This window comes from Juglans regia, chromosome 11 (genome assembly GCF_001411555.2).
Source record: "Juglans regia cultivar Chandler chromosome 11, Walnut 2.0, whole genome shotgun sequence".
Lineage (NCBI taxonomy): Eukaryota > Viridiplantae > Streptophyta > Magnoliopsida > Fagales > Juglandaceae > Juglans > Juglans regia.
Genome location: NC_049911.1, coordinates 25,517,497 through 25,589,585, shown reverse-complemented (window position 1 = coordinate 25,589,585; position 72,089 = coordinate 25,517,497). Strand labels below are relative to the sequence as shown.

Here is a 72,089-nt window from a genome sequence, read left to right as displayed (position 1 = left end):
GTTGTTCTTGGGCAGGTGAGTCTAGTAGAATGTTTGACTTCAACTGCTACCGAATGTAACTCTCCTGTTCTCAGGCATAACCTCTGTGTGTGTGTACGCTATGGACATGGCACACTATTTTGATTTTGCTCATACTCGTGTATGCTGGGTTGCATTGACCAGTTTTCAAACGGGATTGCTTTCATGCATGTGATCTTCTTTTGTTAGTAGTGTGGGAAGGTCTCGTGGGCTATTGTCAGTTGTGTATGTGTTTATTCAGCTGTTAAACTATTAGCTGTGATGGCTGGCCATTGCTTTCCCTTTTTTAAACTCATGTCAGTTGTGAACTGTTACAGTTACAAGTATAATGTGTACTCACACATAATGGACAATGGTTTGCACTTTTCTGTACATGTATAGGATTTCTCATTAACTAATTAGTTAAATAATTTCTTTGGTGATTTTTTTTTAACTAAGCATGTTTCTCTCTTTGCCAGTTTGTGGATGATAAGGAGTGCAGTGCCTTGTGTTGTCTCTTGTCTGAGTTAAGGCCTGTGGAAATTATAAAACCTGCAAAACAGCTCAGCACTGAAACAGAAAGAGTACTGATGAGACACACAAGAAATCCTTTAGTGAATGAGTTAGATCCACTCTTGGAATTCTGGGATGCTGAGAAGACTTTGCACGAAGTTAAAAATATCTACAGCCGCATTGTGCAACAATCAGTTTCTGGATCTCTAAATGAAGTGAATTTTCATGGTATCCATTCTCACATGGAGGAAAATGGGCTGGGTTGCCTACCAGATGTTCTTTCAGACCTAGTGAGGTCAGGGGAGAATGGCAGCTGTGCACTCTCAGCTCTTGGGGGCACTCTTTTCTATCTTAAGCAGGCTTTCCTGGATGAAACATTACTTCGTTTTGCAAAGTTTGAGTTACTTCCTTGCTCTGGTTTTGGTAATATTGTCTCAAACCAATACATGGTTCTTGATGCTGCTGCACTGGAGAACCTTGAGATTTTTGAAAATGGCAGAAATGGAGACTCTTCAGGGTACCCTTACTATGTGGTTGTATACATCTAAACACATGCACACACGTACATTTTGTTTATTGTCCCTTAGACCTCGTTTTGATATGTTTTTCCTGTCTCTTTTAAGGACACTCTACTCCCAATTGAACCACTGTGTGACGGCATTTGGGAAGAGGTTGCTCAAATCATGGCTTGCAAGGCCTCTATTTTGTCCAGAGTTAATTCGGGAACGCCAGGATGCTGTTGCAGGTTTACGGGTGAGTTTCACATCGATATGCTTATAACTTGATATGGCATGCCTCAAGCCTTTGCAGAATTATATTGTTGGTTAGGTCTTACAAAGTTCATTGTTAGAATGATATCAAATGTTGTTTCAAAATTTATTATTCAAACTTTATGGACTTCCTAAATAGAATAGAACCTGGATTGTTTGGTAGCGTTGATTATAAGTTCAGTGTCATACAATGATTTTGATATATACTTTTGCTTTATAGGGAATTAATCTAGCTTGTGCAATTGAATTTCGAAAAGCATTGTCCAGGCTCCCAGACATGGAGCGGTTGCTTGCACGTGTTTTTGCCATCAGGTAGATCCAATCAGCCTAGGTGCAGAATTTATTATATTGTACTATAATTTAGGGATAGTTAATATTAGCATGATTTATATCCATTGGCATTGACTCAACACAGTGAAGCTCAAGGAAGGAACGCCAACAAAGTGGTTCTATATGAGGATGCAGCAAAGAAACAGCTCCAAGAGTTCATTTCAGCTCTACGCGGTTGTGAGTTAATGGCCCAAGCATGTTCTTCACTGGGTGTTATTTTGGAAAATGTTGAATCTAGAGTCCTCCATCATCTGTTAACACCCGGTATGTTTAGCTTTGATATATATATATATATACATATATATATATGATGCTTTTGAAAATAATCTAGTCTGGCATCTCATCTTTTAATATATGCAGGTAATGGTCTCCCTGACATTCATTCAGTAATTAATCATTTCAAGGACGCCTTTGATTGGGTGGAAGCTAATAATTCAGGACGTGTAATACCCCATGGAGGAGTTGATACGGAGTACGACTCTGCCTGTAAAAGAGTCAAGGAGGTTGAGTCTAGTTTAACAAAACACCTCAAGGAACAGCGAAAGTTGCTTGGAGATGCATCAGTATGAATTTCTGTGAACAATTTGGGGTGTTTGAATTTTCAGTAGTCTAATTCTTTGTTTATGGTCCACAAAAATAACCAACTTCTGTCTTCCAATGATCTGTTAGATTACATATGTCACAGTTGGAAAAGAGGCATACCTCTTAGAAGTACCAGAGAGTTTGCGGGGGAGCATCCCTCCTGATTATGAGTTACGATCATCTAGAAAGGTAAGAACGAAAGGCTTGGCAAATGAAGTAGCTTTAGTAGTAGCTACATTTGATCCTATATTTGAACAATTTTGAGATACCTGGGCTAATTAACAAGATGTAGTGCCTATCGTTTATTTATTGTAGTTACAATTTTTTGTGAAGCATCTTAGAGCAGTATCATGTTGAATAAGATGGTGTGGTTGTAGGATCACTAGTATCATTTTAGAGCAGTTACGATTTTAATTTTTCCGTTATTAATTTCCTAAATTTCACTTCTTGAGTAGTTCTTTATTTTATTTATATCCTTCAATACTTTTCTTAATTCTTTGCTGGTATTTTCAGGGCTTCTTCAGATATTGGACTCCAAATATCAAAAAGTTGTTGGGAGAGCTCTTGCAAGCAGAATCAGAAAAGGAATCCATGCTGAAAAGCATTTTGCAGAGGTTAATTGGACGATTCTGTGAGCATCATAATAAGTGGAGACAATTGGCTTCTGCTACTGCTGGTATACACCCCCTCTCTCATGTGCACACACATGCCTGCATGATTATGGATATGAAGAGAAGGGAAATATCGTGTTTTTTTTTTTGGGTGAAATGGTGGATCTCTAGATTGTGGTATTAATATCATCTTCTATAGTAGCCCAAACTAAAATACCTTATTGGAAATGATGTTTTGTTACTCGGAGCTCAAAGTTTTGCGCATCATTCATTTGGTGCATGAAAAAATCTTGTAGCTTATACGACAAAAATATATTTATTTGGAATGACTGGAATTGGCACATGTTGCAGAGCTGGATGTTTTGATCAGTCTTGCGATTGCAAGCGACTTTTATGAAGGGCCAACATGCCGGCCGACCATAATAGGTTCATCGAATCCTGATGAAGTGCCATGCTTTTCAACAAAAAATTTGGGACATCCTGTACTTAGAAGTGATTCTTTAGGCAAGGGAACATTTGTCCCCAACGACATTACAATTGGTGGTCCTGGTCGACCCAGCTTCATCCTTCTCACCGGTCCAAATATGGGTGGAAAATCAACTCTTCTTCGCCAAGTGTGCTTGGCTGTAATTTTGGCACAGGTAAGTTTTTTTGGTTTTTGTTATGCAGTTTGTAAGTTTTATTATCTTTTAGTAGTTTTCAACCTTTGTTCTTCGCAGGTAGGGGCTGATGTTCCTGCAGAAAACTTCGAGCTGTCACCTGTGGACCAAATCTTTGTTCGGATGGGTGCCAAAGATCACATAATGGCAGGCCAAAGTACCTTTCTGACTGAACTTTCAGAAACCGCGTTAATGCTGGTAAGAGTTCTCGGCAGATCAAATTGTTTTCATTGCAGAATAATTTTATTGGGTGATATATGGATTACATGCAGAACGGAAACTCCACATTCTTCAATATGTTATAATTCATTGATTTATCCTTGTAATTCTATCTTTTGAGCTCCATTTATTAAATCTCCGCAACCAAAATGCGAACCTATTGTGGTTGAGCTGTCTATAGGACACATGAAAGGCTTGATTGTAGTCTGGACACAAATTTTCTCTGTAACTTTTACACGGAGTCATGCTAAATGTTGCTGTTGAACAAATTTATAACCCCACCCTTCTTGCAAGTTCTCTCATCATCTCATCTGTTGAACAACATCATGCATTGACATATTTTTGGCGGTTAATGCAGTCTTCAGCCACTTGCAATTCGTTAGTGGCATTGGATGAACTTGGACGTGGGACATCAACTGCGGATGGACAAGCCATTGCGTATGTGTTGTTCATGGACAAATCTAACCATTGCGTTGCAATGAATCCAAAATTAATGATCAATTCTCTGCAAATTAGTGTTTTCTAATATTTTCAATTTTGCATCTGCTTGACCTTATTTCTATTTTTGGATTTCCTGCCCTCGGCAGCGAATCAGTTCTTCAACATTTTGTACACAAAGTGCAGTGTCGAGGATTGTTTTCTACCCACTATCACCGATTAGCTGTAAACTATCAGAAAGATCCCAAGGTATTTCATGTGATTTTATCTTTTTTCCTTATCTTTTTTTTCTTGGAGAATTTATGTTTGAATATCCACAATTTAGAAACCTTTAATAAGGCACTGATTGTTATTCTACCAATAGCCACAAAGCTTTGAACGTTTCATGCTATCTGTTCATGTTTGTATAGGTTTCCCTCTGTCATATGGCGTGTAGAGTGGGAAATGGGGTTGGAGATGTGGAAGAAGTTACATTTCTTTACAGGTTGACACCTGGTGCGTGCCCTAAAAGCTATGGAGTTAATGTTGCAAGGTTAGCTGGTAAGATTCTTTTCGTTGATTTGTTTAAGTCGATTTGAAGTGTTGGCAATGATTTAATGTAGGGGATGATGACCTTTGCCTTGGAGTTTGCTCTTACACTTATTTCCCCAAGCAAGTTATAATTGAACTTTTAAGTTGTGACATTTTTGGGCAGATGTGATAAGGTTTAGCATGTTATAAATAGTGTCATGAATGCTGCAGAGGGATGGATCTATGTGCATCAGAGTCTGAATCTAAAATGGGCAAATCAAATGCATGTGCCTAGATAGTGTTGGTTTAGGTTTATGATTAGTTTTCCTTATTATCGACTAATTACTATATATGGCCATAGTCGACACTGCATTTAGCTAAAGTTTAATTACCATTATTTATTTCAGGACTTCCCGATTCTGTACTTCAAAAGGCTGCTGCGAAGTCTAGAGAATTTGAGGATACATATGGTAAAGACAAGAAGAAATTTGAAAATAACTTATCCAATCGAAGTTGGGTTGATGAAATGGTAGAACTTGTCCAGAAGTTTGTAGACGTTGCAGAAAATATGGGGTGCCACGAGTCTCCTGAGAACGTTGATCTTAGCAGCTTGACTGAACTTCGACATAGGGTTCAGATACTTGTGCAGAAAAGTTGAAGTGCTCGAAATATATGGTTTTGCGAGACTTCGGTGGCGTTCAGCAGATAATGATGTGAAATGAAAATCTTTATCTCGGCCAGTGATGATTCCTCACGCCTACTCCTAAGTCATTGACTCATTGCCAATTTTGTTGGACCAAGGTTCTCAAATTTCAAAACCTGAAGTAAGTTTGAGGTCGTGCTTAATAGGACCTACGTTATAGAAAATGACATTTAAAATCCAACCCGATTGCTTTCAGAATCTCACCTGTAAATTGGAGTCACCGATCTTTTTTTTTGTATATAAATTATATTTGAGAAACAACTTCAGTCTTAATTGTTTATGCCTGGATTGGAAGGAGTGGCGTTCATATTGTAAAATTCCTTTATATCTCAGCCTCATTGTAGCGGATTCAACTTTCAACAAACAAACCAAAAAGTGGCTGGCCTTGCCCCATTTCCGCAACGAATTTGATTGTTCATCCAACGGACTTGTTTTTGACGTGAATGCATATTAGTAAAGCTAGTCTGTTAATCTGCTGGTCCATGTAGCTGTTGCAATCTTTCAGTCTTTTAGGGTTTTATTTGGGTAGGTGGGATGGGCTGAATAAAAGACAGTTATATACCATACCTAACTTGATGGTACAAAGGAAAGAATGACTTATTTTTCAAGAAAGAATCTATCTTTTTCTTTGTCGCTTGTACCTCCAAAAAGTGGGAGATATATGACAAAGGTGAGCACTGCTATAATGCTCTGATGCAAATTCAACTGAGTAGAGATTATACACATTAGGAGTAGCTTTAGACAGCATGGTGCTGCTCTTCGTCTTCTTCATTGTCTCCATCCAGGTTTGAGGTGTCATACTCAGAATCCTGCGAAGCGGAAAAATGTACTCTAGCTTAATCTCAATTTGGTAAATAGTGAAAAAGAAAAAGAAAACAATAATAATAACAACAACAAACTACAAGGACAATTTAACTTTGAACTCGCCTTGTCATATGGATTCATTTCATGTTCCCATTCGTACAAATAATTGAGATCACATTCTTTATGAATTGAACTAATTTTTTATGGTAAGAATAGGAACTAACCTCATAATGCCTTCTGATGCTATTTTGAATTGCTGTGACTGTGCGCATCAATACCAACATTGGCAGGATAATTCCACTAACCTTTAGAATAAGTACCTGCAAATTGCAAGAACATGATCAATTTAAACGAATCAGTACCAGGAGTTCAGTTCGGATGTTCCAGCCCCAGAAGCCGCTGCTAAAAGAAAATAATCTACTTACTGTAAGAAGTGTGAAGGGGTAATCTTCTGTTCCACCATTAAGCAAATCAAAGAAATGTCTAACAAGCAAGATGACCGTAAACTGCAAATTCAATCAACAAATTGTCATATACATAACTCTGTAAATGAACATCATGAACACAATAAATGCAGATGAAATTTTCAATGCACTGGTGGGATTGTAGTCCCAATATAGGGCCCCAACCGCCCAAATTCTTGATCATTGGACAGTCTGAATGCACTTGTTATTAATGTATTTTGGTCAATGCACCTCTACAACTACCAATATAGGCTTGCCGCATGGCAAGGAAATGGTCAACTAAGTACCCATTTTGTTACTATTTCCACATTTTCCTGAGTCCAGCTCAGCATGAGTTTTCATAGCAAAATTGATCACAGCTATACAATAAACATTGGACCACAAGGACATTTGTCACCATTTGGGAATCTCAGAGATTTTGAATAAAAAAACAAACTTACTGTTAGGGCCAAGGATCGGCAGCAAGAAGCACTTCTATCTGCAGCAGACGTGCACTGCGAGTATTCGCTCATTGTCCCTAATCCTAGATTGGTCACCTCTTGCTCTCTTCTTGGAATTTGCATGCTTTCTCTGTTAACAATGTTTGTATTCATATGGATTAACTGATTAATGGTGTTACATACTACGGGAAAACAACAGAAGAAATGACAAATTCAATTAGTCAAAGGGTGCACATTTCGAAAATTGCAACCATTCCCAAGTTAACAGAACGTAATTATTCTCAGCAAAGTCATCAGGACTTAGAAAGAGTGCAAATTTCATGGAAAGTGCAGCCAACTCATGTCATCTGCATGCAGAGAAAGCCCCACTCTGACCATTTTTTCCTTTTTTGTTATCATATTTGTCCAGAAAAAGGGAGAATAAAAAAAAACACTAGCCCCACGTTAACAGAATGATTAGTTGCAAAGCATGTTTAGTGCCTTACTTCAATTATAAACTACGTAAATAAAGGTGAGTGACTTTCATTAGTCTTTTAGGAGGGTAATCAAGGGAGTCAAGATTCTAACACGCTTTCAGCCTAGCCCAACTGCAAGATTGTGCCACGCTGTCATGCACCCATTTCTTTCTAGATTGTTTTTAATAACAAGTTGGAAACCAGTACCTAATGGTCACTGCTGCATCAATCAACTGAGACTTCTTTGAAGGTGCAGTGTATCCTGGTTCATATTGCTGCACAAATTCACAGTTCATTCTCATTAATAACATTCATCTCCATTACTTTTTTTTCACTTCCAGTAAAACCATGTATATTGACAAAGCTTTTTTATATATAAAAAAGAAAAAAGAAAAAAGAAAAAGAATAAAAGAAATTGAACTGGTTCTTCACTTTCAGGAAGGAAGATATATCTATTATCACGTTAAAAAGAAAAAGAAAAAAACAATATATAAAAGAAGAGTCGTACTACATAAAAACTTCACACTCTACACACCACTTAAAAATATATAATTTTATTCTATTCATAAAATATGAAGATAAAAGAGTAAAATCACGTATTTTTAAAAAGTGTATAAGAATATGAAGCTTATATCTAGAATTTTTCATAAAAAATGGGCTAAAAAGCAAAAGCTACAAGCCCATAATTGTTTTTAATTAGGTATCATGTCAAAAGCAATTTAACGTTTCATGACCCAATAATATAAAGAAGATAAAAAAAAAAAAAAAGACTTGAAAATGAAGGAAAGTAAGCAAAAGACAAATTTGAGACACCCCAGAATCTAAACAAAACAAAAGGGCGATGAAAACTAGTTTTAGCAAGAACTAAAAAGACCCAGCTACTTTGAATTACAAGAACAAAAATACATAAACATACAGCCGAGCGATTCATTTTTATGCGAAAAAACAAAATCCAAAGGAGAAAAAACAAGCGCACACACCAACACAATAGACAAACCTTCCACCCCACCAGACACCAGAGGGAAGGAAAAAAAAATGGAACCCAAAATCAATTCCTTTTGAATAAGATAAATTCGAACCTGGAGACATATTTCGCAGGTGGTGTTCCCCTTCTCGTTGCACCACCTCTGTATGCAATCTCTGTGTGCAAACTGAAAATGAAAAAAAAAAAAATAGAAAATTGAAAATTAAGCAGAAACAGAACATAATCACATCAACAAAACAAGCAGTAATCTAAAATTACCTTAACGGTTCCTGAACAAGCACAAGGAGCTTCCAAGCTCATACAGCTCTCTGATTCTTCTTCATGGCAAATTCTACAGTACGAATAGATTGAAATACTCGATTTCAAATCATCCACAAACAATACAACTTCTCCCATTTTTCCTTCTCCTTTTTTCTTTTCACCACCTTTCTCTCTGTGTATGTAACTTAAACTGATCTCCTTCTTATTTCAAAAAATCCTCTCTTTCTCTCTCTGTTTCTCTGTGTCTCCACTCTCTCCCTTCGCGTCTCCCTCCCTCTTTAAATAAATAAAAGAGAAAGGGAACGTCGAGTTACAAAACTGCCCTTGCATTTTTTCAAATCAAAATGGGTATTGTCTTGTGTATGAATATTCACTTGGATTTATTAATTTATATTTATTAAATATTAAAATAATTAATTGTCAGGCTTGGACTTGTCGAGAAAAGACGCGTTTTCAAAGAAAAAATTGATGAAAGTAAAGTCATTGGCGTAACAAATAAGGCCAGGTTGGTCAAATAAAGCCTCAACTTATATGAAGGGTCAAACAATCTTCGATGATGATTCCGAGTCTACGTACGTGTAATGTAATTTTGCATGCTCCCATACTATATAACTAACATATTTTATTCTTTAATATCATATTAAATAATAATTTATTTAAAATTTGTATCTTATTTTGCTTCCAAGTTCCTATTATTTTTATTTGAAATGAAACCATATGGTAAAAGGATATATTTTCATTGATTAATGAAAGAAATTGAAGTTTGTGGTGGTCCATTTAAGACTTCCCCTGCCTAATATGCCTATGTCATATAGGACTGCCCTTGTCTATGTTGGAAATTTTTTTTTTTTTTAAGTGAACTTTAATTACCGATTGGAAGGAACCAAAGCTACAACTAACCTAACCATGCTATCTAAATCATGTCATATCACAACCTATAAAAAATAAGTACTCTATATTGTTTTTCATCATCATGACTCTTTTAAATCTTACATAATAACCCCACGTTATATTTTTTGAAATAACAACCATTGTTTTAAAATTAATCAATTCAAGTTTAGAAACCCATAAGATAAAATAAGAAAAAATATTATCTATATTTTCAATTTTACTTACATAACCATACACGTTGATGTGTCAGCTCTTAAAAATTGTGAGAATTTCAAAATTTAAAATTTGAAATTCAAATTAAAAAAGAAAATGTTGATAAAAGAAAAATACTAACTATACTTAATAAAACCTTACAAAAAAAACTTACTCCTCCATGTATCAACTATTGATAGGCTGAAAATTATAAAATTTGAATCTCAAACTGAAACTAATAAAATAAGCCTTTGTAAGTTTTTTATAAGTAAAATTATAAGTATATATATCACTACTCTTAATAAAATTGAGACTGCTACTTAGTACGTACAATATTATCATATGTAAAATTTGTATGTATGTAGTATTATTTTTAAATAAATCATATATAAATAAAATAATTAAATATTACAAAAAATGAAAAAATGTTAATGTGACAAAGTCATAACCATTTAATATTAAAATAAATAACTAGTATTTTAAGGAATATTCTGTAAAACTAATTTCCATAAAATAGAAGAAGATTAGTTTTTTTTTCATACTACGTTCAATTTATTTTTAATTAGAAAAATATTTGTGTGAACGTAAAATAAAAAGCTGTCCTTATGCATAATATATTAAAGATAGAGGGGCAATGTTGTCTTAGAATATTAACAGAATATCATTACTTTATTTATTTTTTCTCGGCAACACAGAATATTATCACATTCACGAAAACAAATCGAGATTACACAAATTTTTTTTATAATTTTGTACCCTTCCTGTCCCTCCGCGTCCAATTCGAAATTCTGCTTTTGGAGTTTGAATCTGGACCCTTCGATCGACAGTCCAACGGTTCCGATCATCTGAACAGCCCAAAATTCAAATATCTGAGGCCCACTTTTGGGATAAAAGAAAGCCAGGCGGTGACCGAAAAAGTAGTATATACGGCTGTGATTGGTTTTCTTTTATTGTATTTTATAATTAAAATTATTTCAAAAAATATTTTTGGAAGATGGGCTGCTGACCTGACATCTGTGCTTATCCTTCTTGGTCTTATCTAATCGCGTGGAAACCTGCCGTTAACGCTCACAAATGGCACCAATAAAGGGATTGGATTCGAACCCTTTGTTTGAACGTTTTAAAGCAAGTTGTTGTTGCCTGTGGGGACATTGACGTTTACGTCACCAAATTAAGCTGATTAAGAGATAACATGATATGATATGGGATGATGGGATGAAATAAGAAGGGAGATAAAAGTTAAAAAAAATATTAATATAATAATATTTTTTAATATTATTATTATTTTTAAAATTTTAAAAAAAATTATGATTTGAAAAAATTGAATTGTTTATTATATCTTATTTGAGAATTTAAAAAATTATAATAATAAGATAAAATAAAATAAAATACTTTCTGAATACAAACGGAATCTTAAACCTCCGTTAACACAACCCTTGCACTTCCAAGTGCTGCTCAAGAACATTGAAGCCTTTAAGCTATAATTAACATGGTTGCCCCCAAAAGCAACATTGATCTCTATCAAGCTAACCCTTTCCAATTAATCGCTTGAGATTGATTACCAAACCAAAAAAAAGAGAGAGAAGAAAGTGTAAGAAATTATAGTGGTCATGATAGAAAATCACAGTTAGGTTAAGTTTTCCAAGCAAATATGAGTCATCTTTAGGAACAAATCACTTTTTGGAACCTACCCTTAGGGTGGTTTTGAGGTGAATGATTTAGTTGGCACAAATTTGAGAAGGAATTTTGGATTTTTATTGGGTTGATACCTTGCAAATTTCAAGTAGTTAGGCAGTTGAGAATCACTCATAGGCCTATTAATCTTGCTAAAGTTGTTGTAGGCCTTGGCTTTAAGGAACATCAACATTTTTTCAAACATGATAGGCTTAAACTCTGCTTATTTGTGCTGTAATCTCTCTCAAACAAACTCTTTATTGAGTTGAAATCTTGAGCCATCATAATAGGGGTCTTTAATTCCTTGAAAATGAAGGTTCACTCCCAAATGGCTTAGGAGATTAGAAGTAAATGGGTTCAAGTCTTCATGAACATGATGCTGGGCATGATGCTATCAACTTTGTGTGACTATATCCTTGGTGGGACTAGGATTAGACTATGGAACAAGTCTCTTTTGAGGGAGTGAATGTGATTTTCCCACATCAATCCCATTTTGTACACTCTTATTTTGAAGAGTACCAATCTCTAATCTCTTCCACTTTACACATTTTGCTAAAAAAATTAAGTGGATCTTGAGCCAAGCCTATTCTTCCTACTTCCCAAAGGGTATAAATAAACATGAAAAAGACGCATCTCTATTGTGCATATGGAATGCATTATTCCTTGCTTTAGAAAAATGAAATTTTGAGAAAACATAACATGTGCCTTTTCACTTTTGGAATTTAAGATTTTTTTTTTTTTTTTTTTTAATTTTACAAACTTGAGATATTAGTTTGAGTAGTGTTACATCCACTGAGAGTGTAGCCCAATAATAGGTCGCGAGAAGGGCAAATCCTCTTTTTTTTTTCATAACTTTTTTACATCTTTAAACATTGTTTTAAAAAAAATCACAATATCATTAAAAACACATCTTTAATCACTAAAAAAAAAAAAAAAAGTGTCCGGACCCATGTCGGGACCCAACTGATCTCGATGGCTCTTATCATTTTCCTATTAGTTTTGGTACATCTACTAAATTTTTAATAAGTTGTTGACTTGTTTTCACAGCCTAAAAAAAAGATAAAGCCTGTGTAGGGATTTAGGATTTATCCACCCCTCGGCTCAGTTTAGGCACCGAACACCCTTTTCAATGGAGGCTGGGTTGGATCTTCATTTAACGTGTTTAAGAGGAGGCTACTCATCAATCATCCCTCTTAAATTAAAAGATAAAAAAGAAAATTAAAATAGGTGTAGTGTATAGTATGTGAGATGTTACATAGAATTATTTTAAATTTAATATTGCAACATTAAATAAGGAGCATTGCTACTATGTCACTCAAGCTATACTGCTTATTTTGTCTCATTGATGGCGGTGTCACGTGAGTTATTAAAAAAATATATTTAAATTAAAATGAGGTTCGAAAACACAAAAGAAAAAAATTGAAACTCTAAATTCCATCTATCCCTTTTATGTTTGTATTTTTAATTTTCTTTAATAAGTCCAGCGACACCACGTGATAATGCTACATCAATGGGGGTAGAATGAGTGGTATAACTGAGACAGCATAGTAGCATTTCTCTTCAATATAAGTTATTCTATTATCAATTCGGTATATAAAACATACTATTCACATCGCTTAAACGGTAAAATTTAATTTGTAATATGTAAATTTTAAAATTTATTTTTCAAATATTACATAAATACTTTACTAAATATGTTCTACACGTCGACTCGAAAAGAATAGCTCATTAAAGATATAAATGTTCTGTAAATGTACACCCAAACCCCCTAAAAAAAAATGAGGGCACTATTGTACAAGTTAACCACCTACCTGATCAGGAACAGCAGGTAGTTGAAGGCGGGGTTTGCTTCAAAGTTCATGTATGGTATACTAACCTTGTGTAGGCATACGAATTTGATTTTATACCAACAAAGAAGAAGAAAAAATAAATAAAGAAGAAAAATAGAGCCTTATGCTGAAAGGTAAAGCCCATTTGGATTAGGGCTATTCGGAAAGCCCATCATTATGCAGTTTCTCTCAGAGGCTCCGAGAGTATGGGCCTAGCCCGATGAGTGTACTACTGATCGATAATTTCTTTCCAAGGAAAAATAAAACTTGTATTTTTCCGATTATCTTACTCTTACCAAGGGTTCATCCAAGTTGTCTTTTTTTCGTTTAAAAGTGATTTGCATTTTTAAGATCTGAATTAAGGTCCTGTAAAATGAGATGTGATAGTTTTAGATGATAATTAAATAAAATATTATTTTTTAATATTATTAATATTTCGAGATTTGAAAAAATTAAATTATTTATTATATTTTACGTAAAAATTTAAAAAAATTATAATAATGAGATGAGATGAGATGAAACTGTTTCAATATTCAAACGGATCTAAATCAGAAGAATTTAGTTGAGTTTCTTTGTAATTAAAACATTTGCTTTCCCCTTTTAACTGATAGAATGTCAAGTTCCTCCACTACCAAGGAAGACCCTCATCTTTACAAGCAGACAACATCTCAAAATCCCAACACTTCCCTTCCCTTCCCTTTCCTTTCCTTCCCTTCAACTCTTCTTTCTTTCCTCAGAAGCAAGTTCCTTTAAGCTGTGGCGTGGTTTCAAAACCACTCATTAATGGATTATAGATCAGGTACGTAAATGGGGGCTCCATGCATGGACAATGACCACTCCTTCCAGGCAAGTTGCACTAGATTACTACCTGTACGCACGTCGCACTATTTCAGCTGTTTGCTTCTTTGGGCGTCATGACTCAAACATTACATATACTTTAACCATTCTTATTGGATTAATCAAAGTTAAAAGATATTTCTTATGAATGTAAGAGAAATTTAACTTTTGACTATTCCATTCCCATAAATCTCCACATTGAAATATCTATTTTTTCATTATATAATAATAAAATAATATAATATAAGATGAATTTGATTTTGATTATTCATATCAAATCTCCATATTAGATTATACATTTATTCATTATATAGTAATAAATAACTAATAATTTCAAAAATATTTAATTTTTTAATATTTAATTTATTTAATTTTATCATATTTTACAATTCTACCTATTATATATTAATTAATAATCATATTCTCATTAAATTAATATATCACGAACTCAAATTAATATACCAATTGTGATAAAATACGTGATAGAAAGAAAGAGATAATAATTAATAAAATATATATTTGATATATGTACAATAACCTTCAAAGTTAGAAAATTTTTTGAAAGTTACTATAATTAAATTCTAAATATTTGACTTTTTAATAGCTAAATACTCAATAGATTTAACTTTTAACTAATCCAATAAAAATGTTCTAATATCCAATTTGTGGGAGATTTTGTTTTAGACTTTACGTAGAGGTTTGTCTCGAAACACAATTGTTTTCAAATAATCTTAAATTATTTCATTACAATTCATAAAATTATTTATTATTATTTATAAATTATTTATTATTATTTTATTATTATTCTCAGATATTTTAGATATTCTTAACAATACTGACAGCCCCGTGATCCAAACCGGCAGTATCTAAATTCTGGATCTGTTAAAGGAACTTGCACTTTTTCCAGGAATGAAAGGTAGATTCAGAAGAACTGAGAAGTATGCAAATAATTCAATCCATCCTAAATATCTTATGGGGGGGCAGAGAGAGTGACATGCATGCACCAGCTAGCTGGTGAATTATTGGATGAGCTTTTGAATGCAACACCATTGGTAGGTTTTGGCTGGCTTAGATAATTGGCCTACCAGTTGCTAAGCTTTGCTCAGCTAGATGTTGACCACAAAGAACCGTCAGAAAGGGACTGCGTACGACTTTTGGGTTAATATTTAATATTTCTTTTAAATAATAATAAATTATTTATAAATAATAATAAATTAGTTTCACTTACCTAATACAACCTTAATAACATTTGACCAAAAGACAAGTACTATTTCAGTTTCCAAACCGTGCGACTAATATTTTTAGAGCAATGATAGAAGGATAATGATATATTTATAATTTTTTTATAACTATATTACAACTCATTTTCAATCAATTAATACAATCATGCCATTCCATTAAAAGTAAAATTTTTAATTTTTTTATTTCATTATTTTTATATCTTTGACCATTTAAAAAAATTCATAACATCATTAAAATATACTTCTTTAATTATTATAAAAAAAAAAAACCAGTTTTTTTTTTTTTTTTTTTCAATCCAATGTAAAATCAATCTGGAGATCCAACAGAAACTCAAAACGGGAAGCTCCGAAACCCACGGGCGACTTCCGCCTATAAATGTTGATCCCTTTTCCCTTGGTTATCAACATTTCAAGGCTCAGATTGATCTTGCTGAAGAACCATATATCAGAGAGTTCAGACTAAAACAAACAATTTTGTTTAGATCTCAGGAAAGGAATTGGGAGCAAAGATGAAGAAAGAAGAGCAGAAAATTGTGGTGGCAGTGGACGAGAGCGAGGAGAGCATGTACGCGTTATCATGGTGTCTCGAAAACCTCGTTCCTCATAATAACAAGAGCACCCTCGTACTTCTCTATGTCAAACCACCACCTACTGTCTACTCCCTAGATGCTGCAGGTTTAATTTCAATTGCTTCTCATATCCTAATTTTCTTTTACTGAATGATTTTTAGTTCCTTTCTTAAGGTTTGGAGGATTTGCTTGATTTCACAGGATATATGTTTGCACATGACGCGGTTGCAGCCTTGGAAAAGTACGGCAGTGATTTGGTGAATTCAGTGATGGCAAGAGCTGAAGCTGTCATCAGGAACTTCGGCACCGACAACGTAAGCCTCTTTTTCTTTTTAATAATGTTTTGGCTTTAGAATTCAGCACCATAATGTTAAATCGTGTAATTTCTATTCTAATAATTCCATTGAATATTGGGTGTTGGTGCAGACGAACGTGGAGAGAATAACTGGAAGTGGGGATGCCAAGGATGTGATATGCAGTACTGTGAAGAAACTTGGAGCTGACACCTTAGTAATGGGAAGCCATGGATATGGTTTCTTTAAGAGGTATCTACAGAATACACATCCAAGTATTATTGTCTTGGATTGATTGAGTAGTTTTAATTTTACCCAGAAATGATTGATCTTTTGTTCGATATTTGCAGGGCTCTGCTTGGGAGTGTGAGCGACTACTGCGCCAAGCATGCCAAGTGTCCCGTGGTGATCGTGAAGCATCCAGATGATAAATGAGTTTCTTCTTCCATCTCATTTCCTTGAAATTATGACACAGCATTCACCACTGAGACTTGGGTTGATGATTTTAGAGAAACGGTGGAGCAGGAGTAAGGATTATGTACTGTACACATATGTCTAATGTAAGAAGCAGAAATAATGTAAGGATCGTTGCTTTCTACAACCATAGTTGTATGCTCTTTTTTTTATTATTTTATTTTCTAAGCTGATGATAATTGGAGAGAGAGAACAGAGGACCAACATTGGAGAGCGACATATAAACCAATGCTACTTTTCAGAGTTAAATAGGTCGATTATTTAAACAAAATATCAACTTAAAATATCTGATTGAAAATAACAAAATTCGAGTTGAAAAATAGCATTTCTCATGTCATTATGACAGAATTGGGCAGCTGATAGCCTGCCAGTAGTTGCACATAGTCGTCTTCTGGCCTTTCTTTTGGAACTAAACTTCTGACTTTCAGCTCTAGTGTTCTGAAAAAGTAATGACAACAGAGAAATGCTACTAATCACAGCACATTTGAATGAGAAGAAGGTAGATGAACTACCCGACTTTAAATTCCAAAAGTTCCACCTCTGAAACCAGTGATACTGCCAGAGATCAGTTGGTTCCTGTAACACACCTAACAAATTAAAACAGTGAAACACTCTCTTGGAGGAGAGTTCTTTGAAGAAAATGAGAGAGAGAAAAATTTCTTTAACATTCTAGATTATTATTCCTAGAGCTCAGTACATATAGTATGAATTGTTAGCAAGGTTGTCCCACGTATGGGCCCAGATTAATAACATCACAACGAAACAATTGAAATGAAGATTGCTCTCAGGCTCAAGCCCATTATCGACTATACTACAAGTTCAACCAAACAGTAAAAAACAAACAATAAAATAGAATTCACGAAACAATCTATGAAGGATCCATGGATCCTACCATCGGTGAAATCTAGGCTGGATTTTGTAAACTGAAGTGTAACAGTTCCCAAACTTCACAATGGGTATTTCATACTGGCAATTAACATGGTTAGGATTGTGCATCTGGATACAGATCAACCCGGGCGGGTATTCAGTTTTAACTTTTTTTCCTGCAATCAGTAGAGTCGTCCATGACCATGGATGCGTACAGTAGACTGTTCCATGTATTTGGCACTCCGGCCAAGCACCAGTGACTGCAATCAGCATAGGAATGTGGTTTTCTTCGTTGCTTTGGTGTTAACAGCTTTCGCCTTATTGTATAAACAGATGTATGTGCATCTATTCGATACTGAGTTAGTTTTGTGATATTCAAGTAGTTACTGGTGTCCTCATGTGTCCAATTACACTCTCAACAACGTCTCCAATTGGATTGAGAAATTGAAAGGACTCATCTTTAATGGGTTGTTTTCGATTGTAACACCACTCTTTAGTATAGTGTAGTGCTGTTAAGCCTTGAAAAAATACCTTTGTACTGCTCTTATCTACGTTGTGATCAATCCAACGAGCCCAGGTCTTCATTGGCTTCAGAAATGTTGAACGAATCTTCATGTCCTCCCAAAGCTTTCCTCTATATTGAAACAATTCCCACCTACAAGCCTCTCCTGTTATACATTCCCTTCCCAAGAACAATGATGCAGGTTATGAAACTTTCATTAATAACTAAAAAGATTAGAAGTTTTGATACAAAAATTCTGTTTTTTTAAAAAACACCCGGTTACGGATTATTGGATCTGTGACCGGGTTCGGGCGGGTCCAATCCAGGCAAATAACTCATGGATTCACCCAAATTTTTGGATTTCGGACTGGATGAGAAAAAAATCTAGTTTGGATGCACACCCCTAAACATGATCTTCCTGCACGCCTCTAAGGGGGCAATTTGATGCATCATGAATACATAAAGTAGTTCTTTATACAACTTTCTTTGTCGACTAATCTTTGGTTATTTCTTATTAAGATATAAAATAAATAATAAAATCTACATATTCTCATATTCTTTTATATTATAATATATTTTCTATCATGGTATCAGAGTCTTTGGCTAACGCTAGGCTTGATCATGCGGAATATTTATTCTTCCGCTAAGTTTACTTCTCACAAAATTTTTATCGCCATTAAATTATGTATCGTATCAAATTAACACATTTGGAGTATCTCTATTAGCTGTGAGACTTTTTTTTTATTTGATTTTGATATGTTGTGAGTATTGTTTGAAGCCCCATATCCAATTTTGGCCTTTTGATTTTGGTACAATAGTTGACTAAGGCCATATATAGCCTATTGTTGGCCACATCTCCAAATTTGATGGTCTAGTTGCCAACCACTTCATCACCAACACCATCATCCTATCGACTGAATATGAAGGCTACTTTCAAATTTCAAACTCAAGATTCTAAAGTTTTCCACCTTGAGACGTTCAAGGGGGAATGTTGAAGATAATATTAAATCAATAATTTAATTCGATATTATGTTGATTTGATTTTCATAATTATCAAATCACTTTGATTTGATATTATTTTGATTTGATTTTCATAATGTTTACCTTATCTTATCTTAATGTAATTTTTCTATAAATAGGAATGTATATCTTGTATTCAATAACAATTGAGAAAGTAAAGATGTACCCATCAAAGCCTCTTTTCCACTCTCTTTTCTCCATCTTCTTTTATATTATATTATATTTTCTATCATTTCCTATTAAACAATATAACTTCAAAAACCTGCATATATCTTTAGGAGGGTATATATTGTTCGAATTTTGTGATCCCAAACTCTGGTAATGATTCTCAACCAAAAACCATTCAATTTTTTTCAAGTGTTGCTGAAACTATTGTGGCAGGGCAAAAACTGCCACCAAATCAGCAATGAAGGTAATATCTTGGAACTGCAAAGGGATTGTCCGATCTCATGCAGTAAAAAATTTGAGGGCAAATATTAGGCACCACCAACCTGATGCAGTCTTCTTATGAGAGACTCTTTTGGATGGTGTTAATACTTTACATATTGTAAATAGACTTGGTTTTGCTAAGTAAGTAAATATTCCACCAGTAGGTAAATGAGGGTGGCCTTTTGCTTGTGTGGAAAGATGATATGGATGTTGAGCTAATCTACTTAGATGTTAATATAATAACTTGCATAGTATATTCGAGTCCTTCACACCACCCTTGGTTGATTAGTTTTGTTTATTGTCCTGCTCAATACAACAGGAAAAGAAAATTATGGGACAACATGCATAACATTGTCAATAACTTTGCTGGACCTGTAGCTGGGGTAGGTAACTTCAATGACATTCTTGGTCAAAATGAAAAGTTTGGGGGAAAACCTTAAGCAACTACCTCTTCTCCTAGTGAACTAAAAAATTTATGAATGAGAATGAGATGGTAGATATAGGTTTTTTGGTCCTATCTTCACTTGGTTTAATAATAGGCATGGTCTGAATCACATCAGAGAGAGATTAGATAGAGGAATAGCAAATCATACCTGGTCACTCATTTTTCCTAATGCCACTCTCAAGAACCTTCCTTTATATGCCTCTGATCATGCCCCCATCCTCTTATACATTATGGGTAGTAAGAAAAATACACCAGTTTCAAGTTTGAAGAGTTTTGGATAAGGGATCCTACAAGCCAATTGGTGATTTAAAAAGCTTGGAACATTAAGGCTGAGTTTGGATGTTGAACTGAGTTGAGTTGAGTTGAGATGATAAAATATTTTTAGAATATTATTTTTTAATATTATTATTATTATTTTAGAATTTGAAAAATTTGAATTGTTTATTATATTTTGTATTGGAATTTGAAAAGGTTGTAATGTTGAGTTGATATGGGTTTAGCAACCAAACGAAGCTAACTTTCAAGATAACCCCAATTTCGTTCTCACAAAAAAACTAAGAGAGGTAAAAAAGGCTCTAAAATCAGCAATAATGGTCCAATTCTCACACATTTACTCTTTGTTGATGATCTCATTTTGTTCGGTAAAGCCACTATCCAAAATGCCCAAACCTTCCAAAATTGCATTGAGAAATACTCAATCTGGTTTAGACAAAGGGTGCATACAAAAAAGTCTTCTATTCAATTCAGCCAAAACACAACTCTACAGGACAAAAGAGGTATAAAAGACTTGTTGGGTTTCAAAACTACAAATCCCAGGATTAAATACCTTGGTATTCCTTTAACCATTCATAGACTCAAAAAATTATTTTTTTAAGAGGTCCAGGAAAAAATTAGCCAAAAACTTGCTGAGTGGAAGGCAAAACTGCTGTCACAAGCAGGTAGAACTACCTTGATCAGAGTTGTTGCTAGTACCATTCCATCTTATTTAATGTCTACCATGTGGATTCCTCAAAACATCTCAAAAAGCATTGATAGGTCTTTCAAAAATTTCTTGTGGAGTTTCAAATCGAATAAAACTCATAATCTCATACTAAAATCTTGGAAGACTATTTGTCAACCCAAGTCTATGGGAAGCTGGGCCTTAAATTAACAACCAACTTCAACAAAGCTCTCCTTTGCAAGTTAAGCTGGCAAATGATTAATGATATCACTTCAAATTGGAAAACTCTTCTTATGAATAGGTATCTCAGAAACAATGCTTTCCTTGACACCTCCCCAAAAGTGACAGATTCTTGGTTGTGGAAAGGGATTTTAAAACAAAGGGATCTTATTAGGAGAAGTGTTTGTCATTAGATTAATAATGGTACCAACACTAAAGTGTGGATTGACCCGTGGATCCCCAATCTCAACTCATTCACTCCCACCCCTCAAAATGAGACTATCTTCAAAGATCCCACTCTTAAAGTCTCTAAACTCACACTAGAGGAACCTAGAAGGAGGAATGAATTGCTTCTCCATACCCTTTTCAATTAGAACACTGTTAATGAGATCATCAAGATCCCTTTAGCTCAGTTTGATTTCCACTAGGGAGGATAGAATAATCTGGACCAACTACACCTCAGAAAATTTCTCTGTGAAATCTGCTCATGCTGCCCTTAACATACCTACATAGAGCAACCAATCACATATCAGTTAAAAAACCTGGAAGAATGTGTGGAAAATCAAGACTCATGATAGACTTAAGAAGTTTGTCTGGAAAATCTTGAACAATATCCTCTCAGCAAGAGCTTTGCTAAAAAGATTCATTCCCTTGACAGATGATCAATCTTGCTGCCCCATATTTGAATCTGAGGAAGAAACACTTGACTACTTATTTCTAAGATGCCCCTTTTCTAGAATATTATGGAGACAAGCACCTTGGCCCCTTGATATTTCCTTCTTTGCAAGCAGAGGCATTGTTAACTGGATTGATTGCTTTGTTAATTCCAAATCTGGATAAACACAGATTCCAATTGTTTGCCATCATTTCAATGGACAATATTTGGTTTCTTAGAAACAAAGTTGTTCATGAATCTTGTATTCCTAAAATTGAGACTTTTGTGAGAGGAACCGTCAATAATTTCAGGGATCATTGTAATGCATGGGGCAATAAACATCTTTGTAATCCTGTGAATCAAAAGGCTATACATGCATGACATTATTTTTTAACATTTGATGTAGCAGTTCGGGAATCTGGTAGTACTACAGCTGTAGTGTTCAAAACATCAGATGATTCGGTGGTTTTTGTTAAAACTAGCTTTATCAATTCCAAGAATGCCAACCAAGGAGAAGCAACAGCTCTGTTCATAGGAATTGAAGAAGCTAGAGCACACCGGATAAAGAAATTAGCTATCGGTGGTGATTCAGAAGTTGTTATTAAATTGATTGAAAATCCTGAAAAAGCTATTGATTGGATCATCGAACTTATAGTTAGAGACACAAGAATACTCTTGCGATCTTTTGAGAGTTAGTGTATTAAAAAACTTCATCGAGATCATAATCGATGTGCGCATAATATAGCGCAATGGGCGGTTTCAAAATGTTTATTTGAAAGCATACCCATTATTAGTTTACCCCCCTATCTTTTGGATTTTCATAGTGGGAAAAACCCGTTTGTTATATGTTTGTAACTAAGGTAGCTTTGTCTACCAAGGATTCTCTTTGTTTAGTTTAATACAATATAACTATCTTGCCTTAAAAAAAAAAAAAAAAAGAGCGTATATATTGTTCTTAGTTTGTTTTTCTTCCAGAGGGAAAGATACATTCTCTTCTCCCTTTTTAGTTTCATTACCCAACGGAAGAGCATCCTTCTAGCCTCGTCTCTATGTCACTCTTCCCACTTCTCTTCGCTTTTCTACTAAAATACACGCGAGAAAATCTAGCTTGATTGAACCAATAGACCCCATGATCTAATGCTAAGAAAACCCAGAGTAGTAAACTTTCAAGTATAGAACAATGTCCCTCTTTGCCAAGAAGAGGAAAAAAAAATCTTATTCACAAAGCAGAAGCAAACAGGTAGGACGGTCGACAAACATTCCAAAAGCCATGAAAATATGTCATCATCAACTATATATATATATATATATATATATATAATATACCCATACCATAAAAACCAATCCAACCAACTGTCTATGGGTCTTGAGGATCCATAACCACAAATCATGACCAACACTTTATGATCGTCCATCTATCAAATGAATAAGGGAGTCACACGAACACAGAAAGAAAGCTTTAGGATGAAGATGGTGGCGTGTGGGGTGCATGCGCATCCTATAGGAAATTTTAGGGGTGACAATTCGTATTCGTGTTCTGTCAAGTCATAGAATTTCGACTATATAGGTCAATCCAAACACGACCTGTTAAGCTAAACATGTCAAACTTTCAAACCATAACAAGACTCATTTAAATAACAAATTTTATTGGGTCACCCATTTTGATCTGTTTAATAATTAACTATAAGTAGGTCAACATGACATAACTCATTTCAACCCTGTTAGTATAAAAATAATATGTTGGCATATTTTTGTGATAAAACTTAGTCAAAATGGAGTTGCAAATATGTTGAGAGCTTAGGTTGCAATTGGAACAAGTAGTGCAAAGATTGCAAATTCGCAGGACCTAGTGAGATTGACCTATCTCGAGTAAATCATTCATAACTTTTGATTCCCTTATCTAATTTAGATGAACTTTGTGTTTTTGGAAATCTAACTCAATTATCTACAAATTCATATTTCACAAAGATTTTCAAATTTCAATGTTTAGGAAGTCAAAAGAGCTCGACAATATCAATTAGACAGAAAGTTCGCATGACACTTCGGTCAAGTAAGAATCCAAGGTTCACTTTTTCATTAGGGTTTGAACTCTCACTTAATCCCTAAGTATATATAGAATATTATGCACAAACGTCTAGATCGTGGAGAGTGGCCATAGTTGTCATGTTCATTGTATTATTGAGAGAAAACCCTAAGGAGATTTATTGAGCATTGAACATTGATTCTCTCTTAATAAATGTACCTCCATCATATTGTATTTGTGTTCAAGCATTGTTGAGTCCATTGGTGTGGACATGCTCTTTGGTTGAAAGGATTTTTGGAGCTACCTGAGTGTAGAGAACAAGTTGGTGTTAGTGGTGAAACTATAGAAATTAAGATCGGTGGTCTCGAGCTGGGTACAGAGATCGAGTGAGATACTCATGGTGTTGCAGGTCAGATTTAGTTACTTCAAAAGTTTTGCAAGCGTTTTTAAATTTGTTGAAACGAACTAAATTTTTTTAATGGATGTCAGGAGGTGACTTACACCTAGAGTAGTTTTAGATTTTGAAAACATTCTTCAAATAAGTTTCCATTTCGTTACCAAAATTGATGTATTATTATTTACTAGAAAATTTTTTCTCATCAGCCACTATTCACTACCTCACACTCTATGAAAAAAATTCACACCCTCTAAAAAACAAATATAGGTGTGGGGTGTAAAAGTAAATCATGAATGATGCATAGAATTACTCTATTTACTATGATCTGATTGATTTATTGATTGGTTGATTATAAATTTAAATAGTCCAGTAAATTTAGAAAACACCTATTCATCCCCTAGGTGTGTATGGGATCCGATCGTCTGATTTTCAAACCCGTTTCATGTAAATGGATTGAACTAATCCACATAACCCATTTGACACTATTAACATAATTCCACATAAAAGTTAAATATATATTTACTAGTAATCACAATATCTAAAATAATAGTAATAATAGGACTACCTCCTAACAAAAAAATCAAGATTTTTTAGATTTTAACCTATAATAAACCAATATTACAAACTCAACAATAACAGATATGAGCATAAGTCTAGAATTATAATCTCAACAATAAAAATATAAGCATATTAATAAATACTAATATTACAATCTAATAATAATAAAATTATAATTTTGAAATAAAATTTAAATGGATTATTACAGGTTGATTTTGGATTAAGCGGACTAACTCGTTTATTAGTTGTGTTTTAATAGGTCAATCCGTTTTGATTTAAATCTATTTATATTAAACTTAAACTCGCTAATTTTATATTATATTCGTATTGAATTCACGAATCATGTCACATGTTACCTCCCATAATAGAATGCGCGTGTGCCTCATAAGAGATGGGTATGTAAAAATGAAAAATATATGCATCTGCCCCACACCGGCACACACTCAACCTATTGAGTGTAAAAAAAAAAAAAAAAGTGATGTGAAGTGTGTGCCGGTGTGGGGCAGATGCATAGCATTTCCCATGTAAAAAACCCAATTTCTAGTAGTTTTGAATTAATAGAAAGATGGTATAATCGTGTAAGTTTAAGAAGCGTTAAACACAACATATCTTAAAAATGTTACAATTTTTAGTGAAAAATCACCGAATAATCACTGAATATATGTTATAAACTCAACAAACAAGATCAATTTATATATTCGTCACAATCTATTTTATCTATTAAGACAGCTGCAACAAAATAGAAAAAAGAAAAAATCAAGAAATGTAAGTACAAAAATGAGTCGGCAGTATAAAATAATAAAAAGTCAGCAATTGCCGGCAAAGTACAAAGGGCGAGGTCCGTCAGTTGCTGTTAATTGTTATGGTCTCTCTCAAAACGACGTCATCTTCCACTCGACCAGCCAGATCCAGGGTCTGGTAATTGTTCACTCCACTCGATAACATATTCGCTGCTTTGCTTTCACACTTTGTATCAATCAATCCTCTCCTCCAGGGCGTTTCGTAGACCTCCAATCGGCCGGACGTTCCGGTTCTCTCCGTCGCTCTCACACTCCGACTCGATCAGATAAATCACAATCCGAAGACTGAGAGACAGAGAGAGAGAGAGAGAGTGAGAGAGCAGCAACAGCATGTTTTTGCTGGACTGGTTCTACGGAGTCCTGGCCTCGCTTGGTCTCTGGCAGAAGGAGGCGAAGATCTTGTTCCTAGGCCTCGATAATGCCGGAAAGACTACCTTGCTCCATATGTTGAAGGACGAAGTTCGCTTTCTCTTATTTTCTCCGAGATTATGCCCCTTTTAACTTTGGACTTTTGTTTATTTGTCGTTTCTTTAATTGAGGATCTGATGGATTGCCTGGGCAAATTCAGAAAATGAATTACGCACACATATACAAACATATGCAGTTTGGACTACGTGTATGTGTAAATAAACATAAAGCTTAATCTGACCTCAGTACTAAGTGGAAGATCTAGTTAAGCCGAACATATGTTTTTTTGTGTTTTGTTAAGCTTCAAATTAGTGGATGACCAATTCTGCTTTCAATTCCCCAATTGAACAAAGTTGATTTTGATTATTATTGTTTTGTGTGGCAATGTTGATCGTTCTTTGTTGATTTCCAGAGACTGGTACAGCATCAGCCGACACAGTATCCTACCTCGGAGGAGTTGAGTATCGGAAAAATCAAGTTCAAGGCATTTGATTTGGGAGGGCATCAGATCGCTCGAAGAGTCTGGAAGGATTACTATGCCAAAGTAAGCTTTACTGCAAAGAGTCAAGCTAGTGTTGTGGCTATGTACCGTGTTAACCTTCAGAAAGTTTTTTTTCGCAGTGTCTCTCTATGTGGATCCACATCCTTTTCCAATCTTTGCTCTAAAGTTGACTTCATTGGTTGCTTTCACGTAGTTGTACAGTTAGTAGAGTTAGTTTTAAATGTTGCGAAAATTTTGTAATTAATTGGCTAGGTTTTCCATGTTTTGGTAATATCAATTTGCCCTTACAATCTGATTTTCCATAACTCGGGGTATGGTTATAAGTTGTGTGTGCGTGTATTCCTGGTGGGGGAGGATGCATTTTGATTCTAATATTTGTGCTCTCAATCAAGTCTTCATTCTTCTTTATCCTCGTATGCTGCTAGCTGTCGAGTGCAACCATCGTTACATTGTCTGATTGTTTACTAAATTTGATGTTGTGCTTATCCTTTCATTTGGCATAGATACTTGGACCTTTATTAGTGGTATTAAGCCATGAATACCTCATTAAAAGTGTAATTGATTTATCTCTTTCTTTTCTTTTTTTTTTTGTATAGAATTTCTTTTTTTTTGTATTGAAAGAAAAAACAAACTAAGATTTAATTCACCGTCGTCCTTCTGTAATCATATATTGCTATCCATCACCATGCTGTTGTTTTGTGGTTACCAATAAAACTCTTCTTGTCTCATGTTCTTGTTTTAAATTCTTATTGCAATCTGTTGTACTAAATAGATTACCATGTTTACCATCTATCAATATTTGAATGTTTGCGTACCTACCTATGCATAAACACTTGTACTTTGTATATAGAAATACATACCGTTTTAAGTAAAAAAGAAAAAAATACTAAACAAATTTGGAATTCGATCCTTATCATTCTTTCTACCAGGTTAGACCGTTTGTGGCGGCATTTTATAAATTGACGAGTGAGACCTTGATGCTTGAGATGTTCTCATGTTTTACATCAAGGTTTTGCCTTCCCACTTGCAAGGGACTTCTAATTTTAAAAACTCTGCTTCTTATCATGGTTTGACATGATGTTTTGACTACCAACATGTGCTGGTCACTTGTGCTTTTCCGAATTTCATAATTTCTAATTACTTACACCACATGTGGCAGTGTTTTGATCATGAGTTGATAAGTCCGACCTTGGACATGCTTTTGTAATGTCTTACATCTTGGTTGTGCCTTCTCACTTTCCAGGAATTTATAGTTTGAAATATGTGTTGGTTATTTTGGCTTCACATGATGTTTTAACTAGCAACATGTGCTGGTTTTATGTATTTGTTTTTTCATTTTACAGGTTGATGCTGTGGTGTACCTGGTGGATGCCTATGACAAGGAGAGATTTGCGGAATCAAAAAAGGAATTGGATGCACTCCTTTCTGATGAGGCCCTTGCTAATGTCCCTTTTCTTGTTTTGGGAAACAAGATCGATATACCATATGCTGCCTCGGAAGATGAGTTGCGATACCATCTTGGCCTGACCAACTTTACTACTGGCAAAGGGAAGGTAAACCTAGCAGACTCTAATGTCCGTCCATTGGAGGTATTCATGTGCAGCATTGTGCGGAAAATGGGGTATGGTGATGGTTTTAAGTGGCTTTCTCAATACATCAAATAGGCTAGTGGTTAGCTAGATATTTACGGTCCCCTGTACCTGGAAGTCCCACTAAACGACACCCCAAGGTACCAAAACATATATCAATTACCCTGTTTGTTTCAGCCTCAAAGTGGCTTTAAATTGGATGTATTGTGTTTGGATATGTGTGGAAGGAGGTTTTAGTGTCACTGTTCTTAAGTTTAGTTGTGGTAGCAAATCTTATTGACGCTGTAATTTGTTATTTGACTTTTTTAATCTGCTACATATTTGTGATAAGAGTCATAAAATAGTAAACTGTATTTGTTTGATGTTTCTGGCTGTATCTGGAATCAGTTATAGAGGATACAAAAGCGTCCATATTTCTTAATTCTAGTTTTTTATTATTTTTTTGTCATGTTTCTGAATTCTAGTTGTTTACCAAAAGGACCAGAACTTTTGGACTGTCTATCCTCCCGTATATGTAGAACCGTGTGCAATTTCCTCGTGAATTGCAAATGAGACTAGTATCGTTTTGCGTGGCAGGAATCTCCCTCTTTGAATTTCATGAAATTGAGCTGAATGAAATGGTCAAATGAGACTTGGTTGCAGATACTCAGGATTCTCTGCGGTCTCCAAAGGTTGGCCTTAGGTAGCGCTTGTCAAACTACCTCAAGGCTCAATCCCCAAGTTCGGTTTGACTCTTGACACCAAATTTTTTGTTTTGATAAGTAAGACTCTTGACACCAAATGGTAAAGAATTAGGGTAAGTTAGGGGGTCAATCTTTCTTTCACCAGAAGAACGGGCCAACATGCTATCAGACATAAATTGATACTCGATATTTTGTTGTCAAAGAATCACATTAATTTTAATCCAACCGTGACACGTTTAGATATTTCCTTTTTTATTTTATTTTATTTCAGAGATATTTATGTCCTGTTAAGAGGCTGATATTGTCCGTAATGAAGCCAAGCTTCTCGAGTCTCGACCACAATTGAAAGTCGTTAGTGTCATCCCTTAAAAGCACACAGCCACAGAACGTTGTTCATCATATAATTGCTGTCTGTAAAGTGGCACGTACTCGAGTTGTGGAATCCTTAATCATCCCCCACAAACATCAAATCGGTATGTCTACTGTCGTGCTCGTACGTATATATTATACCCACGTCCAACACCACCCAAATCAAGCAAGACAAAAGTATCAAAACACCCTTCCACCATCGGAAATTTAAGGGCAAACCCACATCACCCCACCCCTTCAAACTACAGTAAGATGTCTCTGAGGACAGAGCGTCACGGCCACGCCCAAACCCAACACCAACTGGACATAAATGATCCGCGTTTTTGACACTATTATCAAAATATCAGTCCTAACCTCTTCTCTAGTCTTCCGTTTTGACCCCTTGTTTTCTTCAACTTCAAAAGCTATATAAACCAAAAACCTTCACTCCCCCCAGCGCTCATCGATCACTCCCATCAGCCATAGCCCATAATCCTTGCACCCTCTCTCTCTCTCTCTCTCTTCTCTCTCTCTCTCTCTCTCTCTCTCTCCCCGTGAATACCAAAGATGGGAAACTATGCTTCTTGCTACTTTCCTAGTTTATCAAACTCTGAAAAAGCCAAACTCTTTGATGCTCATGGTAACCTCCAGCAAGTCAAGCTCCCTGTTAAGGCCGCGGAGCTCATGCTGGAACACCCCGGCCACGCCATTGCTCTGGTGGAGGAGCTACGTCGAACTCGGCGCATATCGGCAATCCGGGCCGACGACGGGCTACTGGGGGGAATGGTTTACTTTCTGGTACCCTCAGGTAGGGTTCACTGTAGGATTTCCGAGTTAGAGATGGCAATCATAGAGTTAGCTTGTAAGAAGAAAGCGAGAAAATTGAAGCCAAATGGTTCCAAGGTTTCGCCGGCTATGACGATGGAGCCGAGGGAGGTGGCAGGAGGAGGTGAGGGTGAGGTTTTAGGATCAGGGGAGGCTTCTGTCCTTCCTGGTCACCATCTGGGGAACCATAGGCGGTGGAGTCCTGCTTTGGAGCCCATTTACGAGGCTTTTTGAGAATTCAAACTGTCTCTCTTGGTTGTTATTGATTTCCCTTAATCATATACTGGATGGAAAAATCAGAATATGTAAGATATTAAATTTTGAAGTATTTTCTTCAACTATTATTGTTGAGTTGAAGACAATCGATGCTCAGAAGGATGCGATGCTTCCAAGTTATTGAACAAATTAAACAAACAGAATTATGAGCTGATCAATATATATATATATATATATATATAAATACACACACGGTAGATTAACAGAGTTATTGCATATCGTCGAGGATATCCACGGCCACCACTTACATAGAGACTTCAGCCTTGAGTTATTTGACAGTGAAATAGCCTTGTTTTGACCCCAATAAGAAATTATGAGAAAGAAGCTTGATTTTTCTAGGTTTGAAAATTGAAAATTGAAAAATGCCAAAGTAGTTGTTAACTTGAGCAAGAGTTCCCTAACGCTTGCTTGCAATTATTTTATATTTTTTTGGAGCAAAAATAGGTCATTCTTTAATAAAATCACTAAAGATTAATGCTAGATACAATATTTAAATGTGCAAGTCTCAAATACTTTATTCGAAAAAATGTGAAGTCCATGTTAGGAATTGAGGAAGGATGACAGGGAAGGGAGAAATCTGAAGTTGATTTCATTCACTAAAATGAATAGTTGATTACAAAGAAGTATAAAAAATATATATACATCCCTTTGAAATAAAGTTGCAGTAGTAGAGCACTAAAGAATAGCCAATCCTATACAATTTGAGAGATCGTGGGTTATGTGCATAGAAAAAGTATAAAAGACAAAATCCTAACTTCTTTTTTTTTTTTTTTTTTTAAGGAAATAGACATTATTTTATTCTATGAAAAAAGTAAGTTACAGTTGTGACTCAAGATACAAGTCAAACTATACATCTGTTGGAAGCTTCCCTGCACACAAATTTTTTTACGACGGATATTGTCTTAACTTCTACAAACTCTCAACTGAGAGTATCATTCTCCGTAAAAAACAGAGATAATCATCCCCCATTATCAAAGTTTACAAAGAAAAATGATTAACTTACGACTAGCTTACAACTCTTAAATATAATTAACTTGTAAAAGAGTTATATATATATGAAAAATTTTTCTCATCGGTCATTATTCATTATCACACACCCCATAGTACGTTATGAAAAACACCCTTATACCCTTTGAAAAACACTCATACCCTAAGAAAAAGCTATAAGTGCAAGGTGTGAGAGTAAATAGTGGCTGATGTATAATAAATCTATATATATATATATATTGTTAATGCCGTATTTCGCAACCCGAGCACTTCTGCGATATTAAGCTTACTTCACCTGAAAATAAGGAGAAATGGCTCCGGCAGTGTTCGGGGTCACTCTGATGCCAAAATCAATGGACGATTCTCTAGAAAATACTCTGATAAATAACTAGGACAATCAAAAGTTAAGAGAGAGATCCCATAGAAGGGATGCTCGTTATTTATACCTATTACGGGTCCTACGCAGATGGAGATCGTGGCGTGTTTGGTGTCAGGCCTGCTGTTACTCATTTCCTGCTGCCACAATATGTCAGCCCACGGCTGGAGGAGATCGTGGTTTGTCAGCCACGCTAAGCATGTCTCGCTGTTGAGAGGTCGTGGTGTGTCAGGTGTCAGCCGAGCAAGGTTTGTCCTACCGCTTCCTACTAGAGTTGGATGTCAAGTCATGGGCGAGCCGTCCTTTGTACATGGGGTGTGCTTGCGCCGTTGCGTGTCGAGTTTCCTGACACTTGCATTTGAGTGCAGCATCCCTTGAGTCTGACGGATTTATGACCAAGCTCATTCAGCCGTCCGCGTGCAACTGGGCATCGAGCCCGGCATCCTACGGTAGGTCTCGGTAGGCTGCCAACCCTCGATACGATCCCATTGGCACATCCGAGCTTGGCGCTGAAAGGTCTTCTCGGATAAGTTTACAACCACAAGCTCGTCACGTGATTCTCCGGCCTAGGCTCTTAACTGATGGAAGGGTTTTGCCCTTGAGCCTGGAGTTCTTGGACTTGCCCCTTCTCGGGCCTGGGCCCTTCTAGGGTGGGCCCCTCCCTCTCACACACACACATATATAGATGTATCATTACATTCACATAAATATACTTCATTTAAAATAAAATTGTAAAAAGGATTTTATATCTATCATTACTGATCGATAGACTTACGACTAATGTTTAATCATAAATCGACTAATATTTAATCATTATTTACGGTATATATGCATAACAATAATTACCAGTTGTAAAAGAATTTTAAGGTTTTTTCATCGACGGTGTTTCACTTAATATTAGTTAATACTGCATATGAAAATTTGATGATAAAATTTACTTAATTTGAAACTGATAGCTTCGGTTATAAAACTCCATTGTGAAATAACATTAAGAAATCTCAAACCTTAGCTCAAGTGGTAAAGGTCTTAGTCTTAGTGGTATATTATCTTTAACTCTAAGGTTTGAATCCTATTAAGTCCAAACAATTTTTAAGAATCATCAGGCTAAGAGAATTACTTTCTATTGAATTACCCGAAGTACATTTACGAGAACAAACACCTTGTGCCAATAAAAAAAAGAAATCTGAATCCTTTTGTAAATCATCCTAATTATGGCACAATATATATATATATATATATATATATATATATATATAAACAATCCACTTGCTAATTATTTAAAGAGCAATGATATTTGTAATCGTGGAGTGCACAACCACCACACAATCACTTTGTAAAAAATAAGTAAATACGAGATTCACATAAAAAAATTAATTTTTTAATAATAGATTTCACCTTTTTCAGAATGATTACATGACATTTACGCACTCTACGACTATACGTATCATTAATCTTATCTAAATCTTCTGCCAAATCGAAGGATTAATGGACACTTTTAGATTATTTGATTAATATATTATTTTCTTTTATTTTCTCTAATTAGTTTTTAGATTAGAATTTAAAGAACGCTTCTCAATAGAAAACATGCATAGAATTCCCTTAAATATGGACTCAAAAATTAATTACATGTACATGGGAAATTAATTAATTTATAGGTGGGCATGGGACAGCTGAACAACTATTTCATTATCATGTATGAATATTTAAGGATGCTCAGTTAATTAATTTAATGTACAGTTACCCTTACAAAAACATTAATCATACCAAGGAATAATGGACTACTATACAGTTGTACAGGCTAGAACTACAAACGAGTACTCCACATTATATATAGGGCCCCAAGATCATTCAAAGCTATATATATATATATATATATACTAGCGGTGGCTAACGTGCAAAGCACGTTTGCCATGTCTGTCTAATTAAAAAAAAAATAATAATAATTTTTAATATTAAAATAATCTAATGTATATGAGTAAAATTATTATTTATTCATATTCATCATTTATTATGGAATTTAAATTATATTAAAAATTTAAAATAATTATATAGTTTTTTCTATTAAAAATATTCAGTAAAACTTCATCATTTATTTAATGATGAAAAATAATATTTTATAAATCAAAGTTGATTTTAAGTGTATGATATAATATTATTCTCTTAAAAATGTTCAGTAAAACTTTATCTTTTACTTAATGATGAAAAATTAATATTTTATAAATTAAAGTTAATTTTAAGTGTATGGTAGAATATTTATATTTTAGTTATTTGTTTTATGTTAGTTTAAATCAATATTTAAACTTCTATCGTTAGATTAAATCTGAAGATTAAAGATGAAGGGTTGTAATTTAAAACCTAAAAACTAACATTTTTCCCACGCACGTTTGCCTAATTTAGTTAATTAAGAATATTATCATATTTAAATTATGTTAAAACTCTAATTATTTATATAATTTTAATTTCTTAAAAATATTTAGTAAAATTTTATCATTTATTTAATGATGGAAGATTAATATTTAATAAAATAAATTTGATAGTTTATGTATAATATAATATTTATATATTAATTATTTAAATTTTAAATTAATTTAAATCAATGTTTAAATTTCTATTGTTAGATCAAATTTAAGAATTTAAAATGAAGAATTAAGATTAATTTCTTAAAAATATTTAATAAAATTTTATTGTTTATTTAATTTATTTCAATATTTTTAATTAAATTAATATTTATGTATATTTAAATCAGTATTTTTATCTTTTATTGTTAAATCATTTTGAAGATCCCAAAACGAAAGGACTGGATAAATCCCTATATATTTTTCTTTTCTCCCTCACTTTTCCCTCTCCTCTCTCTCTCCTCCCTCGGCTCACGCGTACGCGGTACGCTGCCCCTCCTCCCAGCCGAATCTTCCTCTGCCCAGCCCGACGCCGCCGTGCGTCGGTGAGCCTCACCGCCTCTTCCACCGGCATCACCACACTCCGGCGAGTCCCCCCACACCGGTCTCCCTCTCTCACGCTCTCTCTTCCTCTCTCTCGGCTGTGCACAGCCCGAATGGGTTTGATGCTGCTGCGCCGCCGTACGCCATCCTCCAGCGCCACCACCTCCACGGTAGCCTCCTCTCCCACCGGCTATCCCCCTCCAGCGAGCTCGGCCTCCATCTCCGTGCCGTTTGCTCCCACGAAATCTACCTCTCTCTTGCACGGGTTCTCCACACCCACGGCGGAGCTCCACCTCCTCTGGCCACCGCACCACCACCGGGACTTACTTTCGCCACCGACCACCTCTCGTAGCCGTCCTCACGCCCAGCCGAGCCACCATGGATGCTCACCTTCCCTCACGGACGCCCACTTCCCCTTAGGCCACCTCCACCACCGTAATTTATAGTGATTTTTTTTATTTTATGGTATTTTTGTTGTGATTTTATAGTGATTTTGTGGTGATTTTGTTAATTTGTGGTATTTTTGTGAAGATTTTATGATGATTTTGTGATTTTACCGTGTATTTTTGTGATGATTTTATGGTGGATTTGCTTCGGTTGCCTCTGTGGTTTTGTCATTTTTTGTGATGATTTTATGGTGGATTTGCTTCGGTTGCCTCTCGTGATTTGTGGTTTTGTGATTTTGCCGTTGATGTCACTGTTGATGTTACTGTTCATTACTGTTAATGTCACTATTCATTGGGCGATAGGCGCTTTTAAGTATAAGGAGATATAAATATATACACTAAATAAAGCAGAGTGAGTGCCAATGAGGAGCAGGTCAAAGTATCAATATCTTCGACCAGTCTCACCTCAAAGCCAACGAACCCATCTAAGTACGTAGTTTAAATCCAAGTCCACCATTAATATGGCCAACACAAACTGGAGCAGTTAAACCAAAACCTCCTACAGAATCCTAACCCCCCAACTTTATTTTTAATAAAAATGCAACATATATACACACGATGCTTTAATGATCTGATCATCTGCAACACCTTAATAATTAACGTACGAACACTGATCCCTTTGAGCCTCTCTCTTTCGCTCGCTCTCTCTTTTCCATGGGAAACTACGTCACATATCGACCATCAAATGCCACTGGCAAAGTTATTCTATCGGATGGCACCGTCCATGAATTTTATAAACCATTAACCGTGGCTGAGCTCATGTTAGAGCACTCGCAACATGTTGTGGTTGAGCTGCACTCGGCTGTGAATGAAAAAAGGCCAAGTCCATTGCCTGCTGACAAGATTTTAGAGACCAAAAGGATTTACATAATGCTTCCTGTTAAGCGAGGGAGGCGGCCTGCTGCATTGTCCAGTGAAGAAATTCGACGGATTCTTTTGACCGCAAATTCAGTACTTTGGCGTTCGAGGTCTGTTTTATCTTCGCCAAGGTTTCTCCCTTTGTTTGCTCGGATCTGTAATACAGGTTTAGGGGACGCACAAGGGGTTCATGTGATCCACAAGAAGGAAATTAGCGGCCTAGATCAGAGGACGGAGAAGATCAGTTTTCAGCCGGAGTTCTTGCCGGAGATTTTAGATGGGAGGCCGGAATATATGAGTAGGCAATTATCAGGCAAGGGGTGGAAGCCCGGGTTGAATACAATAAAGGAGAAGAAGGTTAAGAAGAAATTGCTTCATTGGGTGCTCAAAGATAAAAAATATTTATAATTGTGAATTGTATAATTATTGTGTAATTATTTAAAAATAAATAAATAAAATATAGGATTTACATGAAATAAATTAATTTTTTTAATAATAAATTTTACTTGTTTTTAAAATAATTATGCAATATTTATATATTTCATAATTATACAATTATACGTAAAATGTCTCGTGTTTTAAAGATCAAATTTATGGAGTTTGATGAATACGTTCGTACGTTGTCGTGCGTGGGAATGCATGTTAAATGAGTTGGTAGTCAAAGCTGCTAAATTAATTGACAAAAATTATTTAGTGCTATTAATATATATTTTCTGATCTATTAAATAAGTTGCATTAATGTATTCCCATCCACGCACACATATATAGTAATAATTTCAGTCATATATGCATTATATATATGCACTTATGCGATCCCATTTAGTTTTGACTGTGATGAAAGGCTTGTACGTACAGTAAAGGTCAGGGAAATCCCAGAGGAGGACCATCTAGCTACGAGATTGCCATCTACTCAATTAATTGTTATGGACAGGATAGAGAGCTTTCTATCTATTCATCATTCTATATAACATATTTATTTTTTGTTTTATTCTTCTTAAATTAATTAAATTATTCTACTCATCATCTATACATCACACATTTAATAAGAAAAAAATAAAAAAAATAAAAAAATCATATGGTATGTGGTCTAGAGATCATAATGGGTAGAACTTTTCTAGAATATTGATTAATTAGTTTTTCATTGTTTGTGATTTAAGGATTAATGAACAAGAACAACTTTTAATAATTAATATTTATCATCTTTCAAATTGTCTTTTTAATTCCCTTGAACAAAATCTAGAATTATCTTCATATTCACGTTTGTGCGTCCATCTTTCTTCAATTCTAAGCAAAACTTTTTAGGGTTGAAAATTGACCAAATGTTTGTTTGTATAAAACCGGTTTTGCAAGTGGCCGCTCCAGTTAACAAACAAATATTATTGAACTAAAGTTAGCAAACTCTAAAATTCATAATCATATCCACAGAGAGAGAGAGTGTGTGTGTGTGTCGGGGCGAAGTGGGTTTCACCAGTGGACAATCAGACGAACACCATAGAGAGAGAGGACAAATGAAGAAGGAATGGGAGGCTTGGGTTAGGGCTTCAATCTTAACCTAAAACGAGACCATTTGGTGTATTAAACCAGACAGCGTCGTTTTTATTTTTATTATTATTTTGAATATAGATATAAAATGACGCCATTTTATATAAGAATAAAATTTAAAAGAATATATAATATACCGGTCAGTTCATCAGTTTGAACTTTGCCGAACCGAATGGCGTTTCGGCAAAGTTCACCAATTGGTTCTTCACCAATTTTGGAATCCGGTGGCTGGTTTCGATCGGCAACGATCGACTCTAGTGGCTCCTGTTCAGCTAATGTTGCGATTTTACTTCTCAAAATATATTGGTTTAGAAATATTGAAATAATCTCGATAAAATAAAAAATAAAAAACTTGAGAATAATTATTGACATGTAATATAAAATGGTTTTGAAGCATAACCTAAATATTTCTTTCATTCTTCGATTGATTTAATACTTCAACAACAAATTTGATATTATTAACATCATTTTAGCTAAATTTACAATTTGTAATTTAAGATGGTTTTTTCCTCCCATTAGCTGCAGTGTTTTATTTCCTTCAATTTTGTATTCTGTAAATATTTATTTTATTTCTTACATGTCTTATTATTATTACAATTCTGCTATAGGTACTCGTCATCGGGTACCTTTTGGAGAATCGGCTGATGTGGCTGATGTTATTTAAAAAAAAAAAAATCAATTTCAGAAGCTTGCACATCCCAGCCACTGCCAAAATGGGTCTCAGAAATCAAATCGATCCTAGAGGCTGCTTAATGATTTTGTCAAGAAGCATGGACTCTACAAGAGGATAAAGGATTCTAAAACCGCTCCTTGACCGGGAATTCAAAGTGTCGCAGTGACAACGGACTTGCCATTTCTGTTCAAGAACATGCCGTCCAAAGCTTGGTTTAATGGGATTAGGAGGGCGGAAAAGGACCTCGGCGAGATTCCGTTAGTTCAGAATCTATCTAATCTGTTGAGACTTGCAGTTTTATACAAGTATGGAGGTGTTTACATGGTCACCGATTTCATTGTGCTGAAACCTTTGACTGGGTTGAAGAACTCAATTGGAGCACAGAGCATGGATATGGAGTCCAAGCAATGGAGCAGGTTAAACAACGCATTCTTGGCATTTGACATGAAGCATCCACTTCTGTTCAAATTTATGTAGGAATTTGCATACACAGGAATAAATGGCACATAATGGTCCCTATTTGGTTTTCAGGGTGGTTGAGAGAGTAAGGAGGAAACCTGGTTACAACTTCACAATCTTGCCATCAATGGCCTTCTATCCGGTGGATTGGCTTAGAATCAGTGGGCTTTTCCACGCATCGAAAAACTAGGCCAATTCCAAATGGGTAAAAGTCAAGCTGCTTCAGCTAGGTGGGGGAGACTTATGGGGTTCACCTATGGAACAAGCAAATAAACATATTAGTATTTTTGACAGAATCATTGAACGAAATGCCCCGTTTAAATTTTACATGTGATGGACGTGTACGCAAGGGGTTCCCAACCCCGGGTGCAAGTAGAGTTTTTGTTTTTGTTAATATGTTAATATAATCCTATTTAACAAATGTGAATATACAGTTATTGTCTTCTCTTCTTCTAATATTTTTTTTCTAACAGATCACGATCTAGTGCTTCTGTTGTTGTTTCACTTCTCGTCATTTCGCTTCTTGTTAATTTTCTTTGCCTCCACTGTTTTTTTTTTTTTTTTTGTTCTCTACTTTCTTGTACGTTATCTTCTTTTTTATATGAAAAATTCTTATTCTATTTGTTTGGTAACAACGTTATTATATGTTTTGATCGTAATTAATCTTATATTAGCTCATTTAATATATTCTGTAGGGATTTCTTTCAATTTAAATGTTTGTTCTTTATTGTTTGGATATATAAAATGCATGTAATATTGTTTATGTATTATATTTCTATATATATATATCTATATATATATATATATATCTCGATGTATAGTTATATATTTGATACAATATTCTTAATAATTTGTTAGATTATTCTCTCAAATTGATGTTGAATTTGTAACTGTCCAAAAGTTTATGGCAACTGGCTGTAAGACATAATTAGATCAAGAAATACACTTAAATATCATTAACACCTCTTTTCTTAATTTTTATCTAACTTTCTTTATAAATAAATTTCAAAGAATATGGAAATAATCCAGTAAAAAAATTTGATATGCTGCTCAATCAGAGAAGTAAAAAGAGGAGATTCGCCGTAAAAGGAGAGAGAGATATGCTGAGTGTAGTTTATCTTCTGATTCATAGAGCAATGAAATTCTCTGTATAAGAGAAATTAGGTCTTCTTCGAATATCAATTTCTCTGAAAATAACGTCCAGAATGATGCATGTGATCTAACAAGGATAATACCTATTACTTACAACAATATCGTCGAAACATCAATACTTCATAAAGAGATTTAGATCTTGACAATATAACTGCATCTACTTCAGCGATGACCACATTTGGAGATGGGTTGTCTGATAGTTTCAAATGTGGCTGATAGTTTCAAATGTGGCTGCTTAGTTGTATTATCTCAAAGACTTGAGTGATATAGTTTTTTTGAAAAAAATATATATATATATATGAACCAAACTAATTTTGAGGCATTTATTGAAAAGGGATCCCCCAAATGCATATCATATGTATTATGTTGTTGGAAGCACAAAATAGCTTATGGTAGGTTAAGTAAGTTTTGATTTTTTTCCTTTGTCATTGTTCATTAGAACCAAACAGACTGATGGTGTACTATCTATTTTGTAACTGGTTGGCATTTCATTGATTTTTGCTAGTTGTTGTACATTTCCAAATATACCCATTGTTTCTTTTTCCTCTTTCCCTCAGATACAATGGTCTGGTTCGTGCTTGCAAGAATCAAGCTTGTGTTTATTATTATTATTTTTTTGTTCTTGTTCTTTGTGTTCAAAACACTGACTCAAACTTTCTTTACTTGTTTTTTGTTTTGTGACCTGGTTTGATTGTGATTAGTTCATGTGGTTGAGAATTTTGGTATTCTAATGATTCTTTGAATTTCTCTTGTTGATGTCATTCTTTTGAATATATATAGGCATGCAATTCCTGTTTGTCTTATTTCTAATGCTCGACTTCTCTCAAGTTGGTTCGTTGTGCCAATTGGTTGGCCTTTTTAGTGTCTGCTGTGATTAATTCTTTTTTCTTTTGCTATTTTTTTGCTCCCCATTTGCTTCCTCACTACAAGAAATACGGGCTTTTCCTACGGATATTTTTGTGGTAAAAAGCAAACATTTTGTGGGAAAAGCTCTATTCTCACAAAATTTTGTCGTAGGAAGCTTGTGGGATAAAACTCGCCGGAAAAAGTGTTGTATCCACGAAATTTGTGTTCCAACCTGAAAGATTGGCGTATGCGGGAAAGTCATTGATAGTCCAAAGTAACGCTACGTGCAATGAAAACATTTGTCTTTTGTGTGCATCATATGTACGAATTCCCTCATGCCATAATTCCTTCAACTCATCGATCAGTGGACTCATGAACACGTCAATATTATTTTCCTATGCCTTAGGTCCAGGGATTAACAACGACATCATTAAATATGGATCTTTCATGTATAACCAAGGGGGCAAGTTGTAAGGGACAAGTAGCTTTGGCCAAATGGTGTAGGGTTTGCTCATGTTATTAAATGGGTTAAACCCATCACTCACTGACCAAGTCTGACATTATGTGGATCTGCGACAAACCAACCATGTTTGTGGTCAAAGTTTTTCCATACCCTAGAATCTTCCGGATGCCTCATGCAGCTTGGATCGTCAACACGATCTTCTACATGTCATGTCATGGCTTGGGCAGTCTTTTTTTTACATAAACAACATTTGCAACCGTGGCTTCAAAGGAAAATATCGGAGGACATTTTGGGCGATCCTTTGTGGGTATGTTGTACTTGATACCCACCTCGATGCATTACATATAGGGAACTCATCTTTCTCAGCATTATCCTTCCAAAACAAGGCACAATCATTTGGGCATACATGTATCTACGTGTAAGTAAAGCCCAACCCATGTTGTAAGCGGCGAGCCTCATTAATATGCAACAACTTGACTATGAATGATAGCTTTGAGAACTTATCACATGTTGGATAAAGTGGACGTTTTGCGTCGTCAAGCAACTCTTCGAAGTTAAGGTTGATTAGAGCACAAAGGTGTGACCTTGGTGACCAGCGTCTGCATGAGCAGGGTGTACCAGAATTTTCCATAAAGGACCCTACACGGATGTCATCTAGCATCTTGTCGACATCATCAATGTAGTCATTATAGTTATTGGCACCATCACCTTCTTCGTCCGAAAATGTCGCGTCTAGCAAAGTTTCCTCCTCACCATGGAAAATCCATTTCGTATAAGTTATATCTATTCCTACGATGAACAAATGATCCTTAACCACAGTAGGAGGATGGAAACTTCTATTTCGGCATCTCTTACATGGACACCTAATGTAGTCTCTACTAGGTGCATGCACCTTTGCTATATCTATTAATTGTTTAACGCCTTCAGCGTATTTATTGTCTTGCAATATATCTTCAATATGCATCCAAGTCTTATCTATCTAGTAATTGTTCAAGTTAATAAGGGTTAAATTAATGGTTTTTCACAAAATTAAGTGAAAAACTGTTTCAGAATAGAGAAGACAAATAACTATCTCTTGATGATATGCCCAACTCAGTAGTTCTAGCTTTTGGCGAAGTTAGCTGATGGTTCATGAATTATGATGTAAACATGGAGTATTTGAGATGGCCTTACACATTTGTCTTTTGCAAGTGTTTTCCTTAAGTGATAACTATTGTGGGTACAATTTAATAGAAGTTTGTGTACCAAAATAACAACATATAACACAAAGAAACAAGGTTAAACTACAAATTTTATATACAATGATGAGGACATGGTGGATGACAAATCTGAAGGGAAACAACAAATTCAACAGTTGTCTTGTTCAGATATGAAATGGGGCAGCTCCATCCGTCCTATGGTATTGATTTGGAATACTAAAATTTTAAGATGGAAAATCCAATTGAGAAAGGGCTGCAGTAGAACAAGAAATATAATGATATTGATGGAAAATTGACATAATAATTTGGTTAAGATAGCTATTTCGTTGGGTAATATCTCCAGATTTCAAAATTGCTGGGTGTACGAAGTATTTACTATCTAGCCCACATGAAAAAAAGTATGACTTTCAATAGAGTGAAAGAACAATCTACACAAGCATTAGAAACTGAACAACCATATGTCATTATAATACGTTTGGAGCATAATTTTCAAAAAGATAATTATTTATTAAGTATTTCGTAGCTACAAAGTACTGCACCACTATATATATATATATATATACACACATATACACTAGTAAGGGCAACGTGCACTGTACGTATGCCCAGTTGTCTACAATTAAATGCTGCAAGATGCATAATAGGCAGCAAAACATGACCAACTTCAGATAGGATCATCGTATAAAGTAGATCATCATATTATCACAAGTAGCATATGAATAAGGATTTTTTACTAAATCATTTCTCTTTTTATCTCATATTATAAATCATAATATCAATGATTATATCCAATAGTATTTTTACGAGTTTCGTATAGAATAACATATAATGAGAATCTTGAATCTTGTTAGGCAGGAAACTCAAGAATTGAATGCACTTAAATGAGATGTAGCATCCATAAGCAAATTAAGACTATTTCTTTTACTAAAAATAAAATATTATTTGGTTAAACTTATCAAAATCTCTTGTTTCTAGAAAAAATAACACTTGGTGAACATTTTTCACTATGAAGGCCACCCATTTTTGTCAATACATACCTTTTTTTTTTAAGTACAAATAATTACTTTTGGTTCTCAGTATTTCAAAAGTTTAAAGAATAGATATAATTTCTAAATTCCAAGAACGACATGACAAGATATTACCAAGATTTTCTTTTTTTTTTCCCTTTTTACTGGAGAGCAGGGCAAATAAATTTACCTTTAACCTAACTTAATGATTTTCTATCTCATCCAAATAAACCTGTATGATTAAAAATAAAATTGAATCAAAGCAATAATTCAAGAAGAAGGAAATGAAGGAAAACATATTTTCGTCTAAAAGGCAAGTACGTACCCCTAGAACTAATCAATTAAATCCATGCTGCACCATGGCTAAATTTGACAGCAACATGCCAAAGATGGCATGGTTAGCCTACTGAGTCTAAAATTTAGAAATCACTTTATATAATTGGTAGAGTGGTGTACGCAGTCCAAATACAAACTTGACCCACGAGAAGCAAATTAGCTAATGAAAAGGAATGCTCCCAGTGAATTCCAACCAGAAGAAACTATTAAGTTATCAACTAATGCCTTGTGCTTTTGATAACTATCAGGCCCACAAATAATAAGGTTGAAGATTTTGAATTTCAATCCAAGGCTCCCACAAATTTTTGGAGTTGAATTTAAGGCTCCCTCTATTTCTTCAGTAACTAAGAACTTAATTATGTATCTATCTTTTTGCATAAATGGCAAAATTTCTATAAAGTTTACTGACCCAATCAAACACATGTTAAACAACTGATTGTCTCAAACACTTGAGGGGATGCAAATGGGTGAATTCATTCAAATTATTTACCTTTGAACAAATTATTGCAATTTTGTTCAAAGGTACGAATTCCCTCATGCCATAATTCCTTCAACTTATTGCAATTTTTTTGCTTTCTTTTGATAGGGAGGTTTTTAATTTTTTAATGGCTCTGATTCTTATGTTTTTTATAGGTCCTTTTGAAGACAATATTTGATGCATGCTAAACTGATGTCACGTAGATGTTTTGAACCAAACCGTGAAAAATAAAATAAAATAATTCACCCAGACTTTGGGATGAAATCTATACAATTCTAACAACAGATTAAACTGTCATTGGTGTTAGCCATGGTTAGATTAAAAATCACCCAAGCTTTCTCATTGCAAGTAGCAGTTGAGCACTATGTCTTTTGGCACTATGACTTTTGCAAAATTGTCATGGGTGTTAGCCATGGTTAGTAGATATTTTTAAAGAATTTCCCCTTAACTAATCTATCAAATTGTCATGTATACAGATTCAAAAATTACACATATTGCACATTACACAGCAGAATCAACACAAATTTTACAGATTCATATTACACAAATTCACAAATTACATAATTATATCATTACAAATTACACATAGAGAAGAGGAAGGGAGAAGAGAGAGAGGCTCACCGTGTCGACCAGGTGTGTATACTAGACTGCGGCAGGTGGAGGTGGTTGGGGAAGGGCGGCAAACTGGGTGAGGTCGCGATGGGGGGCGAACTGGTGCTAGGTGACTGGGTGAGATCTCGCAGTAGGGGGGGAAAGGCTCGTAGTCGCAAGGTGAGAGAGGTGAGGTAGCAGCTTGCAATCGCCGAGAGAGAGATGAGAGGGAGAGAGAGATGACAGAGACGAGACGAGAGACAAGAGCGACGCGGGTATTAATTTTATCAACTTTTTGCGGCAACTCTTAATCACTGCAACATAAATTAATATTGCCGCGAAAACCCATAATAGAATAATTAATTCATGTAAGGTTATTTGCGGAGCAAAAAGTCAATAACTTCGTCACAATAAGATCATTACCCATGAACACACAAAATTTCTAACCAAACTATTTGTGGCGATAAAAATTCGCCACAATAAATTTTTTTTGGCTGTAAAAACATCTTTTCCCCCACAAAGTTTTACTTTCTGACAATATTTCATGAGAAAATGCTTGTTTTATTTTCCACACATGGCTTTCGTGTAATTCGGTAATTATTTTCCATGACCGTGTGTCTTGGAAAAAGAATTCATGGCAAAAGGCCATAATTCTTGTAGTGCCCGGTATGTTTTAGTTTTCTTTTGTGTGAGAAAATTTTGATTATTTCATTTTTTATGTTGGTATTGTTGATTGTGATCATTGTGTTTTTGCTGTTCTGTCACTCTTTCATTCAAAAAATTTATGATAAATTGTTTTTGTGTTATGTTTTGATTTATCTATGGTTTTATTATGTTATGTATAACATATAGTGTTAAGATTTTGTGCATAAGTTGAAATCTATTATGGTCTTCTTTATGTTTTCATTGTATCGAAATCATGATGGTATAAATTATCAATAAAAGATGTTTTGCACATATAGAGAAACTTTCTTATAAAACGTAGTTCTTAAGAGTAAGACTAAAAAATGTTCGGTATTGTCATTGCATTCCATGATTTGTTTCATTTAAGTAGACACATGTTGTTCACTCCATCTCAACTCAGTTAATGATTCCTGAAAATAAGCATGATGACAGGATAGATTTTTTGAGTTTTTTGATAATTTTTTTTCAAATTTAACTGTTGTTCCATTTTTTTCATTTTTTTTTAAGTCTTTTTTTAATTTTTCATATGACATTTTTTCATTTTCATAGCGTGATAGATTTTTCTGCTCTTTATGAGTTTTTTGTGATTCTCTTTATATGTATAGGTGACAAAGATTGCACAAGATTGGATTCAAAAATGGTTACAGTTTATACATGAAAGAGGAATTGTTCACCTAGATGTCAAACCTTATAATATTTATGTAAAGAATGGTGTTTATAAATTTGCAATTTTGGATGTGCAATTCTCACGATAAGAGCTTACCAATTGAATAGTGATTTTGTATGTTGTTCAATTTATGTAAAGAATGTGTTTAATTAGGTGTTGTTTAGAATGTAACTTTGAAGAGGTTTCGCCTTATTTTTTGTCATCAATTCAGCATTTTCAACTTAATTTTCTATGGCGGCGAACTGAATGGAGTCAGTTATAGTGATTCTACTACTGTAAAAAAATATGCTAGACGTGCTCAATTGAGAGAAATTTTTAAATTAAATCGTGCTATTTTGAAAGTTTTAGTGCATGTTGTTATGAGATGATAATATATTCTTCTATTTCAATGATTTTAATTAATTTTGACACTTTTTTAATAAATTGTTATTATTATCTACTTTTGTAAAAATATTTTCTCTAGAACTATTTTATTCTTTCAATCGGGCGCTACGTCCAAGGGGATACGTGTCTTACACGTAGCACCTTACCAGTGTATGGATATCCAAATTTGAGCATCTCATTATCTTACAACCGAATCGATAGAAAAATACAAATGTGTTCTTGGGACTCGGGATCACTTCCACGGCAGCATTTATTTAATTTCTGGCTTATTTAGGTTTCCATGGCATGCACAAACACATGAGAAGCATTTAAATCTTCAGACTCTGCTCATCCCACTACCTGATCATCCATCCACTCATGCCAACCCCATTCACTAATTCCATTCTGTCGTCTACTCATCTTCTAAATAAAGATTGGAATCTGTCATTTCACACATGCTTGGCTGTTTCTGACCTCTCCTCTCTCTCTCTCTCTCTCTCTCTCTCTCTCTGTGTGTGTGTGGAGAGTATATATATGAAATAATTCCAGAGTTGAACATTAATAACGTGAATGGATCCCATTTGGCTGGCTCGTTTCTTTTTTGTTTTTTTTTGTTTTTTTTTTTTCTGATGGAATCCTTATCCAATCAAGTAATTCTGTTGCGATAAGAAGAACGCCGGCCCACAGTCTTTGATGATCATGACATGCCAGTAGGTGGTTTTCCGCCGGTGCATCATCTCCAGCTTAGTTTTCATGATTACTGTGTTTAGTAAGGGTCATAAACCTCATTATCATCCCAACGACCCCCCAACAATGTGATGGATTTGTAGTGCTAACGACCTCCTTCCCCATTAAGACCAGTGAAATGTCATAATCTTAAATGGGACAGCCTTGCTTAGAGGTGCAGTGCATGGACTAATATCATGAACAGAAAATAAAAAAGAGTAGAATTGAAGAAAGAGCAGCATGAATATCAACAGCTAGCTTAGCTAACATTATATCTGTTGGGTTGTCGAGTAGCACTGATATGGGGACAAAAGGGACAAAAAATGGGACTCTAACCTTCAGAAGGGCCGGCTGGGGCGCCATCGAAGATCAAAAGGAAAGCAAAAGGCACAAGAAGAAATAAGTAGAAAAGTTTGGCGCATGGCCGGTGGATAAGTACTCTGGCTCAAATAATTAAGAAAATAGAAATTTAGATTGATCATAAGATGAGATAAGGGGGAAAAAGACAAAGAAAAATGGGTTGGGGTAGCGTGTCGTCCAGTCTTGACAACGCATTAAATATTTTTAAAAAATAAAAAAATATATATCAATGCATTAAAAATCATTTTATTAATTAATAAGTAAAAAAATTAAATATATAAATGATGAAAATGAAGAGCAAATTCAAACCGCTTATTAGCATGTTTCAAGAAAAATAAGGGGGGAAGATTTGTTAAATTCTAATTACTTCTTATTAGCTTTGATTCGGCTGCCATTGTTGTCCTTACCAAAAGTACAAACACAATGATGGCATAAAAAAGAAAAAAAAAAGATATAGGGGAGAAAATAGGCGTTAGTTTGGCAGATAATCTTAAGCTATGAGACTACCAAATGACATCTACTACTACAAAGTCTACAATCACAAGGAGTGAAGGCCGTCCTATTAAAGATGAGATCAGTAAAATTGAGGTGATTGAAGGAGATATCTAGCCCTCTCTCGGAGCCTATGGGCGCTAAGGAAAACTCTAGGCATGCAAACAGAGGAGATTAATTACAAGGTGTAGAAAAATAGTTGAAACTGGGTGACATGTGAAGTCTATGCACACTCGTGGTGGCGGCTGCAGTTCACATGCACGCACACGAATAATTGGTCAGGTAAACAAAACTAATAAACTGAAAATATAAACGCATCAAATTAGTTGAAAATTTTGGCTAGAAAGAGCGAATAAAGAAAAATAATATTTGTAGTTATGAGTATATAAGTGTAATATAATCGTTTTAAAAAAATAAATAAATATGAGATCTATATGAAAAGAAATTAATTTTTTAATAATAAATTTTACTTCTTTTTTAAAATGACTATACAATATTTATGCATTCTATAATTATATATAATATTACTTGCGAATAAATCAGTTGACCGGGAGGGAAGGGTTTGCTTTCATATGAGAAAAGAAAAAGAAAAAGAAAAAAGAGTTGTAGAGAGAATATTACTTTGTTTTATGCTCATGTTCTTATGCTTCTTAATCTCTAGTACTGTCTGTACTTGGCAAATGCCATCTAATTTTAGCTTCAACATCAGCTAAGTTCAATTTTTATTTTTTGAATCGAGAGTGTTACTTAATTAGGACTCATTTGGATAGTTAGATAAGATGAGATTAGATAAAAAAAATATGTGACTAGTATTGAGATTGTTTGTAAATAATAGTGAACTAGTTTGAGTTAGGATTTTTATTCAATTTTTAGAAATGAGAGAAAAAATATTGAATTAAAATATTATAAAATTAAAATATTGTTATAATATAATTTTTATTTTGGGATGTGAAAAAGTTGAATTATCATTTATATTTTATATGAAAGTTTAGAAAAATTGTAATGATTAGATGAAAATATATGAAAGAGAAATTGAAAAAATTTTATGTTTAAGTGGTGTTTAAACGCGAAGGTGGAATGAGATGAGACCAACTGCTTATCTAAACAGAGACTTATTCGTGGAATTTTCTAATGCTATGTAGGGACATGCCAAGTACTAGTATTGTAAGAAGTTTTTTTTCTTTTTTTTTTTTTTCAAGCAAACACTAATGCGATCTAATGCTATCTAATGCATGGTAAGGGGACGAAGTTATCAAACAATCGCCCATTACAGACGTTAGCACAACACATGAAAATATTAAAAAACTGATTTTAAGTCTAATTTATCTTCACAAATCTTGGTGAGATTAAAGAGGGAAGCCGCCTTAAGTTTTAGTTTTGATAGATCACTAGTACAGAAAATGATCGTGTTTGTCATGGTGATGAGTTGTGTCATGCCACACTTTACTCTTTTTGACTAAACACACTTCCACTTTATTCCATTTGATTTTTCGTTGCAGAAAACGATAATATAGGAGGAATATAGCTAGTTTTGAATGGACCGATTTGCCAGTATATATAAAATACTGTACTAAGTACATAACACATTAGTAAATTAGTAATACTAATATATATTAATATATAATGTATATTAATTATAATTTACATTTTATGACCTTATAATAATAGTTTAATACTATATTATTATAAGTAATATATATACTTTAAGTTTATATATAAGTTAATATATATACTTTAAAACTGATAAAACTGTATGTTTCAGTTTAGAAGATAACTGATACGTAATTAATTTTTAAAAATGTAAAGTCAGTACATATCGATTTAGTTTTAAATTTTATCTAAAATTGAACAGAATTAGAACTAACCAAACTAGATCAATTACACCCCTAAAATTTACATCTAAAAGTTTCATTAAACATACGATCGGAAAACCTTGGATCCAAAATAAAACTCGTGTGGTATCGTGTATTTCAAGTTAGGAAAGATATGAGATATTTCAAAGAGTCGAAAGGAAAGAAAGCGGGCAAGCAAGCATTTGGAGAAAAATTGCCAAAGGAGGCCGCCGTTATTTAAGGGCATATTTTCGAAAGCAGCTTTATGAAAAGGAGTACGTAATGTACACTTAATGCTAAGCACACGGGCCCCTATCCCTTCGCAACTTGCAATTTAGTACAAAAAAATAAAAAAGAAGTTGTTGCATGGAACAGACTCCAACTAAGATAACGGTGCCTTTTATAAGAAGGGTGCCCTTTTATGGGCAATAAGGGTACGATCACACGCAAATCCATAACCCATCCCTCTCCTCTCTCTCTCTCTCTCTCTCTGTCTCAACAATGTTTAAAAAGTTATGTATTTGTATATTTTTTTAACATTAAAAAAAAAATGCACTAGAAGATATATATACTTCTCATTTATGATCAATCTATCTGTTTTAAATGCCACGTCAATTAAAAATATAAATCTCTTGCGGATAAGAATTTGAAAAAGTATACCCACACACGTTGATGTGAGTAGATATATATGGCCTATCATATTCTAATTTCTTGACATCTCATAACAATTATTAGAAATTATATATATATATGTATGTATGTGTACTCACATCTAATGGTACAGTACAGCCTAGAAGCCTATCCAATATATTGGACCATTCACACATCATGACATAAAGATAGAGTACTTGCGGAGTCTGACATGGACAGTAAAGGTTCAGAGACAGTTGTAAATAAAGTTGTAGCTGAACCTAATGTGTTTTGTATTCTAGACTTGCCAAAGCAACACGCATGCATATTGCATGATATAAATTACCCAAAAAGTTAAAAAAATGGTTGATTCTCACATCAACTACTGACAAAAATTATTGAGATTTATCATCAATACATAGCAAAACTCTATTGGTGATAACGTCGATCCAAAAATCTGAAAATGGAAAGTGTATTAAACAGACAAACTTTCTCTGCAAATTATGGGCACATTCCCAATAAACCTAACAACAAAACAAGTGGCTCTTTTTTCCATTACCCAACATTAGAGAATGTATCTAATAATAATAAAATAAATAAATAAATAATGCTCCAAGTACCCATATAAAGGTTGAATTTTTATGATAGTATTTTTTTTTTTTTTTAAGTTGAGAAAGAAGGTTTTGAATTCCAAATCTCTATTTTAAAAATTAAAAGTTATACCAAGCAGGCTAAAAGGTTGCTGGCACTTTATCAGCATGCTATAATTTAGTTTTGGAGCGGTGCTCACAGAGTAGCACCACTCGTTTATACCGCTAGTCACTTTTTATAATTTTTTTTTCTTTAATTTTTCACATTTTTAAAAGATTTTTAAATATTTTTAAAAAAACTCAAATACATTAAAAATCACTTTTTTAATAATTAAGCTAAAAAAAATTTCAAAATGATACAATGTAACGGTCAATTATGGGTGACATACAAGCTTTTCCCTTAGTTTTGTAGGAGTAAATTCTACGCATGGTTTCCACTGTTGGAGCTAGACCCTTTATTTTAGGGAATCTAACAAGTAATTGCCTGAAATATTGTCGTCCATAGAGACAATATCGTGCCCACGAACCAAAATGGATACATAGTTTCGTCGTTGCTTTTAAGTTGGATCAAAGCTGCTGCTGCGATCTGTTGATTTTGAGAAGTAATGCTTTTCTATCCCTTAGGTAATGCAATCATGTCATGGCTTGGATTGATTTTAAGGATTGGTTTTCCGACCCCTCTGCTCTCTCGACTGATCTTCCAAGCAAAGCTATTCCAATTAAACTTGCACAACAACTACTTGCGTCGACATTTTCTTGACGCCATAAAAAAATAAAAATGGGGGCAATTTGTTGGTTTTTATTAGTTTTACCATGAGAATTTTTTATGCAATCAAATCTCTCAAGATTTATTTATTTTTAATTGCAAATAAATAAATAATAAAAAATTGAATTGAAGAGTTTTTTAATATAAAAATATATATATATAAATTTCAGAACTCATTGCATGGAAGTCAATCAGATGATCGATCATCTAACTCCACCTGATTAATTATTGGAACTGCAATCTCTTGGAAATAGAACTCCCAATGCCCAAACTTTAACCTATCAACATGTGCCACCTGTAAACCTGATAATCACCGCCCCGTGAGTGTACTTTTTGACTATCCTCTCTCTTTTTTTGTTTTTTGTTTTTTGTTTTAAATTAAAGATATTATTTTATTACAATACTTGCAACTTAAAAATGGCAGGTAAATTTTCACTTATCAAATGTAGTTGGCGCCAAACTTTTTACATTCCACCATCCAATGCGCTTTTTCTTTACAGAGATAAAGAAATTTATATACATTTATGCATATGTTAATAATGGAGATTCAATCATGAAAGCTGTTAGCGCATCCTCGTTGATTTGATTAAATTTATTTTTAAAATTTAATTAATATTATATTTTTTTATATTTATCTATTTTATTTAAATTTAATTTCTACATTATATTATCTATTAATATTTATATAATAATAAAATATTATTAATTTAATAAATTTTTTATTTAATTTATTTATATCACATTTTATTATTCTATCAATTTAATATTAATAATAATTATATTCTAATTAAATTCATATTAAAAAATTCATATTTCCAAATAACGTTGTAACATTTTACTACCAATTTCACTAATATTTTCCTTTTCGTATACTCATATTTTTTAAATTTATTTTAATTTTTAAATCATATGCAAATAACGTGGAAACATTTTAAATTAATGCATGGTTGGAGTGAAAAATTGTCGTTTACTTTCGTATACCTAGATTAGAATTGCCGGTGTGTGGTTAGAGTGAAAAATTAATATTTTAATATTTAATGAATCAGTTATAATTTTCTATTTTTAGTCGACCACTATAATATAAAAATCTAAATTATTTTAGATTTACTTAATTTCATGTGAAATTTTTTAACATAAATTATGTAAATTTTGGACACCTTTCTCATTAGGTTGCTTTTATATTACATCATCACTGCCGTTCCAGCATAAATGCCTCACCTATATGTATATATATATATATATATATATATATATATATATATATCAAGCTTTCACTACCTTTAGCCTACACCTTCACACAAAGTTCTTCACTTCTCTTCCCAAAAAATGGCTTCCGCCACCATATCCTTATCGCCATTTGTTATCTTCCTCCTCCTCCTGGTGGGTACTGTTTCTCGGCACGGCTGCGAGGCGCGTGAGCCCTTCGCTTGTGACCCAAAAGATGCAAGGACGACAGGGTTGCCGTTTTGCAGGGATTCTTTGGCAGTAGCAGACAGAGTAAAAGACCTCATTGGAAGATTGACACTGCAGGAGAAGACTCGCCTGCTGGTAAACAATGCCGCAGCCGTGCCGCGGCTGGGAATCAAAGGGTATGAGTGGTGGTCCGAGGCTCTTCATGGGGTCTCAAATGTGGGTCCCGGGACTAAGTTTGGTGGGGACTTCCCTGGGGCCACTAGCTTCCCTCAAGTTATAACCACTGCTGCTTCTTTCAATGCATCTCTGTGGGAGGCGATCGGACGGGTGAGACTTCTTTCTTTTTGTGTTTTAGGTTGAAGAATGAATGAAGATTATTTATCATAAATTATTATATCTGAATATCATTATGCATATTAGCAAAGGTAATGCTATGAGTCCTCAATTATTAAGAACCAAAGAGCAGCTTTCGGTTGAACTCTTCTTGTATTTTTGTGTGCACAGATCAGTGTTGCTTGGAATAGAAAATTGGTCAGTTTCGACAACTAAGAAATATCGGGTTACATTTTTCTAAAGAAAGAAAGAAGAAACATCAAAATGTTTGCATGTTCTGATCAAAGACTTGTATACACCACGTGAGTGTGCAGTGGGAGTTAACTAGTACTCTGGGTTGTGGGCATGCCAGTTTTTTATTGGATAATGGATAGTTTATGGGGAAGTGGGTGGTTTTGATTTGATAATGGGCAGTTCGTTGAAAGAATATTATATTGGCAGTAATATTAATTTACAATTGTTTTCCATTTTAATTTTATACTTTTGAATTCTAAAGTTTTTTTTTTTTTTTTTTTTTTGGGTAATTGACACACGAGCATCATGTATAATTATCTAAGTAAAATTTTAAGTATAGATAGCATTTTTTTTTATATACAAATTACTTAAATATAATAAGTTGGTGGGGTTAATGTTTCCCTTGTAAGTTGGAATTTATGATGTATGCATTTCTAATGCCAAATGAATTTCAAGTGCATGCATTTTTCCTTATAGATATTGTACATGATTTCATTCGATCGGTTTCCGGAGGATATCGACTTACATTATGCCCAGTGGGTATTGGATTTGGAATCATGGGGAGACAGACGTGGGGACATATCTTTTGGAAATCGATGTTGATAAATTCCAAAAGGCAGACAGAGTCACATATATATCAAAGAATAATTCACCGGTTTTTTTTATATAAAATTAAAAATTATTCTCATAAGTTATTATTTATTATCTCTTATATAAAAAATACCTCTATTTATTATAAAAAAAATTATAAATATGAGATGTAAGAATAAATAATAGCTTATCATTATTTATATAAAATACACTCATCTATGAAATAATAAAAAACTTTATTTTGAAAAGGATAATAATGCTACACAAAACATTATTGGTACTAATTGATGATACGAGATGATGATGCAACCTATTATTTGCTTCATATTTATAACATAGCGATAGAATTATTCTGATGGAAAATGATAGAGCCACCGCTGGTGGCTCCCGTTGGAGTCACCGCTGGCTCTATCATGTGTTTTTTTATGTATTTTTTTTATAATTAATTTTATATAGATATTTTTAATAATTTTAAATATTAAAAAATAAATAAATAAAATTATAATATTATTAAAAAATACTTCATTAATTATGAAGTAAAAAAATATTATTTTTTTATTTTATTTCGTGATTAATAAATTTTATTTTTTTTAAATATTTAAAATTGTTAAAAATATTTATATAAAAATAATTATAAAATAAATATATAAAAAAATATATACTAGAGAGTCAGCGGTGGCTTCCAACAAGCGGTGGCTCTAGCATCATCCTTATTTGATTATTATTCATGTTTTTATCTTAATAATCCAAGCTTTTGCTTTAGCTAATTGGGCATTAATTAAGATTTGAAAGATGGGAGAAGTAATGGTAAAGTAATAGTACACAAGGACTCAAAAGCTGTGTACGTTCGTTCACTTTTTCATTTTTGCGTTTTAATGAAGAAGTAGCTGGCAGCTGCAGGTTTCAACCAGAACCATAATTGCTTGAATTCTCTCGTCAACTTTCCCTATCAACTTGCCCCCGCCATTATTGCAGAAGTGTGGACTTCGCGGGCAAGTTGATCTGGGGGTTAGAGCCGCAAAAGCTACGAAAACTGCTAACTTGTGTCCGTGGTGGTGCAGGTTGTGTCAGACGAAGCCCGAGCAATGTACAATGGGGGTGCGGCCGGACTCACGTACTGGAGCCCAAACGTGAACATTTTCAGAGACCCGAGGTGGGGACGTGGGCAGGAGACTCCTGGCGAGGACCCTGTGGTGGCCGGAACGTACGCGGCCAGATACGTCCGCGGCCTGCAGGGAAACGCCGGCCACCGGTTGAAGGTTGCGGCTTGTTGCAAGCACTTCACAGCTTATGACCTCGATAATTGGAATGGGGTCGATCGCTTTCACTTTAATGCCAAGGTAAATTAAGTTAGTTTTCAGAGAAGTAATGAAATTATGGTGCTGTAGGATATTAGATGCGTGTGGAAAAGATGATTTGGTAGATGTCTGAGACTCTGATACGATCATCTTTATGAATTTAGAGACGTGTTCAGTTAGGAAACTTGGGTCAGTCTGTGTTGGCCCACACGTTGAAATTTAAGGCATTATGAGAATCACTTGAATTTCACTTAAAATGTCCCGTGAAGCAGACATCCTCTCTGTCATTAGCATCTTCGATCTTATCCTTAACAAGCACGAAACAAAGCCAAATCCTTCAAGTAGTTCCATTGAAACATGCCTCATACTTCAAACAACTCGCGTTTCTGTGTTTTATGTTACTGTTGCTGACATTTAATTGCCACCCAACCCAAACGAAAGTAATGAAACCCATAATATATTAGCACAGCTCACTTTTGCATGAGTGACATCTGATGGCGGGGGGTCACGATTGTACGCAGGTTAGCAAACAGGACATTGAGGATACATTCGATGTGCCATTCAAAATGTGCGTGAAAGAAGGTAAGGTGGCCAGTATCATGTGCTCCTACAATCAGGTCAATGGTGTCCCCACCTGCGCTGACCCCAAACTCCTACGCAAAACAGTTCGCGGCGTTTGGCGTCTTGATGGGTATGCTTAGTTGCTTTCTGCATCGTTAATCACCACACGATTGGATGACTTCAACAACTGCTCATGGTCAACTCTTTTAACGGTTTGATGCTTATCTATCTTGTTTAATTGGGTGGACCCCGTAGGTACATTGTCTCGGATTGTGATTCGGTCGGGGTTTATTATGATACACAACATTACACTTCAACACCAGAAGAAGCAGCTGCTGATGCGATTAAAGCAGGTTGGATTAAGCACGTGCCATCATCTTCGTCCTATATATATATATATATATATATGTTACTCCATTACGAATTTATAACAGGGGATGCTTCCAAATTAATAATCAAGTGTTCCTAAATCCTAAACTTCAAGGTCTTGTTTTTACCAAACATACGATTGCATGGAATTAAACCATAAATGTTTAAAACTAATTTGTGGGAAGTACTATTCAGAATACAGACAACATATGAGGGCATTCGTCACGTAGGGACCCATATATATAAGGACAACTATATAGGATCCTCATGATCCACATGGATATTTGGTCCCATGGCAACTTGGATGAATGGAACCTTCGTTGCATATTTGCTTGTTATCTTTTTCAGAGTCATAGAAGTATTCAACAACTATGGCAATGAAATTTTCCAATTCAATCCAGCAACTTTCTAATTTCAAATAAAATGTGCCATATTGATTTAAGTTTAGATATTAGATATTCTTTTCAACATAATGCCAAATGATATAAAAAAAAAAAAAAAATCTTATACTTTACTCTAATAAACTGAATAGCATAAAATGGAGAGATTCTTAAAAATTATATACGTATATTTGGTTATGTTCAGGTTTGGATTTGGACTGCGGGCCTTTCCTGGCTTTGCACACAGAGGATGCGCTGAAAAGAGGCCTATTGAAGGAGATTGATGTCAATGGCGCTTTGGCAAACACACTCAATGTCCAAATGAGGCTGGGCATGTTTGATGGGGAACCCTCCAAGCAGCCATTTGGGAACCTTGGCCCCAAAGATGTGTGCACTCCGGCTCACCAAGAGCTCGCGCTTGAAGCCGCCAGGCAAGGCATTGTTCTTCTCAAGAACCATGGACCTTCGCTGCCTCTGTCTCCTCGCCGCCACCGTACTATTGCTGTCATCGGGCCTAATTCGAATGTCACAGATACCATGATTGGCAACTATGCTGGTAAACCTTTATTCCTCCTCTTAAGACAAATGATTTATATATAATATTTTCACAACATATTTCACAATAATGTGTTAAATGAGGAGTAATATTGTATAACTCTTTATAAAAGTAACATTACTTTACAAAAATATCTTATAATATTATTGTGAAATGTGCTGTGAAAATATGTTGCGTGTATCAATACTCTAAAATAAAACCCATTTGCATGACGAAATGAACCTATTTTTATGCTTGGAACGCTAGGTGTTGCATGTGGATACATCACTCCCATGCAAGGAATTGGAAGATATGCAAAAACGATTCACCAACAGGGTTGCACTAACGTCGCCTGCACCGATGACAAGCTCTTCAGTGCGGCTGTCGATGCCGCCCGTAACGCCGATGCAACAGTTTTAGTTGTAGGGCTTGACCAAACTATCGAGGCAGAATTCAGGGACAGGACTGGGCTCCTTTTACCAGGGCGCCAACAAGATCTTGTGTCCAAGGTAGCCGCAGCTTCAAGGGGTCCAACTATATTGGTCCTGATGTCAGGTGGGCCTATTGATGTGGCTTTTGCACAGAATGATCCGCGCATTGGCGGCATCTTATGGGCCGGTTACCCTGGCCAAGCTGGTGGAGCTGCCATTGCTGATGTCTTGTACGGAACATCCAATCCAGGTTTGTTTTCCTTTTTCCTTGACAGTAATTTTTATAAGAATTAATACAAAGTTTTCTCAGATTTGACTAACCTTTTTCGGTGCCTTTCAGAGGGCAAGTTGCCTATGACATGGTACCCACAAGACTACCTTTCAAATTTGCCTATGACATCCATGGATATGAGGTCAAGCCGATCTAGAGGCTATCCCGGAAGAACCTACAGATTTTACAAAGGTCCAGTGGTGTACCCATTTGGGCACGGTTTGAGCTACACAAAATTTGTGCACACCGTAGCTAGTGCTCCCACCGTGGTGGCTATCCCTCTTGCCGGCCGCCATGCTCGTGGCAACACTACCATCTCAGGCAAGGCAATCAGGGTGACACATGCCAGGTGTGGTAGGGTCTCTCTCGGGGTTGATCTAGACGTGAAAAATGTAGGGTCCAAGGATGGTTCTCACACAATGCTTGTATTTTCCAAACCACCTGCTGGGCAGTGGGCTCCACACAAACAACTGGTAGCTTTTGAAAAAGTTCATGTCCCGGCAAAGGCTCAGCGGCGAGTCCGAATTAACATCCATGTGTGCAAGTTCCTTAGTGTGGTGGATAGATCTGGAATTCGAAGAATTCCAATGGGTGAACATAGTCTTCATATAGGGAATACCATACACTCTATATCCCTTCAAGCAGCAACACTTGGAGTGATCAAATCATAGATTTCTTGGTGGAAAGATGGGTTTGCCCGTATGCCCATTTTGCCATGATAATGTAATAATGGATACCATGGACATACAGCATACTACTGAAAAGTCACAAACAAGAGCGCAAGCTGAAAGATTGTTGCCAAAGTCTTTTTTTTTTTTTTTCTTCTCTTTTTTTTTTTAACATCTAATTTGAAGTACTTAAGTGAATAAATCATAATTGGGTTTAGGAATTGATTGACAAAGGAATTCTACCTGTGTGGTTATGGAGTTGTATTTGTGTGAGATTTTGAACATTCTATAAAACAGATGTTCATGATGTAAAAGGATTCAGTGAGCTATGTAATTCCAACGATTTAGCATAAATTCCTTCCAGTTTGCTTCACTTACATATCATTCAAGTTGTCTTGATTTCCCATGGTTTGGACCTGCAGGGTCAAATTCATATTAAGTTTATTCCAATCGATTGACATTTTTCCCATCCCCAAGATCATCTTCGAACCATATTGTATATATCAAATGTTGTGCAACTTAAAGCTCCACATGTATATATAAATTATTCGCGCGCAAGGCCTTTCTCTATTCCATTGCCAGTAGCATTCATTGCATCAACTAGTCACAACCACAATTACCATTCAAAAGAATCGATCGTTCTTAATCAGAATCCAACTTTTAAAGTGTGAACTTGGATCGACAGATCTCTTGAAGGCTTTCCTTGGGGGACTAGAGTGGACTTTGCGCGCAGAATCTTTAGAGACAACAGGCCAAACTGAGCCAAGACCCAAACCATGCTACATGATTTCTACTGCTTATGGACTACAACAAAAATTCTCTTTTGGGACCATTTTTGTTTGGGACGAAATGAAAATCGTCACAAAAAATAAGATGTAGGGATGAAATTTAAATTTTGTTTATAAAAATCAACCGAAAGTGTTTACCGTTCGAACATGTTCAAATGGTACATAAAGGGATGAAAATTTTCGTCCCAAATAAAATAACCGCTCGAACATCGACAAAAAATGTCTGAACAAAATAAAATAAACATTTGAATGGATATTATATATGGTCGAAAGAGAATTTGGCACGTTAAGTAATAAAATTTAGTAGGACATTGACTTACCGTTCGAATAACATACAACAACGTTCGAACGTCAAAGTTAATTAATGTTCGAACAAATATTATGTATGATCGAATGAAAAATTAGCAGGTTAAATCAATAAATTTAGTGGGATATTGACTTACCGTTCGATTGAATACATTAATTAATGTTCGAACGTAAAATAAACAGTTCAAACGGAGATTTATTTCAAAAATCTCTAAAGGGAATAGAGAAATATTTGGACGTGATATATTATGTTTGAATAGTTACAGAATTTTTACAATTATTGATGACAACAAAATACCTTACTTAATTATGGATAAATATTTAATTTATATAAAAATATCAATTAAATAATAGGAATAATAAAAATCAATAATTAATTTAAAAAGACAAAAGATATAATTCAAAATTAAGTTAAATTTACAAAACACTAAATATTGTCCATACTAAAAACAAATGTAAATAAAAAATACAAACTACTAAGATCCCAATCTCTGCACACATCCTCGACTGTAGCTAGGCGTGTCTCTAGTTGCGTCAATCGAGTACTGATCATGAGTTGAGTCGCAGACATGGCATCGATCTTTGTATGTAAGTCAGAGATACTAGCATTAATTTCTGTACGTAAGTCAGACATGGCAATACGAATCTTCGTACACATTGCATCGATCATTGCTAATGTTTGTCCGTTGATCTCTACGCGCACTATATATGTCATCTCTTCACGAGTAGTTATGAGTGATGCATTGGATTACGTGGATACATCGGCCAATACTCCATGATCTCCCAGGATGTGCATCTCTGTAAGTATCGATCAAGTTTGGAATAGGACCACGAAGACGAAGTCTCGAGTGTCCCGTGTTTCATGACAGGGTGGCCAAGTTGATCGGTCTCATCAGCTCCTGACAGTCAGCAATATCTGGCAGGACCTAGCATGTAGTAGAAATCGTGTAATCAGGATCCCGAATAGCAATATATTCATCGTAATGTACCGGGCCTCTAATCGAGTCATATCGAATATATAACACACTAAGTCGATAGGAACACCACGAGCGACGCGTATCATAAACTTCGCCCTATCCATGTCAACCTCTTTCTTGTGCTACCAATTATCGATATTATTGGTGATGATCAAATTCATGATTTTGAAGAAACCAGATAAATCTGACTGTTTGATGCTCTTTGTCCCATCATAGGGAAGAGCATCTGGATTAACAACCAACTGCCTCACCTCATGATCAAAGAGGCCATCGAGTTCATCTATATCAGATCCCTCGTCCTCAGCCGTCTTCCCAACACCCAAAGATGGAGGCTCTCTAGGCACCATGTTTAGATATGCAGTGCGTAATTGAGGAATACCAATAAAATCAGCGAGTATGTTTGTTAAAAATATAATTGAAACTCTTCGGATAGAGATCGTGTATGCCCTTCCGTCATCTGGGCTGGCACCACCGAGCTCTTTATAGAATTTAGAGATGATGTCAATATAAGAAACGAGATCTCATGCTTCATCCTTCTGGTCGAGGATTGGTGTCCAACCACAATTAGATTGATGTCAAGAAATGACCCATCCATGTAAGAGTTAGAAATCTTCATCTGACGCTCTAATAAAATAATTCTCTCTCGAACCGTTTCAATGGAAGGTTGCCAAGTCTACCATGTTTACATCCCCTATAAGATATTATCAACCTGAAATTTAAAAAATAAAATTAATATGCAACATTAGTTACTAATTAAAACAATGAATAACTGTTTTCTGTTATACCATTCGAATGTTATAATTATAATTTGTTTTAATTAAACATATTTGAATATTCGTGACAATATTAGTTCTTTCTCTTGTGTGTAGGATAAAATGGTTGCTTTACATGCTGAATTTGCATCAGATAAAATTTCCTCAACAAGTGATGTTGAGATTTTTACACAAATTCTGGGTCAAAGTTCAGGATATTTGAAGGGTTTTAGTCGCTATGTAAAGCCTTCTAGTTCTTCCTCATCGTCTGGCTTTGCCTCTAACATGAGTAACACCTCTATAGCATTAGAGAAAACAAATTTCAAAATCGAAAAATTGATTACAAGACAGCATGAGTTAGAGGCTCAATTAGCAAAACAAGCAGACATAAAGATGTGCATGAAACAACAAGAAGAGTTAAGGAGAGAGGTGCAACTCCAAATGTAGATGCTTATGCAACTGTTGAGGCCTCCAAGCAACTGATTTACATTATACGTACAGATTTTGGGATCTATTTATGTACGAAAGACGCTAGTACTACTGTTTTATTTATTTAGTTCGAACTTATTAGACTACTTTTATGTATATTAAACAAATTGTAATATATATATATATATATTTTAAATATTATGTATGTTTATTTGGTTTTTCATTATTGGGTAAAATAAATCAGTTATCGTTCGAACAACTAAAAACCGTTCAAACATTGATATTGAACATTCAAATGTAATTGATATTAAACATTCGAAAAGTTCTTCCATCAAACGTCATCTCATAACAAATCGTTCGATTCTATCATGGTCTGATCGAACGTCTTACTCAATACGCTCAAACATATTTTACTGTTCGACCATCAAATTGTTTGTTCGAACGTTTCCTCATGCCTATTTGGTCAAACAGACTGCTATCGATCGACCACTCACGAAAGATGCATTCGAACATCAAGTTTGTATCGTTCGAATGTTATTCTAGGATGAAATTCAGTCGACCCAAAAAAAATATTACATTCGAATGGTTTTGCTCATGTTCATATTTTTTGGGACGAAATTTGATATTTTTGTCCTAAAATATCTTTTGAGACAGTATTATTGAAACGGCCTTGGAACGATTTTTTTCATCTCAAGAAGTAGATTGGGATGAAATCGCTATTTTTTTAGACAAAAATTTTCATCCTAAAAAACTACTTATGTTGTAGTGCATGGAGTGAAACTGTAATTAAACATATTTCCTCATGCCAATATGGTTTTTCAAATCATATTTGGTCGTTTTTCATCTTGATTGTGGGTGGGTCCCCCTCAATCTCAAAATTTTTATGTTTTCTAGGAATCCCACGTCCCCTGAGAGGCATGAAATTAACCTCATCATGCAGAGACACAAGACTGGATGCATGCCTTTTTGCCAAAAGGTGCCAATGATGACATAGGCCCTTCTGTCAAATGCATTATAGGGCCTACTGATCAAGGGACCAGTTGGCTTATCCACTGCATATGGGCTGCAAATTAGCCACAGAAACTTTCTTATCTTACCCGCTGGCTATCTCCTTACTTTCCAACTTAATTCTCAATCCCTTAATGGTTATGGTCCCCAAAACACAACCCATTTACAATAATGCAATTTAAGTTTATTGCAGATGTTAGACCAAACTGCAAGAAAGGTTGTTTTTGCCCCATTCGTGACTATTTGAGTCACTAGGTCATCATATCAATATATTAGGCGGGAAAGCTAGCTGTAGGAAGTAATTTATGGAGTATAAGGTCCAGACTCCAGTATATGCAATTTTCTTCATGGAAAAACTAAAGATGGTTTTAGACTTCCAAAATGGGAAACTATGACTGGAATAGGAAAGGGCCAAGTACCACGGCCATAGCATATAATCATCCTATAATTATATTCGTGCCATGTGCATCATACTGATGACTGAAGCTGGCTGGCATGCATGCCAAGACCAAGACAAGAAAATTATAGAGCAGCAGTCTGGCACTGATTAGGGAATATGTGAACAAGAAGAATTGATATGAACTCTGTGAAAAACGAACCCCAAGGATCAGACATAAAGTTTCAGAACTCCAAGCATCAGGATGATCTTATTAAACATCCACAAGTTTGTTCACTTTGCTTACCTATGGCTTGGGTCATGAAGCTGTTGCCTTGCTACACTCCATTTTATTCTTCCTGTGCAGTCATAATCTAAGTTTTTGAAGAATCTCCTTGAAAATACTATACCTTGGAAGTGGTGAAACTGTTAAAAATATAATATAAATAATTAAATTTATATCATCTCATCAATTTAAATTTTTTTAGATAAGTAGTGACCGCAAATGGAATCAGAGTGGAGATCTTGAGTTTGAATCTTAACGATACACATGGTACCCCATGACTCATTGGATGGGAGTCTGGGCAGTATTAATAATATAATACAAATAATTAAATTTACATATTCTTATAAACAAGTATATATGTAGAAATCTTAGATAAAAAGGAAGAATAAAGCTCATTTCTGTAATATATCCGTTGTTCCTGATTTGAATGCAGTGTACAGTACTATATAACTTACAAATTACTATACTTTAAGCACCTTATAATATTATCCTAGAAAAGAGAATCTTATCAAGTAGGTATAGATCAAATCTGCATTAACGAAAGCATTAGTGTTTTGACTTAGTGTTAATGAGTAGCCAGCCATGTGATATCTAATCCATGCATGACATCGAATTCTTTTAGCCCAGAAAAATATATAAGAGAAATGTCAAATCCTCTATTTCCTATTAATTATTTCCCCACTAAAAGAAATGATGGCGGCTAGAGACATAAAATGATCTCACACACCGATGTGCCTCTCGCTCTCTCTCTCAGAGTGGTTTCCAACCACCACAAATGATCAAAGGATGGCGACCGTCGATCACGCAAGCCATTGGCTCATATCCTAACCGCCCCGGCCATGCAGCGGTCGACCACTCACATAGTATACGCCCCTTTCCCTCTCTCTTTCTCCCTCCCAGCATGGTTCTCGACCACCATAGATGGCCAAAGGAAGACAATCGTCCACCACGCAAGTCGTTGGCTTAGATCCTAACCACCTAGAGGTGGCCATGCAGCAGTCGAATATGCACACTGTGCAAAATGTACACCAACATGCACGGCGAGCTGCCGTGAGCTCCATGTTGGCAGTACTGCTTGGACCGCTGGCATCTTCTGCCCACCCTAAGGTGATCCCCGACTACCATGGCTGACACGAAGAAAGGGCACAGGGAGAGGGTAGGGGTGGCGGGCACAAGGGAGGGGGAGGGGGAGAAAGAAAGAGAAAAAAAATAGTATGCCACATCGGTGTATAGAATCTTTTTATGAGATTCTTTTGTGTCTATAGTGTTTTTTTTTTTTTAAAATAGACAACAAAAATGGAACAAATGCTATAAGGGGTGGGTGGGATTTTTAAGGATGGGGTAGATGCCACGTGCATCAAGTGGATGGCTATAATCCTTGCACATCTGTCACGACTCAGTACTACTAAAGAAAATAAAATTTGATATTGTCTTCTGTTTGAAGTTATCTTCTTCTTTAAGTTTAATTATTAATTTATCTTTATAACCTTTAAGTAATTTGATGATGATCATGATCTCGATGAAGTTAAAAAAGTCTAGATGAATTTTCTTCCTTTATTTTCTCCGTAAACAAAAGCTAGCTAGGAATACACAGGGCGTGGAGCAACGAATTTATCTTTCTGTTTGGAACTTAAAACTTTAGCAAAGGCTGTTTCAGTACAGATCAAGGGGGTGGGCTCGAGAAAATTTCCAAAATAAAAATTATCAAACCCTCGCTCCGGCGGGGAGAATGGCTTTGCTGATCAAAAGCTTCCATAACCACTTTCTATACCTCTTGCATGTTCCCCAATCATTGCAAGAGCTAGCTTGTGCCTGTTTTACCTTTGGAGCAATACTTTTAACTTTAATCAGGGATTGTTCTATTTTGGAGGCCCATCAACTACTAGCGCGATGCATGCATAAAACAAAATTTAACCTCTGAGTTTTTATTACAAACTACCTATTTCTTTGTCATGTCGTCAACTGTACGTGATCAGAGACTCTGTTTGCATGCATATATAGAATTCTCAATGGCTCTAAAATTTCAGTTGACTCGATAATAAGTGTGGGTTTATCAATAAAATTAAAATATTATTTTTAAAAATAAAAAAGAATAAGATATTTTGATTAGCTCCATTTACAACAATGTCAATTTCCTATATATATATATATCAAATTGACAATAGAATATCTCGATCACGATGAGCAACGGCGGGCATAATGAACACAACTTGCCCGGCCATGATGGGATTGACCCAATTTTAATTTCTGATCAACGCTGCTAACTGAGGCCGTAGTCAGGAAACGATCATAACAGGCCGACTGGTCGAAATATGCTCTTCTTTTTTATTTATTTTTATATATATATATATATATATATTTTTGTTAAATGTCATGATGTGTAGCTTGTAATGAAGAAAGCCGGCCGGGAATATTTGACAGGTAAAACATTTTTTAAATGTCGGGTATCTTATAAAGATGTTTTAATTACACATAACGAACCTTAGCTTTTTCATGAACCAATTGGTCAACTCATAATTAGATTAGGTAAATTATTCCTTACCATTAAGCTTTCCGAACCAATTAATTAAATTGGTACTAATATTCGACTATAAACCAAAAAAAAGTAGTAATAATCATCTAATTTAGCTCCCACCCAACAAATTCCTATTCTTTATATTCTTTTCTGATTATCAAACCTTTTTCTTTTTCATCATGCGTTTCTATTCATGATCATAAGTCATCATGCATGTATGCATGCATGCTGTTGGCCGGGAGAGAGCTAGACAGATCGATCATCAAGACATACAGTTTATAAATACTAGGCACATCCTTAGTATTTTAAATATTCCCATGATCACTTCTTTTTTCTTTTTTCTTTTTTCTTTTTTGTGGGTCCAAAACAAAAGATTCAAAAAAGAAAATACCAAAGTTTCATTGCAATTAGTATTAATTAGGTCATGCATTATTATGATCAGCAGCTTTTCAGCAAAGAACCATAATTAACAGCCCCAATTAAGCTGGCCGCCTTCATGTTGGCCATTTTTAGATTGCTATATATAAATTACATATGCATGCACAGCACTAACAAAAGCTGCACGCATCGATCGTTGCACATGTTGGGTCATGATCCCCACGTGAAATTCGATCCACTAGACACGTGCGCTCCTCAGAGTTTCCCTGAGCATTTTACAGAGCTTCGGGAATTAAAAAAAATGGCATATATATATATAGAATTAATTGGAATATGAGTTTAATTAATTAATTAAGCAACTTGATTGGTTAAACCGCATTAATGAATAATAACAAGTTAGGTCGGATTCTTATATATATATATATGCCGTCAAAAAGAGCGAGCTAGCTAGCTAGATCGAGCTTATATTTATATTTATCATATCATTATATGTTGTGTGCAAAAACCTTATCTATATATATGTGTGTGATTATATAAGAGAATCTTTAGGGACTCACGTCGCATACTGCCCCCTTGGCTACAAACATGTCCTGGAGAATGGGAGCGTTTCCCATATACTAAATATATATAATTAATCATTAATTAATTAGTTTCTTAATTTAAATTAAAATAAAATTTTATAAAATTAATTAAGATTGGAGAGGATATATATATATATATATACACCCATATTGACGCTAATTCCTCAACTTTTATTTAAAAAAAAATTTTAAATATAAGCCTCACAGTTCTACACAATATTTAAAAATATGTTGAGATATGAAACTTATTTATAGGACAATTCTTGTAATTTAAATAAGGATATATATATTGTTTAAGCTAGCATGCATCAGCAGCCGCCTGCCACCCTGGCTACTTAATTGGTGGGTATCCTATGATATACTCCACTAGTAGTACTAGAACTTTAAAATTATAATAATTAATATATGCAGGCAGATGATCAGGATTATTAATGGACGCATACCTAATAACTGCACCCAATTTATTACCGGCCATGATCTTCAATATAATTTGGTCATGTGATTGGCTGAGCATCTCATCATCCTCATCATGATATTCATAGATAGATCAGATTCTGTCCAGATTAGTCCTTTTAGAATTTCGCAGCCTTAAATAGAAGAGTACTATATATATAAAAAAGAAAATTCAATATAAACTTTTCCCTTAATTTTGTAATGGCTCAGGGAAGGCCATATCTGAGTCTATATTCTAAAAATATTAGTGACTCGTGATATAATTAAAGTCCAATTAAAATTATTAGAAAGATTTGTAATAATTACTTATTTTTATATAATAATATAAAATCTCATTCACCACGTACCGAATCACTTAATAAGATATCACAACTATCATAATGAGTACGTACCATGTAATACCAACTGAGCAAATAAACAGTAGATAAAGAAAATGCTTTAAAAGCTCAATAAATAAGACACAAGAGTATTAGTATTGGATTATGCAAATATAAATATAAAATTTGTATAATATGACATGATTTTACTTTTGACTATTTTACTTAAAATTTATTTTTACATTAGATTATCCATATATTAGTCAAAATAATAATAAAATATTATAAATTTAATAATATTTTTTTAATTTATTTTTCATAGATTAAGAGTTATATGGAAATATTAATATTATACAATAACAATGGAAATCAATGATATTTTTTTTTTAATTTCACCATAACTATGCTGGAAATTATCTGAAAAGCATCATAACATTGCTGAAATAATGATAAACCTACAAAAAATCCCTGAACCGGAAAGCACATGCTTGTATCGGTCCTAAATTTATTGAGCTGGGAAAAGAAAGAAGTAACAGAGTTGAAAGAAAAAGAAGAAGAGAGAAAATCGAGAAAGCGAGAATCTTGTATATTCAGATAAAAGAAATAGTTTTTTAATACTTTTGGTTGAACTATAGTGATTGTCAAATATGACTGCAGGAGATAATTTACTGTAGCTGAAAGTCATCTTGTTTACATTTGGATATTTCAATGCAGGTCAGTTTCAATGGCAATGCTCTAACGCCTAAATTTATTAATTTCCTCTATAATTTGGTGTTTTTATGTAATTCCTAATTTTATTAATCCCTCTCATGTATACAATTAATTAGCTGATTAGTTAAATGGGTTTCTTTTTTATTCGCTTTATTTGAAGTCAACTGCATGGCATAATTCGCATGACCTCAAATATTAATATGAGCTGCGAAATTAATATAAACGAATTAAAAACACAAAAAAATTAAGAACGTCTAGCTGTTAGTTCAGTTGCATCAATGTGCTGTCTGCCTTGTGCATGCAAACTTAACAGTTGGCAATAATATCAAGGAATGACAACAACAATGGGTGCGTGGGAGCTGTATGTGTAGATCCAATATTAATAGATTAATGTGGAAGAAAACCACCAATTATCCAAACAATGTCTAAAAAATATCATGCTGCTGCATGATTAATATCATTCCCTAACGTTAACATGGTGTAATTAACTAAAAATAACAATTTTTTTTTTTAATAATTTAATGTCAGATATTAACGGTTAAGATCATCAGTACATAACATTTCTAATTCCTTGTAATTAAAACTGGTCATTTCAAATTGATCGATCATAAGGAAGCTGATGATCATGAGACAGTACAGCACGTGCCAGCTGGTTTTCCCCACGTACATGACCTGCAGATATGAAAGGCTTACGAATATTATATATATATATAGTAAGCTGTTTTCTTTATTTTATATATAACAATGACGTTCTTCCGCCAGCTGTTGGATCCATTCTCATGCATGAAACATCAGTAGATACCTAGCCACTTGATAAAATGGGCACACCTCTAATGTTATCTCCTCCACCCGTTAAAAAAACAGAAAAGGTGATCGTGAAAGAGTGCTTATAATAAGAGAGTGCAAAAGGTCTTAAATGGCAAGTGGTCATGTTTGATGGAGGGCGCAAAAAGGAGAGATTCATCCCCATACAAATGAGACACCTAATTAGCTAGAAATAGTACACATGAAATGTATGGAGGTTATTAATCAAAACAAAACAAGTGGACCCTCTAGGACATGCTATAATTGGTTCATGTTATTGATGATTTCTACCTAGAAAACGGTTCGTCTTCTCCAAAATAAGGGTCACAGTTTTTACAACCTGGGTTCCTTAGCTGTACCGGATCGAGTTGCACCCATGTTTCGGGTAGAAGCCAACCCAGGTAGACCCTGCTGCCAGGATTGTCCATGCATGGGACCTCAATGGTCCCTAACCTATGGGAACAAGAATAAACAGAGACATGATAGGCTCTAAGCTAGTAGGGAAGAGAGAGAGTCAATGATCACGTTCATTCTTCAATAATGGGTCTACTCAAACTTTAGGTACTCAGTGCAGACTAGGGGGGGAAAAAGGAAAACATGGTTTTGTTTGTTTTCAAACATCATAGATTCATAAGTCCCGCTCACTGAAAAAAAAAAAAAAAAAAGAAAAAAAATTGGAAAAAAATCCATGCATGTTGTGATCTTCGTTTTGGTTATGAAAATATATGTGGAACCAAAGCATTCGTCTTGTCAAAGCCCTCAGTGGGTACAAAAGCCTGGTCTGGTTTCTCGTTCTCCGGCTCATAACGGTCAGTTGAAGCATTATCATGTGATGGAAAAAAGAAAATAAAACCCACACAAATTTGAGTAGGGAAAAGGTATGAGGCAACTATATATTTTGAAATGAATTCGATCTTTATCTATACCTATTACATCATGTAATTCAAAACAAAATGATCATAGAATATTATTAACAGATAATTGACGTACTCATAAGAGATAATAGTTGAAGATCATGGTGGTGCAAACTTCCATCAAGAACAAATCAATTTGTTTTAGCTTTTTCTTTCTCTCTTTGTCATCATGATGACAAAGATGACTTATCTACCAAGACGTGACTATAGTAACATCTAATCCACTAGAGCGCCAGATAGGCCGAGGGACGTCCCAGACGGCGAGAACCGCAGACTCTTTTACAAGTTGGATTTGAGCCATAGCTTGATTTCAGTCCCACAAAGACATTAATCATCTATGAACCAATGAATCAGCAATAATCCTGAATGAGTACTACTTGTTGCATGCATATAATTGTTTTAGGATTAACGCGCGAACAACAATTATGGGAAGAAAATCATATCGAGTCCGTAGTTAATGAAAATTCTTGTATCAAATTTCGAATAGTGATTGCTTGATTTGTCATCATATGCAACACTTTGAGAATGATCGATCCCTGCATAATGGTACACTGATCAGTCACAGACTATACATGTAATAATGTTTTCAGCACAAAAGGATGTCATTGTACAAAAAAAACTGTTGCTGATCTGGAAATTGGAGTAGTCCCTGTAATGTGGGACCCCCAACATCCAAAAATGACACCGCGGAGACAGGTTAATTAAGGGTTACACACGGTGACGTGGCAAGATAGTTGGGGTGTTGTTTATAGTGGGAAGGAAGTGTCCCTTTTTATAAAGAGGAAAGGTAGGGTTTTGTGGGGACAGAGGGAAAGGGAAGTTAGAGAGCCTTTAAGACAAACCCATCTGGCCATCATCCTTCATCCATCCATATTCATGTGCATTCATTAAATCAATCGTGGGTGAAAATAAAAAGCAAAGCAAAACCCCAAAAGGAAAAGGCATGCATGATTCTTGTGGCTTACCAGAGAAGAGCCCCTTTCTCTCTTAAATATGCTTTCACCATTTTACTAATCCCTCCTTCAACCACTTCTTTATTGACCCTCATATCCTCCATGCATGTATTGTATTTATTAGGTTAAATTTGGATAAAAAAAAATCACATCTAATCTAATTACTATAATCTTTCTAAATTTTTATACAAAATACAATAAACAATTTAACTTTTTTAAATCTTAAAATAATAATAATATTAAAAAATAATATTTTATTTAACTTTTATCTCAATTCATTATCAAAACGTCCTCTTTATCTGCCTGCAGCTAGCCACCTGCTTGGGATATAAGTAAACTCATAAGGACTCATGCAGAGGTACAGCAGATTTCGGCCACCATTTAATCTTCTTGTATATTTGATTTAATTTCACCGTAAAGTTGTCCAAAAAAAATTAAATAAAAAGGGTGCATGGTGCCTCCTAATTGATTGAAGCATTTATGCTTTTCACCAATCTTCTTTAAGCGTTTATATCGTGATAACCAGTAGTTGACTTGTAAAGATTGTAAGCATATGCCATTATTCCATTACAGCTGCCTAATTCTTCAACCATATTCATAATTAATGATGTCGAGAGACATCAATTAAACAAAGAAAATTAACTAACCATACAAACAATTGACCACATGACTGAAATCTAACATCAGGATTAACAAAACCAATTAATTACTCGCACACTTGCTGACTTACCAAAGTCAAGAATGCTGCATCCTCAATAATTCATATGT

The 72,089-nt window shown here is 34.7% G+C and overlaps 6 protein-coding genes and 1 pseudogene across 7 annotated transcripts in view; 6 read left to right on the top strand and 1 right to left on the bottom strand.

Moving 5' to 3' along the window:
* Window positions 1-5,759, top strand: part of LOC109009934 (DNA mismatch repair protein MSH6) — a 9,332-nt gene extending 3,573 nt beyond the window's left edge. The window contains exons 8-21 of the mRNA XM_018990605.2: window positions 1-15; window positions 477-1,027; window positions 1,134-1,263; window positions 1,501-1,592; window positions 1,696-1,874; window positions 1,971-2,173; window positions 2,280-2,381; window positions 2,706-2,868; window positions 3,155-3,444; window positions 3,523-3,660; window positions 4,040-4,119; window positions 4,269-4,368; window positions 4,530-4,659; window positions 5,037-5,759. The exon at window positions 1-15 is cut by the window's left edge and continues 174 nt beyond it. Coding sequence (XP_018846150.1) covers window positions 1-15; window positions 477-1,027; window positions 1,134-1,263; window positions 1,501-1,592; window positions 1,696-1,874; window positions 1,971-2,173; window positions 2,280-2,381; window positions 2,706-2,868; window positions 3,155-3,444; window positions 3,523-3,660; window positions 4,040-4,119; window positions 4,269-4,368; window positions 4,530-4,659; window positions 5,037-5,287 — 2,424 coding nt within the window. The 3' untranslated portion in view covers window positions 5,288-5,759. The remainder of the gene's footprint in view (window positions 16-476; window positions 1,028-1,133; window positions 1,264-1,500; window positions 1,593-1,695; window positions 1,875-1,970; window positions 2,174-2,279; window positions 2,382-2,705; window positions 2,869-3,154; window positions 3,445-3,522; window positions 3,661-4,039; window positions 4,120-4,268; window positions 4,369-4,529; window positions 4,660-5,036) is intronic.
* Window positions 5,760-5,869: 110 nt separating this feature from the next.
* LOC109009935 lies at window positions 5,870-8,996 on the bottom strand. Its single transcript, XM_018990606.2, has 7 exons — window positions 8,739-8,996; window positions 8,575-8,646; window positions 7,703-7,770; window positions 7,041-7,170; window positions 6,562-6,642; window positions 6,361-6,456; window positions 5,870-6,141 (listed from the first exon to the last, which is right to left on the bottom strand). Exons 1-7 carry the CDS (start codon window positions 8,874-8,876, stop codon window positions 6,070-6,072), a joined length of 657 nt encoding a protein of 218 aa, XP_018846151.1. The 5' UTR covers window positions 8,877-8,996; the 3' UTR covers window positions 5,870-6,069.
* Window positions 8,997-15,731: 6,735 nt separating this feature from the next.
* On the top strand, window positions 15,732-16,898 carry LOC109009933 (universal stress protein A-like protein). The gene is made up of 4 exons (XM_018990603.2): window positions 15,732-16,080; window positions 16,176-16,288; window positions 16,401-16,519; window positions 16,618-16,898. Exons 1-4 carry the CDS (start codon window positions 15,915-15,917, stop codon window positions 16,700-16,702), a joined length of 483 nt encoding a protein of 160 aa, XP_018846148.1. The 5' UTR covers window positions 15,732-15,914; the 3' UTR covers window positions 16,703-16,898.
* Window positions 16,899-25,656: 8,758 nt separating this feature from the next.
* On the top strand, window positions 25,657-28,516 carry LOC109009932 (GTP-binding protein SAR1A). 2 transcript variants are annotated; one of them, XM_035682850.1, is made up of 4 exons: window positions 25,657-25,709; window positions 25,791-26,055; window positions 26,417-26,548; window positions 27,850-28,516. In XM_035682850.1, the coding sequence occupies exons 2-4, from the start codon at window positions 25,927-25,929 to the stop codon at window positions 28,168-28,170; spliced, it is 582 nt and encodes a 193-aa protein (XP_035538743.1). In that variant the 5' UTR covers window positions 25,657-25,709; window positions 25,791-25,926; the 3' UTR covers window positions 28,171-28,516. The 2 variants fall into 2 exon arrangements, with proteins under 2 accessions (XP_035538743.1, XP_018846147.2); XM_018990602.2 differs by lacking the exons at window positions 25,657-25,709; window positions 25,791-26,055 and adding an exon at window positions 26,062-26,212.
* Window positions 28,517-35,629: 7,113 nt separating this feature from the next.
* Window positions 35,630-36,241, top strand: LOC109009926. Its single transcript, XM_018990596.1, has one exon. It carries the CDS (start codon window positions 35,630-35,632, stop codon window positions 36,239-36,241), a length of 612 nt encoding a protein of 203 aa, XP_018846141.1.
* Window positions 36,242-38,088: 1,847 nt separating this feature from the next.
* On the top strand, window positions 38,089-38,992 carry LOC109009925 (annotated as a pseudogene).
* Window positions 38,993-52,959: 13,967 nt separating this feature from the next.
* On the top strand, window positions 52,960-59,126 carry LOC109009930 (probable beta-D-xylosidase 2). Its single transcript, XM_018990600.2, has 7 exons — window positions 52,960-53,429; window positions 55,322-55,600; window positions 56,080-56,249; window positions 56,375-56,472; window positions 57,074-57,424; window positions 57,671-58,084; window positions 58,175-59,126. The coding sequence occupies exons 1-7, from the start codon at window positions 53,016-53,018 to the stop codon at window positions 58,774-58,776; spliced, it is 2,328 nt and encodes a 775-aa protein (XP_018846145.1). The 5' UTR covers window positions 52,960-53,015; the 3' UTR covers window positions 58,777-59,126.
* Window positions 59,127-72,089: the final 12,963 nt, after the last annotated feature.

Coding starts and splice junctions, on each gene's coding strand:
- LOC109009935 (XM_018990606.2), bottom strand. CDS start 8,876: ATGGGAGAAGTTGTATTGTTTGTGGATGATTTGAAATCGAGTATTTCA. Junction 8,647..8,738: donor CTTGTTCAGGAACCGTTAAG/GTAATTTTAGAT, acceptor TTTCATTTTCAG/TTTGCACACAGAGATTGCAT. Junction 7,171..7,702: donor GATGCAGCAGTGACCATTAG/GTACTGGTTTCC, acceptor CATTGTTAACAG/AGAAAGCATGCAAATTCCAA.
- LOC109009933 (XM_018990603.2), top strand. CDS start 15,915: ATGAAGAAAGAAGAGCAGAAAATTGTGGTGGCAGTGGACGAGAGCGAG. Junction 16,081..16,175: donor CTACTCCCTAGATGCTGCAG/GTTTAATTTCAA, acceptor TTGATTTCACAG/GATATATGTTTGCACATGAC. Junction 16,520..16,617: donor GGATATGGTTTCTTTAAGAG/GTATCTACAGAA, acceptor CGATATTTGCAG/GGCTCTGCTTGGGAGTGTGA.
- LOC109009932 (XM_035682850.1), top strand. CDS start 25,927: ATGTTTTTGCTGGACTGGTTCTACGGAGTCCTGGCCTCGCTTGGTCTC. Junction 26,056..26,416: donor TCCATATGTTGAAGGACGAA/GTTCGCTTTCTC, acceptor GTTGATTTCCAG/AGACTGGTACAGCATCAGCC. Junction 26,549..27,849: donor GGAAGGATTACTATGCCAAA/GTAAGCTTTACT, acceptor TTCATTTTACAG/GTTGATGCTGTGGTGTACCT.
- LOC109009926 (XM_018990596.1), top strand. CDS start 35,630: ATGGGAAACTACGTCACATATCGACCATCAAATGCCACTGGCAAAGTT.
- LOC109009930 (XM_018990600.2), top strand. CDS start 53,016: ATGGCTTCCGCCACCATATCCTTATCGCCATTTGTTATCTTCCTCCTC. Junction 53,430..55,321: donor TGTGGGAGGCGATCGGACGG/GTGAGACTTCTT, acceptor GTGGTGGTGCAG/GTTGTGTCAGACGAAGCCCG. Junction 57,425..57,670: donor CATGATTGGCAACTATGCTG/GTAAACCTTTAT, acceptor TTGGAACGCTAG/GTGTTGCATGTGGATACATC.